Raw genomic sequence first — 72,089 nt, 5'->3', positions numbered from 1 at the left:
TCCCGAGTTCTTTGTATTTCTCCTTTTACATTTTTTATTTCTCTCATTACACTACCATCTTCCTTTACTAATCTGCTAATTCAACTTGATACTTCTCTTTTTCCTTGTAAAAAATATTGTTGCTTATATAACAATTCTTGTATTTTTCATGATTTCTTTTATATAGCACTTTTTCTTTGTCAAAGTACTTCCTATCACTATGCTCTAAATCATCCAATGAATCATTATATGTTCTTTTATATTTTTCGTTACTTTTCTCACATCATATTGCCACTGCACAACACTTTTTTTATATTTTCTTTAAATATCATCTACCATTCAGACCAGTTTTTGTAAAATTTTCTCATAGTAATTTGATCTTTCCATAACTTCTTCTGGCTTTTCTCATTAGGGGTTGTTACAGTGGAACAATGGTCCACAGAATGATTGGCAGTGGAATTTTACAGTATTGATCTTCCCATAACTGTATTACTATTTTTTTTCTTCTTCATTCCATGTTTTCTCATTTATCCTTCTTATTCCTTTACCTATTTTTATATATTCCTTGTTATTCTTTATCTCTAGCCATATTGCAAGAGGATCAGAAAATCATGTTTCAACTACCTCCTCTTGTCCTATAACAATACGTTCTGATAATATAAAATAATCTACTTCAGTTCTATACATACCCATTTGGTAAGTCTACAATTTTTTGTCTCAGTGTTTTAATTTACCACATCTTATAACATCTAACATTTTTCTTATATCATTTTATTTCTTTTTACATTTGCCTTTTAAATCACAATTAAGCTATTATAATATTCATATTTATCACTACATAGTCTAAAATCTGATGAAATAAGCTTTCCCTTTCTTTATAATTAGTATCAAATTATGTTATAATTCTGTGTAATTGTTCTTTCCATTTAAAATCTACCACAGTTAATCTTCCCATTTTTGCCAAACTTATGTCTAATATCTTTACTGTATTTCTACAGAATACAGCTATTTCAAATCATCTTTCATTTCACAAATTCCAGATAATTTTTCATCCCCATAGTTTTTCTTTTTGGAAACTTTCTTCATTTGTTGACAATCCTGTGTCTTCTAATTTAATCACATCTATATCACATGTATTACACCACTCCAAATCCCTTTTCTCTTACTGTATTTCTTAATACTAATTCATATTTATAGAAAGTATTCTAAAATTTAAATTTTCCATTTTCCTTACATTCATGATTTCGTAAGCTCATAGCTAATTACTAGTCTAGTTTTCTTATTAGGCCATTCTAAGCCTAGCCAATTTCCCTTTCAAAGGTGAGAATCAAACAGTGTACATTGTGTCTGTGAATCAGACACCTTAACCATTATACAAACCCCAATCATTAGCTATATCTATATATGTATGTATGTGTGTGTGTGTGTGTGTGTGTGTGTGTGTGTGTGTGTGTGTATATATATATATATATATATATATATATATATATATATATATATATATATATATATATATGGGTCTACTTCATATCATCGACAAACTATTTAGAGAGACCAAAACACCGAAAGCTCAAAACACCAAAAACTCATTTAATTGAAACCCCTAACATCGACACATGAAATTCAAAGCATTATGCCCTTCCCTACTGTAGCACGACCCTGGAGTTAGAATAAATAGGGGGATGTGGGGGCTTGTGGAGGGCGGAGCCCCCCACATTATTTAGATAAATATTGTCATTTGTATTATAAATATCCATGTGTATCTTTAAAATGTATGATGTATGTGGGGGGCTGTGCCCCCCCACACCCCCTAACTATTTATTCTAACTCCAGGGTAGCGCTACAGTAGGGTTGTTGTTGGTGAAATGAGTGTCGATCATATGAGCTGTCGAGCATATGAAGTAGATCCATATATATATATATATATATATATATATATATATATATATATATACATACATACATACTTTTTCATCTATTTCCTTTTTTGTATTTATCCCTTTGGCATTTCTTTTTTATTATCTTTTACCCTTTTACCAGTAGAATTCTTTCCCCCCTTTTTTTCTTTTACTACCTCACAATGTAGTTTTCTTCATCACTTATTTCAGAACCTTCCTATACATCCTCTTTATTATTTTTTATCATCTAATTTTTCTTTTATTTCTATTTCCTCTACAATGTTCATTTTTTTCTCTTTCTTTATTTTTATTTTTACAATCCATCCATGAATGTCAAATTTTGCTACATTTATAACATTTAATTTCACATTTTTTGCATCATGTCCCATTTCCTCACAAATATAACATTTTCTTATTAAATTACCTTCTTTTCCACAAAAAGAAGAAAAAAGACAAGTTTTTAGTTGTTACTCTTATTTTATGGCACCCTATTGCCCTCTATATTTATCATGCTTGGTGTGTGTTTATTTTTTCTATTTCTTTTTTAACACAATATTACATTCCCATCCACTAGTTTATAAATTCCCTTTCTCATAAAGTTTTGCAATGTGTAATTCTTCTTTATATAAAGTTTTCAAATATCCTTTCAAAGTCTCTCTTTCCACCTCTGCTTGAAATTGTACATGCATTTTCTTTTTTGTTTCCTTGTCAAATGCTTTGCTCACATAGAAATTTCATGGGTTGCAGTCTTTCTTTTTTCATATTCTCAAATATAATGTCACAAAATGTCTTTGTTAATATAAATAAGTGTTCTTTCCTCACAGGACTGGCACCATCATTGTCCATGCTGGTGCGTAAAACCTCAGATGTTACTCTCTGGACCACATGACATGGTACATGGAGGAACAGTGTCATGGTGTAGCCCAGGCCAGTATGACCATGACCTTGTCTAGCATCTTACACCCACCAAGTATGATGTCACAGTATACAGACAAACATATCACGTTTAACACTTGGCTAACAGATTGGTGTCATTCATAGGGGATACAGTGTCTGTCAGCCTGTGGTGACATGCTAAACATGCCACATAGCTTCACTATGGACAGCTTGCACCTGTCACCCTTGGATCTCTGAATGCTGGCTAAGGCTCTTGCTACCACCATAGTGCATTTGTTGAGCAGGGCTCAAAAGACAAACCCACCTACATAGACATTACAGGTTAAATAACACTAAGGGTAATGTTGCTCAACACCATATGTGTTACCCTCATATTGCGGCCACTCAGGACTCCCCTCAGTATGGGGGATAGCAATATATGTGCACTAACAGACGCCTAGTTCAGGGTCACATATGCACACCAGCACTACCAGGTTATGTTTCATACCATGCTTTCTGACCACAGGGCTTGGAATGGACAACACAACTAGGGGGTGTATCCATATACATCACAGATACACACACCTCCGGGCTAGTGGCACTGCACTAAGCATCACAGACAATACATATACAACTACCATTGTTCAAAACTGCCTTTCAGTTTGTTGCCTATTACAGACCACCCTCCCATACTCAGGAACCACACATGGCTTTCCTGAGAACAGTGGGGGATATGATGGTCTCCATGATCACCATTATATAGGGTGACATCAGATACATGAATATTGAGTGGGGATACTACTCAAGCCGCAACAACATCACCCTGCAGTCACTACAATTTGTACATTCATATGCTATGGCACAACCAGTCACCACAGCCACAAGGGGGAATACATATTGGACATGATCATCAGCGACATGGGGACGCTATGTTACACACCAGCAATATACCCCTCATTGGTAAGGTCGGAACATGCAGCTATCTCAGTGGACATACATATACACTCCACACACCCATCCTGGGTAATCATGGTGAACTTCTGATGAGCCAACATCTCACTTCACCACAGCAAGGGGGTATCCTTCAGAGACCTTGAGACAGTGTGAAATACAGCTCCGACTGTTGAATCCTTTACATACACATTCTATGGACTCCTAGTGGACTGCATGGATTGTGCTACCCCAAATAACAACAAGACTCACTCATCCGATGGCAGGGGACCTGTCTGATAGACATCAGCTATTAATGAGCTGTACAATGTCAGGAGAAAGCTACTACATGATAGAGCACAATCCCAGATGGGGAAAGCATCTGTGATCTGTACTAGCAGACAGCTATGATCACTCATGTACTTATCTAAGGTCTTCTTCTCACGGACAATTGCACCAGACAAGTAGGACTATCACAAGGCCTTCATCTGTTATGTCAGGAACCTGGGTGGACACTCACTGATATGCTGTGAGTTACTGCATACTGATTACACTTACCCTGAACCCACTGGCATAGCCAACATCCTGCCAAACAGGTTCAGTGCAGATGTCTCCCCCCATCCCCCCTAGGGAGCAACTACCCATCCCAACAGAGTGTAACCTCCCTGACACCACACAGTAACAGGTGAGTGCTGCCCTCCCCAAAGCATACATTACAGCATCAATGTGACCAGTTGGTGTCCCGGCCTGCATCTTACATGAGCTTCATGACAGACATAACCCTCACATTACATCACTGTGCAATATTGGAGTTACTACAGGATATGTACCCACGGAATGGCATACAGTGACAGTGTTCCCACTCCACATAGTTGCTGCCAGAATGGAACACAGACAATACTGCCCTATAAGCCTAACTATCCTGTTATGCAAAGCTATGGAGTATATTGTCATGGGACTCTTACACATAGACATCAGGAAACTACAGACACTGTGTCCTACACATTTCAGGGTTGTGGGCAGATCTTGCCTCTTGAACATGTTTGTATTATTTTGACAGTTAACAGGTCCATCAACATAGGGACAGTTGTACACGCAGCCTACCTGAAGTGTGCTAAACCCTTCCACACAATAATCCACTGAGCCATTATGCATTGGCTCACCAGCATCGATATGGACACATATCTCACATGATGGATTGCTACCTGGATCATGGATAGCACCCACATGGTCAGAATTGCAGGTGCCATGTCTGACTATACACCAGTTACACGTGGCATCCCACACAGCTCAGTCCTGGGACCTTTCTTGTTCAGTATATATTAGTCTGACGTACAGGCTACCACAGGGAGAATATAGCTGACCTTGTTCACACTTGACTGCAAACTGGGTGTCATTATCACCTCTCCAGCTGCCACATGCATACTCCAACAGGGTCTCTCAGAGATGGATGACTGGTGCCTGAGCCATGGCCTAAATGCCATTAGTTGCATAGTCATCCCCTTTGGGAATAACAACATGCCCACACATTAACACATAGGTAGTACTCCATTACATATGGTAGGTGTTGTTAGGTGACTGGGGACATGACTTGTTCGTACTGTCACCTTTGACATTCACATTGCCACAGTGGTTGGACAGTCCTTCTATATAAGCAACCTAATCCCATATGGTTTCACATCTATATTGAGTGATGTCATTGTGCCCCAATACTAATAGCAACCGTGCTTGGTTACAATGCCACCTTTGGGATGTACCTTACCCAACACCTGCAGCAACTGTACTGGCCACAGATACCCAAGCAACAGCCACCCCTCAACAATACCCACGAATCACATATCTCACAAAATCAGTGTGCCTCACAGTCACCAAACAACACACCAAAAACAGTTGTTATAGGCGACTCTATTGTCCGGCACACTGACGTCCCGCTCAACTGACTGAACAAGGAGAAGGTCACTGTAAGCTGCCTGTCAGGTGGCAGGATCCACCACATAATGCAAGCACTCAGGTCACTCCAAAGCTGGTACAAGTATGACTCTGTCATTGTCCATGCAGGTGTGAATGACATGAGACATACCTCCCTGGACTACAAGACATGAGACATAGAGCAGCTCTCTGATCATGTAGCCCAGGTTGGTATGACCCTGACCTTGGGTAGCATCTTGCCCTCACCAAGAATGATGCCAGAGTATACAGACAAAATGATCAGTTTAAACAATTGTCTAAAGTATTGGTGTCATTCAATGGGGATCCAGTGTCTGTCAGCCTGGGATGACATGCCTGACAAGCCACATTGCTTCGCTAGGGATGGCTTGCACCTGTCACCCTTAGACTTTCGTATACTGTCCATGCCTCTTGCCACCCTCATAGTGCATTTTTTAGGTGAGGCTCAAAGGACGTACACACCTCCATTGACAACCCAAGGATACAAAATCTAGAGGTAATACTACTCAATGCCAGATGTCTACACCTCAAGATGCACGCACTTGAGGCTCTCCTCAGTATGGAGAATATTGATGTCTGTGCAGTAACAGAAACCTGGTTCAAGGCTCCTGAGAGCACCCCACCACTACCAGGTTATAACTCATATGATGCGTTTCACACACAAATCTCGGACCGAAGCACAGAAGGAGGGGTAGTATCTATATTCATCAAAGATACTTACACCTCCAGGTTAGTCGCACTGCATGAAGCATCAGAAACCATCCATGTGCAACTAACAGCAGGCCAAACTGCATTTCAGTTTGTAGCCTGATACAGAACACCCTCCCTATTACAGGAACCCCACTTGGCATTCCTGAGAACACTGGAGAATATCAAGGTCTCTCCTACAACTATGTTATTGGGTGACTTCAACTACCCAAACATTGACTGCAACAACTACTCATGCCCAAACACACTCACCCAACGGTTCCTTGAAGTTATAAACTGTAATGCGATGGAACAACTGGTCACCACTCCCACAAGAGGAAACAACATATTGGACCTGGTCATCACCAACATGGGGACTCTATGTTCCACACCAGAGGTAAACCCCTCATTGGTAAGATCAGACCATTAACAAATTTCCATGGACATCCATATCCCATCCCCAACCCCAGCCAAGGAAATCACTGTATAGAATTTCTCAAACACCAACTTTGCACTTCTCAAGACTGAGGTGGAATCCTTCAAAGCCCACAGGCCAGAGGATAACAGGCCAATCCGCAGAATCCTTTACAAATGCATTGTATGAGCACCTGCAGGAATGCATGGATCGTGCTATCCCAAATAAAACAAAGCCTCACTCCTCCAAAAACAGGAGACCTGTTTGGTGGACCCCGGCCATAAATAAGCTATACAACAGAAGGAGGAAGCTACTATATGACAGAGCAAAATCCCAAAAATGGAAGCCATCTCTGATCAGTATTAGCAAGAAACTTCAATACCTCATAAAATCATCAAAGGCCAGTTTCCAAAGGGAAATTGCCCTAGACACTAAAGATAATCACAAGTCCTTCTTTAGTTATGTCCATAATATGGGTGGAAACTCCCAGATATGCTCTGAATTGTTGCATAACGGTACAAAATATACCAAAACTACAGACAGCCAACATCCTGGCAGACAGATTCAGCACAAACCTCTCCCCCCCTTCACCCACAAAGGAACAAATGCCTATCCCAACTGAATGTAACCTCCCTGACATCACAGATGCACAGGTGAAAGCTGCCCTCGCCAAAGCAGAAAACACAGCAGCTATGGGACCGGACGGTATCCCAGGCTGTGTCTTACACAAGCTCCAAGAAGAACTGAACCCTCACATTAAGTCACTGTTCAAACTTAGCCTTACTACAGGATATGTACCCGAATAATGGCATACAGCTACAGTGGTTCCACTCCACAAAGGTGGTGCCACAACAGACCCTGGGAACTATCGCCCCATAAGCCTGACTAGTCTGGTCTGTACAGCTATTGAGCGTATTATCATGAAACTCATAAACAAAGACATTGGGAGCCTCCAGACACTGGACCCTACCCAATTTGGCTTTGTTAAGGGCAGATCTTGCCACTTAAACCTAGTTGATTTCTTTGAAACAGTTACCAAAGCTATGGATGAGGGCAAGGTAGTCCACACAGCCTACATGGACCTCGCAAAAACGTTCAACACAATACCCCACTAGGATATCATACATAAGCTTAACAGCTTAAATATCGACCCCTATATCACAAGATGGGTAGCAAACTGGCTCAGGGATAGAACTCACATTGTCAGAATCGCAGGTGCCATGTCCAAATACGAACCGGTTACAAGTGGCATCCCACAAGGCTCAGTTCTGGGACCTCTCTGGTTTGGTATATACTTCTCTGAGGTTCAGGCTACCATGGGGGCATTATGGCTGACAAGATTCACAGATTACTGCAAAATGGGGGCCATAATCGACTCTCCAGCTAACACAAGCATCCTCCAGAAGGGTCTCACAGAGATGGATGTTTGCTGCCAGAGCCACAAGCTCGAGCTACATGCTATAAAGTGCATAGTCATCCCCTTTGTAAAAAACAAGGTGCACACAAATTACCACATAAGTGGTAATCCATTAAGTACAGAAGTAGTAACTTGAGATTTGTGGACCAATGTAGATAGTAATCTCTCCTTTGATAATCACATTGCCAAAGTGGTTACAAACACCTTCTATATATGCCACCTTATCACGAACGGGTTCGCATCTACATCATGTGAGGTCATTGTGCCCCTCTACTTGTCAGTCATCAGCACCATACTTGAATACAATGGCCCTTTTGGGATGTACCTTACCTGACACTTGCAGCACCTGGAGAGACCCTAAAGTACCTCTCCAACAGGATCATGGGCTACAAACAGATGTCATATGCAGCTCACCTAAGGAAACTCCAGCTCTACTCAGTTGCTTACCACCTACTCAGAGGCAATCTATGCCTGACATACAAAGCCATGTCAAAGCCCAAATTAATGGACATGCTCCACCTCAAAAATCCAAGTCCATTAGAGATACACACTCCAGGGACTTAAACCTCAGCACAGGAATAAAAAGGACATGCTGGAGGGACAGATTCATTTCCCAGAGGCTCACCTCACTCTGGTATAGAATCCCAATTCATATTAGACATAGCCCCTCGGTGACCCTCTTCAAGCCAAATCTGGACACAGGGATGGGAATTCGCAAATTCACCCTGGGATCTCTTCTGTGTCCCTGCTCGACAGAGGCACAGTAGCCTAAACGTACATGGGCTATCTTGTGTGACCTACTATTCACTGGCACAGTGTAGTACTCTGACAGGGCTGCAAAACCAAACACACTCTGGCTAGGCTTGTACATACCCTAGGGCAGATAGCCTACTATCGACCTCTGAAACTATGCTTCTGCTCGGGATGCACAATATTTACTGCTGATACTGTTTGCAGGTCTTTATCATCTTTGCTTTCCCAGTTTCTATGAACTACTTAGGTATCTGTGGAACATGTTTGATCATGACAGGGTTCCACTATATTATATAAGTGTCTGTTGTCATGTAACTGTGTGCACAGGACAGATTGCTGGATAGTGAGAGGTTCCTGGGTTAACACATGCAACTGCCAGATGTGTGGCCCACTGCTGTAGTCAGACATGGCCTAAGTGTGTGAGCATGCCCAGTTCAGGCTTTCCATGTTTTGTTGCCTGACATATGTCTCATTTATCCAAGTGTGTGAGCATGCCCAGTGTGACCTTTCAGTATGTTGCAATCTGAAGTCCACTACATTTGTGGATGTGTGTAATCATGACCGATATTAACATTTATACTGTGTGTGTTGGAAGTCAAGTTCTGTTCTTACTGCAGGACTCACCTTTGTGTCATAACTCAACAGGGATTATGCTGTGCCTGCAGGGTTTCCATGAGATACTTTGCATAGACTTATCAACATTCCTTCATACTGGCTGAACAGTGCAATGCTGTCATGGTTTAGTGATTCAGTACTTTAACTATGGTGCACAGTGTCCTGGGTTCGAGGCCCATCACTGCTTTATATTTCCATACTGAGCAGACCAGACTGCTTAAGGGCCAGTTAAGCAAATATGAGCATGCTGGCTTTTATTCTGCTATGCCCTACTTAGACCAGGCTTGTCCGACATTGCTGTATATTCACCAACTTTGCTGGACATTGCCCAATATTACTCGACACTGACCACAGTTGTACTAGTTGGTATGTGTATTCTGTTTGCATATACTACATGGTGGTAAATGCTGTTTAGCACTACATTTAATTGCTTGGCACATGGCAATCATGCCTCAGGTGGTGCTGCAGGGCTGCCTATGTCGGATGCACATACTACACTCCCTGTACATGTTTGAAGCAGGTAGTGTCAACTTAGGCATCCCTTTTACTATATGTGTGGGTCAGACAGAGGTATCATTTCCAGGGTTCCTACTGATCCAGTGTATGTGCTATGCGTTAACTCTTTGCCAAGGCCAAAGCATACTGGGCACACCTCCTTCTGCCTACTGGGGCAGGCTCAGATTGTTCCTCCTCCGAGTCACGCTCTGCCTGTGATGACCTTGGCAACGGTGGGGGGCTGTTTGGGCCAGGCCTATGCTGGTCCTGCTGCAGCTGTTTTCACAGGATCATATTATGTAGCACAGCACATACCATGACAATTTGGGTACATGTAGTTGGAGTGTATTGCAAGGCTCCACCAGATGTGTCCAGGCACCAGAACCATGATTTGAGCAGCCCAAACACATGCTCAATTACATTTCATGTTTGTGTGTGTGCCTCATTATGGCATTCCTGTTCAGGTGTGTGTGTGTTTCTGATGGGTGTCATCAGCCACAGCTCCAGTGCATAGCCAGCATCCCCCACTAGGTGACCATGTGGGATGTCCCCATTGGCAAATGTCTGGTACAGCTGCATCAGATTCCAGATATGGGAATCATGGTAGCTTCCAGGGCAGCCAACACACACATTCAGTATTATGCCCAGGGCATCACACACAACCTGGCAGTTGATGGAGGGGAAGCCCTTGTGGTTGAAGTAGACCCTACCCCGCTCACCGGCTGGTGCTTTGAAGCATATGTGCGTGCAGTCTATTGCACCCACTACCTCAGGGTATTCCGCTATTTGCTGGAAGAGACACATATTGCTGGTCAATACCTCATGGGAATTGGGGAAATATACATGATCACCGACATGTGCTGACATGGCATCCAGAAATTGGTGCAGTACCCTGGATGCTGATGCCTGTGATATCCCCATCATATCACCAGTTGGTCTCTGGAAGGTACCTGTTGCTAGTATTCATAGGCCAACACATACCTTGGTTTCCACTGGAATGGGTTCCCCTATGTTGGTTCTGTGTGTGAGGTGTGGCCTGCACAGCTCAACAATTTGCTGCATGAGGTTTCTGTCCACTCTATAGTGCTCCACTATCTCCAGCTCATGTAGCCCCTGGTAAGTTACCCTGGGCCTGTACACTCTTCTCCGTCTCCTCACTGGGGGTTGGTTGGCAGCATTCCCATTGTCACCACCCTCAGCATGTTGCATATGTCGGTTTATGACAGCAATGGCAGTCCTTAACATTTCTTTGTCTCAGTTAAGCCTTTTCAGTATTCACTTCTCTTAGCTTACTGCAGTGCTGTAGTGTCTCTGAGCAATACATGGTGAAAAGTTGTTTGCAGAGTTTTAAGTGCTGGGCTGGGCTAGTTTACTGCCTGTGTAATTGCCTGATTCTGATTATTTCCACCTGCTAGCTCTGCTGACTCTCACTGGTTAACTTCCTACTGTTTGTTGTGCTTCCTTTTCCCTTTCCATTTCCTCAGGGGGCAGTGCCGCGCACATTAGCGCAGACGCGTGTACATGTGCTAACATGCATGCACACAGGCTTAGACGGACTTACACTAGCTAATTCCTGCCTAAACACGCACACATGAGTGCTGAGGCACTAACAAGACTTTAAACTGCCCTATACATGTTTACTCCAGCTTAAACAGTCGCACTGATGCTTCCACGCGTGCACATTGTCTTACTTGGGTTTACAGGTGAGCACACGCGCTCATACATGTTGCAAGCATTTTTCAAGAAACTTTGGTGATACCCACAGTGTGCACCTTCTATTTCTTGACTTTAGCTAGGATACCTGATGACACACCTCTTCCAGTTTTGAGCCACTGACAGCTAACACATGACACTCTGCTCCAATGAGATTATCTTCTTTCATACATACCCCCTCCTGATGTCACCTATATCCTACTCTGTTACTCCCGTTATCCTAGTCTTACACTCCACTGACTGTGCTCATTTGCTATGCAAACCTGCGATTCACTATCCTTACCCTCATTTGCATAGGATTGCCTACTAATGCTTGGTTACATCTCTTAGACTGGGTTCCCCCCTTAGCAACCCCTACTCGGTAGCCATGTTGTCTTCAGCCTGCCATTGCCTTGCATTGTACAATACAAATCCCCACAAAATCCACATTTGTGGGTTTTAATTTTTATTTTTCTGGTTTTTAGAGCGCAGCCCGTTTGTGCGACGCTGCGCTATGCTTAAACATGGAATATCGGGAAAAAAATTAAATTACTTTGTTTTCATTTTGCATTGGGTAACATTGCCAATGGCCATATATTTGGCCACTGGCATGCTTCCTCTGCTGAATGCAACCTTTATTTGGAGCTGTCATGGCTCTGTTTTGCTATTTGCAGAACGGTACTCAGTTGTCAACTGAGTACATTTCTGCAGATAACACTACTCTTACTCGGACAGGTTTGGGTTTCTGGATCGCATATCTACCTCATTTGCATGCCTTTCAGCTGCAGTTGTGGTAATTTGCATGTCCCGGCCCTGTCCGTGTAAGAGCCATTTTAGGAGCTCTCTTACACACCCCTACAAGCTGTTCCTGGACCGCTTGTCGGACATGATGGCTGCATGGAGTCTTACTCTACTCTTAAACTCTGTGCAAGCCATCGTGAATCCGGCCCATTATGAATTTGTGCAGTAAGGATTTTGAAACCTGATAAAGGTGAGGGTGGGTGATGATATTGAACACAGTGGTCTATGATGCTGAGATGACTTGCATTTTAAATAATGAAGACCATTATTATATTGTTTCTAGGAGCAAGATCAATGTTCTTTATGCTAAGACTGACTATATGTTTTGTGACAATTAAATCACTCTTTTCATCAAAAGAGAGGTATTATTAATGGACAAATGGTCAAGCAGCATTAATGACTTCTAATTATGACAAATTTGCACAGGAGCTCAATTTTATTGTCCATACTTTTATTGAAATGGGTTAACTTGTTAGGTTTGTGACAGAAATTAAAAATGAGATTTTGGATGGTAGAAGAGTTAAATATGAAACCATTTTCAGGGTTGACTTAGACATCCCAGTGGTAGTTGGAACTAATCTTAATTCTAATTTTACTTCTAACCTAAATGTAAAAGGTATACAGATATAGTAATAACTTTAAAGATATTAAAGGGACTAATAAACACCATTGGGACATGTTAAAGCACTTTCCATAATTTGGGGAGACCAGTCCTGCACAGCTCGTTTTCATTTAGAAGAGGAAAAGAAATGTAAAGGAGTTATTGGAAAGACCATTGAATAACAACATTAATGGGGGTGTTAATGTTACTATTGTTGGTAACGATGATAAGAGAATATGGGGCATACCCAGATGTGGTATGCGCAACCAGTGCTCTTATGTTTGGAAGACAGCACCTTTCATTTATAAGCTGGAGAAATGTTATTAACTTTTAATGAACATTTCATCTGTAATAGTAAACATGTTATTTATTTAGCATGCTGCTCATCCTGTACGTCATTTTATGCTGAAAAAATGAAATGCATGCTTAGAAAAATATAAACATAATTATGTTATTATGCATCTAGTGGAGGCTAATGCTTTATATAAGCATGCAAGGAATTGTAAAGCAATTAGGTTCCTCTAAACAGCAGTGCTGGTCCATGGGCAACCTTAATTGAATACTGAGAGTACTTTTGGCAGCCTAAGTTGGATGATAGTGCTGACCCCAGTTTAAATAAGTATCTCTCCATTTCTAGTGTTTTTAAAATTACAAACTGCTAGATTGAAAATAAGATTAACAATTTTATTTGGAGTTTGTTTTTTAGTACTATTGTTTATTTATGATTTTTTGTAATGGTTTGTTTGGTTGGTCAGGTGTCTGACTGGTTGATTACATACTGCTAGTCATGCCTACCTGGTTATTTAAGTTGTCTGAGGATGTTCTATTTTATTCTGATGAAATCTCTGACTTTTGTGAGATGAAATAGCTTGATAAAATATCTTTTACCATGTCTTGACTTGGTCCTTGGCATGTTTTGTTTGTTTACTTTGTCATATTTAGCAAGGTTTTGTAATATGGGGCCCAGCATTCAAAATAATCTCAGTTTTGGGTAAAGATGCAAAAGAGATGATAAACAGACTTTTTGTCAGATGATGGTAGCAGAGAAGCTTTATGTAAATATCCATTCTTCTTTATCCAATCACATAAAAAACCTGTTGCCTGACTTAGCATACAAGATAAGCCCCAGGATTCAATAAACTCCACAGAGGCTCCATGTAGAGCCTTCATGGAATGTATCTGTGTACACAGTCATGGTTCCTCCTTGGCAGCGTGCCATATAGCAATAACCCACGCCTGGGTGTGGGTAATGCTAAATTTACCCACGGTTGGCGTGGTTTGGTCCCGAGGGCGAAGCCCGAGGCACCAAACAAAGCCAACCGTGGGTACATTTAGCATTACCCACACCCAGAAGTGGGTTATTGCTATTATACCATGACATTATTTAAGAAAATAAACTATTACTTTTCTTAAATAATGGCATAGTATAATGCCTGTTTACTGCCCTTCCGCAGATGTCTGGCATCCACGGCAGTTCTGATGTACTGCGGCGCCTGCGCGGTACATCAGAGTTGAGCAAAAGCAACGGAGAAAGCAAGATCTCCGTTGCTTTTTAGTCTCGCTATGTTAAATGAGTTTAACATGGCGAGACAGTTTTAAAATAAGCAGCGGACATCTCCGTTGCTTATTTTAAAACTGTCTCTATGTTAAACTCATTTAACATAGCGAGACACTAAAAAACGGAGATCTTGCTTTCTCCGTTGCTTTTAAACACTGTCGCTATGTTAAATGGGTTTAACATGGCGAGACAGCTTTAAAATAAGCAGCGGAGATCCGTTGCTTATTTTAAAGCTGTCTCGCTATGTTAAACCCATTTAACATAGCGACAATGTTTAAAATGAGTTATACTAATGGAAAAAAGTCTGGGAGACTGGACCTTTTTCCATTAGTATAACTCGATTTACAACGGGCACGCTGGCCAATCAGCGTGCACGTTTTGGGGGGATCATGGTATAATACATATTAATTATGGTGAGGGAGATCACAGCAGCATGGATACTGAATCCGTGCAAGACTGACTTTACAGGCTGTCCCTTAATTCTGGACTGTCCAGAAAAATTCTGGCCAGTTCTTAGGCATATCACAACACCTCTTGACCCACAGACCTGGACCAACACGTGTACAACAGATTGCACTGCATGTACTCACAATAAAATGTTTTTGTTGTTTACATTGATGTGTCTGTTTGAGCAATGTGGCGTGTAGCTTAGCCATGCTTTGTTTTGCTCACATATACACTAGACATCTAAATTTAGAAAATTAATGTGTTCAATTTCAATTAATTATATAATTTATTTTGTATTACTTTTTTCATGAGCTTGTTTGCGCAGTGAGATACAGGGAACATCCAGCAGATATCTAAAAATAGAAACCAGCTCTAGTAAATTACTTTTGTACTGCAGTGCTTAGCAACATGCAAACCTGCACAATGAAGATGTGCTACGCATATACCCACAAGCGAAGGAAGAGGGGAACCTTGGACACCTGGGTCCAAGAAGCTCAGGCTGTGCAGACCCCACAGATAGTATGTATGTGTGCCAATACTTTAGGAATATACAGGCTGAATGTGTGCAAAACTGGCATGCATAATGGTTTTCTAATCTTTCAACAGCTGCAGAGACAAGGACTCACAATGTCTAGTCATATGCAGGGTGCCTGGCCAGGATGAGCCAAGAGTGTGCTAAGTAGGGAGACATCAAAGTAATAACATAATGCATGATGTAATTTTGTAATAAATTAGTAGCAGAGTTTGCAGTCTTAACAGTCAGGTATGAAATACCTGGGATATGTAACGTGTTGTAATGTGTGACTGCTCACCTGAAATGGTAGAGCAAGTTAAATCAGCTAAACATGCAGTACTGTGTTCTATAGCTACCAAATATCAGTTAATGCTGTGGTCTTGCAATATTTAGAGTCACAGGTCTGGTCTGCCTATTGTCTGAAATATGCTGTAGGTTGCACTCAATTAATGGAGAGGGTATATGGGTTATCTCTGAGATGTCTTTCATAGATATCCATGGTCTACACACCAGACTTGAAGCAACATTGATCAGTAAAATCTTAATGGTGATGGTGCTTTGATATGTAATTGTCTTTCACAGCTATCCATGGTCTACATGCCAGACTTGAAGCAGTATTAATTAATAAAATCTAAAGAGTGACGGTGTTTTGATATGTCTTTCACAGCTGTCCATGGTCTACATGCCAGATTTGAAGCAGTATTAATTAATAAACTCTAAAGAGTCATGGTGTTTTGACAGTCTTTCATGGCTATCCATGATCTACATACCAGACTTAAATGTAAATGAATAAAGAATGTAGCCACAAATGTCTGAAATGCATGTAAGGCAATAATCAGAGTAAGGTTCAAGCCTGTGTTCTGCTCATTATGTGTGAAATAATGTTGTACATTCCACCCAGGCAATGAACATGGTATATTGGTAAGGTAATTGAAGTCCTAGACTGCTATCTATGTGTCTAAATGCTAGTGTTAGAGGAACATTAGCAATAAAGTTTAAAACAGGATTGTGCTCTGATAGTCAATAGTCAAAAGTCAAAGTCAAAGAAAACTTTATTGTCATTTAGAACTACACCATAGCGTAGCTGAACAAAATTGCAATGCTTCTTTCTCAGTGCAAAAACATACATACAGAGAATAATAATAAAATAACATAAAATAAAACTGAAAGTAGAATAAAATAATAAGATAATGACCAGAATCACTTTACATATAAATAGAATTGTGTAAAAACATGTGCATGACATTGCTATAACATAAGATCTAAACAGCTTATGGAATGGTCAGCATGAATATTGCACAGTGTAATTTATATTGCACTTCACAGAGTCCTATGGTAAGGTAAGGTGTGAACCAACGTTAAATATACACATCAGTTATTGCACATGAAAATGCTTAATACTTATAATGCAATAAAGCTTGGATATGTAAGGATCTGTACAGTCAAATAAATAGCATAACTATGTGGTAGAAGGGGAAATATACATTGACACTATCCTGGCTCATTTCCCCCAAGAGTTCAGTAGTCTGATGGAGAGAGGAAAGAAACTGTTGTTAAGTTTTGAAGTTCTACAGTGCATATTTCTGTATCTTCTACCTAAGGAGAGGTGAGAAAACATATAGTCTGCAGGATGTGAAGGATCATTGGATATTTTCCTGGCTCTACTGATGCAGCCTGATTCATGTAGGTCTTCCAGAAGTGCAAGAGGGGAACCAATGATTTTCTCTGCTGCCCTTACAACTCAGCTAAGCGCCTTGTGATCAGAGGTGTTGCAGCCCCCATACCAGACAGTGATTTTATTGGTAAGTACGCTTTCGATGGTACCCCTGTAAAAAGTTTGGAGGATGGTCTTCGATAGTTTTGCCTTCCACAGTTAACTTAGGAAGTGTAATCATTGCATTCAAATAAAGTGGTCATAATTAATGTGCTCACTGCATTTGGTTCCAGTGTTATTCCACACACAGCTATGCATGTGTGCAAATGTAGGGTTTCACACAAAATGTTGCAATAAAAGTCATAAAGGAGAATAATGTTTTGAGAATTCATGGTATTGAAATAAAATGCACATAATCTCAGCAGTCACCACTTGTGGGTTCTAATTCCATTGCAGCTAGCTGACAACCAGCTGTGTACTGTAGTTAGTGTACACAAACATACTTCTCAATTGTCATGCTTATGAAGAATGCAATGACTAGTGCCGCTTATGATTTGTCATTGATTATGAGATTCATGACAGTCCTTGGAATGCAATTAATTGGTAAATCTGTTTATCAAACAAATTGGTAGTAATGCATGAGCACAACAGCTCTCTGTAGTTGTGCCTGTGTACCATTATTTGTTAGTGCTTAGCCCATACTATGCCATGCTAACAGGTTGAGAGGTATGTACATGAAGCATCATCTATGCAAGAATTGCAGTTACTGTACTCACAACTGAAATTGCACATCTGTAGAAGCATGTATTGGTAGCTTGTGTAGAAATATCAACTGCTATATTAGTAATGGTATGTTTTTCTCTCTCTGTCCAAACTTTATCTTAATTTATTAATGTGATTTATTATTATGATTTATTTGTTATTATGTATTACTATATTATTTAGAACTGTTATGCTGGCCTTATGTATTATTTCATAATGGTTTGTGGTTATACTTTCTTTATTATTATTTATTGTTGTGTTCCTCATAATATTCCTTTATCTGTTATTTCATTAATCAATATTATCTTCCATTATAGTAATATTAACATTTGTTTGCTTATCTGGTTTTTAACTAATGTTTGTAATTACTTTACTCAGGCATGACAAGGTAGGCTGGTTCTTGGTGATGCACCTACCTTGACTCCCCTAGCCGCTGCATTGGGGCCCAGGCCCAGAACATCTTGGCAACAGCCTGGTGGTGCCCCTGTGCTGCCCCTGCACTACATATGGCATCAGGCAGCTCTGCCCCACAGAATGGTGCTGGGCCCCCTCTGGGAGCAGAGGTAGAGAGGGTAATTATATCACCCATGACAAACTGTCAGGTATGGTGTGTAGGCTGAGGCACCGATCTTTTGGTACACGTCTATGCCGGATGGAGCGCATGCTGTCCATCCTGGTGGTGAAGCCTGGATGTGTGTGCCAGCATCCACACTGCCACCACAGGGGCAGTGAAAGAGTAGTGCTGACAGTCCCATGGATGAGAACTTGAGTCGCACTGCTGCTGTGTGTGATGCTCATGGGACTGGGATTCCACAACACCCTCCTCAACTAAGGTGTTAACCTCCCTCTTGTGTGCCACACTGACCATGTCTACTGTCTTGTCTATCTTGTCTATCTAAAAATGCTTCCTCACCCTCCCAACTTACCACCCCAACATGTACCTATGTGCTGCCCCAACATTCCACTTTCACCTTAAAATAAAAATGGGCACCTGTCCCAAAAAATATCGTTCCATACATAGCTCTCCATTTCATACACGTGCCCACTGGACACACTCAGTTTGGTCCAATTGGCCTGACAATGCACTTATGTTGTCCTCTTCCCACTCTCTAGGGGTGACAGTCCAAAGTCATCTACAATTTCTGTTAAAGTGCACAGCTGTTTCTGTACAAGAATTGGATAGCTATGATTCTTTCCTACATCCTTCCTGCACCTACCCACCTGCCTTTTCACTATGTTTTCCCCTTGCTTGCACCCCATTTGACCACTGTCCTATCTCCCCATTTTTCTTTTCTTTAAAGATTTTTTGCACGACGCTGTATGACGTGTCATGTTGCGCAGCATCGTAAGCTCAGCTAAAGGCACTAAACTGATATATATCTGAGAAATAATAGTTATCACATGCAAAATGTACACCTGTGCCCTTTCTCAAACCTAGGAGGAGTGCAACTGTAGACCAGTGCATTTGCACACCAACCCATACAGCTGTTAATTAACATAACTGGTTTAAGCAAAACATGCCAATTGGCAATTAAACATGATTAAGCATGTTTGAGCAGTGCTGTGCCTCACCCTGCATCATGCAAACCTGCTTAAAGAGTAATGGAAAAAATGGAGGTGTAACTTACAGTCTGGTACAGGAGTACACCACTAGACAGACAGACATAGAATATGGATGTAAGTGAGGTCACTAACAGCAGGTAAATGTGCACTTTTCTCAGCAACATTTAAAAATACACCTGCTAAAACATTAATGGCAAAATACATATTTAACTGGGACATTGGTGGAGAAATACATCCCTATAAACCATGCACATAATAATGGATGTAAATGAGATATGTCACAGCATGTATTTGTGCACTTGTATCTTGACAAATACACCTGCTGTAAAAGTAACTCAGTAGCTCAGTCTGTTAAATGCTTTGAAAACAGTAATTTTTTTGCCACACATTGTCCTGGGTTCAAATCCAGTGGTGTGTAGCATTTAATTTACATTATTGTGAATACATCAATGAATGACTGTGTTATCAGCTATTTATTCACCCAGTGTATTTCAAATGGAATATCTGATGTTCAGTGATTGAAATTGAAGGCCTGCAGATAGGAACACAGCTAACATATCCCTTTGCAACACTATAAAGTACATAGAGTGTCAGATCATTAATTAATATGCATTCACAGAGGATCTTAACTTTAGTTATGCAAAGAAGGCCCACTAATGCCAGAGTGTAGCACAGAATCATTTAGTAAAGATATTACAGATTAGCACAACTACACAACTAACATACACATACAGAGGTCCTGCTAGCAACATGGACTGCCAGCACATAGATTCCAAATGACTACCATAATGTAACACATGGCTTGGCAGTTGCCCAAATGGTTGACATAATGGCATGCTTACCCCTATGTTGTTCAAAGACACAACAAACATGTTGCCTTTTTACTCTCTTAATGATACCTTTGGATAGCATACTTACCTTAAACACATACCTCAGTATCCTGTTGGATGGGTTCTCCCAATCAGGCTCGGGCTGTACACCACAACTGCCAATGGTCACACCTTTACACATAACTGCTGTTGTCCTCCACGTGCTGCAGCCTCTTACACTATGCTTATTGCCTGCAGCAGTAGCATCAGCTGCAGCCTGTCAGCCACTCAGAGATGTATATAATAAGTATCTACTTCATACATCCTCACTGTGTAGATGTACTGTTTCTACCCAGTATTTACACCCTACCATATAAGAAAGGGGATGGATTCTACATTGAGGCCTTATATGTCCCACAATAGTTGCAGGGGATTACCTGATTACACTGCAAATAAGCTGTGTATGCTTCAATTAGCATTACTCAACCACAGATTGGTCCAGAGGCAATCACCTGCTAATAAGGACCGACTTAAAAAGGCAAACTCCTAGCTAGGGAAACCGTTGAGCATGAGAGTTGCTTTCTATGGTGAATGCATTGTTACAGGACATATATATCTGCATTTTTGAAAAGAGGGGTATTATACTCCAGCAGGTATGTAATCATTCTATCTCCAACATGATGCATATGGTGGAATATAGTTATGGGGAATGGGCTTACATCAGTAAGCTTTTCTTAGAACTGTACTGATGACGTCATTGATCGCCATATGTGTTATACCTACAAAGGAACTAGAGTACAGCAAGCTGAGAATGCTTTAGGGACACAGATGTCCTGGATAACACTGCTATTTGTTTGGCACTGCTGGTTCTATAGAATTTAGGGGGGTTAGTCCTATGGAGCACACTACATTGGACTCCTGTGTTGGGTGTCTGATCATACATCTGTAGCTGTCATGCTACAATCAGGAATAGTTGACTATTGCTACTACACCAACTGTGCCCACAACCTTTGTATGTTGTGGACATACTTCTCAACTGTACATATTTTAGCAGAATGTCCAGAGTTTTGCCTCATATGTTTGGTCCATATATCATAAAAATGTGGTTTTCTGGGAAATTAGTTGCAAACCATTAAAGAGTGAAGTTAGAATATAATTAAGGACATTTGATTTACAGACTTCATGCACTGCAGACATGTCATGCTAATACAGAACCTATTATACTATCAACTTTCTATGTCTGTAACAGCAATATTTAAAAATTGTCCCTATTTTTTGGCCTTTGCCCCACTTTTATTTATAGCTTTGCCCCTATTTCATGCTCTAAGAGGTTGAGATGTATGGTTGGGCACACATTTGAATACTAGATGTGCAATTAAGCAGTAAATACTGATAGCTGCTTTGTATGGCTGTATCTCAACCTTCTGCATCCCCATGTATCTGATCTGACATGTGTTTCCTTTTTGGTATATTTCAGCAATAATGTATCAGTGTCACAGAGCCCCTTTCACAGATCCTGAGAATGACATAGTTGTGGAGGCATTGCGGCACCTTTATGACATCATACTGTCCAGGGGGAGGCCTAACAGACAGGACCAGGCTGCACTGTGGGGCAACCTGGTCCGCAGTGTTGTTGTTCACCGGAGCAGGACATATGAGCAGGTGCAACACTATGCCACTGATATGATCCATGCTGCACGCAGAAGAGCAGCAAACATGGCCAGGGATCGTGGTGTCACTGCTGGAGGGCCTGCTGTGGAACAGCCATTGTCAGCCACTGAAAAATTCCTGGCGAACTCAGGAACACATGACACTTCCCAGGCATCCATCACACAGTATGCCATAGATGTGGGTGCCACCATTTCAACACAAGAGGAGAGTCCAGGTATATTTAGTTGGATCATCACTGGAATACTGTAGCATTCAGTGTGTCAGGGTGTACATAGTTTTACATATGTGTCATGTTTTATTTTGGGGGGAAATTGGTTATCTGCAATTTGAGTCTCATACTCGGATCGTGACCAACAAACCAGTTAACATAGTAGCTACTGTAAATGTGAGATATTTGGATATATTCCCTGTTATCATGTAACATGCAATTCTGTTTGCATTTCCTCTCTCTCAAATCTTTTCAGGCTTGTACTTACCAGGCTGTGGATGTTTATTCATTACTGGGACTAAGCAGAAATTCCTTAAGATTCCAAGAGCAGAATAAGTATTTCTTATACTTATTTCATTGAATTGCACTTCTATAATGCTTATAATTGTACTATACAGTTAATCTACTACATTTCGCACTGTTATAAACTTTTTTTACTGTTTCATTGCATTTATGTACTGTTGTATACTGATTTAACTATTTTTTTCATTGCTAGATACTGTTTCATTACTCTAATTGCATGTTTACTGAATTACTTTACTGTAAACTGCTTTTTCATACTGAGAGTTGTTTTTTTTTTCTGTTTGTGAGTTCTCTATCTGTGCTTTTCTGTACATTTATGTGCATATTTTTTAGTTTCTGTGTTGTAGTCAGGTATCATATAACTGATTTCTTTGCAGTTAAAAGCATTCTTTAGAGTCTCCTTGCTCCTTGCTCCTTTATCTGTTTAAAACTTTCATTTAGTGGCTACAGCTAGTAGCTGTAGTAGTGTGCATTACTATAATTGCATTTTTATTGAATTACTAAAATGTAAACTGCATTTTCATACTGACACTTGTATTTTCTGTTTGTGACTGCACTTTCTGTGCATGTATCATGAGAGTTATGTATTCTATTCAGGTAGAATAATCTTGATTGAGGCCTGCTGTTATCCAGGCCTGGTAGTTTTGTTTGGTAGTTTGGTTTGTTGAGTTTCCTGTGTTTCTGGCAGCCATTTTCTGCTGATAGCGTGTCTTCATTATTATTGAGAGTAACAGGGTTTCCTAACCTTCTGTTACACAAGTGATTGGGTAACAGCAGGGGCTAATAGGGCTAAGTAATAATTCAAGCTTATTGATTCTTCAACCTTCCTGGTATATAAACCCTGTGTCTGCAAATGGCTGTGATTGTATTTACCAGACTGTGGATGTTGACTCATTACTGGGACGAAGCAGAAATTCCTTAAGATCCAAAGTGCAGGATAAGTATTTCTTACACTTATTTCCTTTAATTGCACTTCTGCAACACTTATAATTGTGCTATACAGATAGTCTACTACATTTTGCACTGTTAAAAAGCTTTTTTTACTGTTTCACTGCATTTATTTACTGTTTTATACTGTTTTAACTGTAATTTTCATTGCTGGATACAGTTTCATTATTCTAATTACATGTTTACTGAATTACTTAACTGTAAACTGCTTTTTCATACTGAAAGCTGTATTTTCTGTTTGTGAGTGCTCTATCCGTGCTTTTCTGTGCATTTCTTGAGGTTTCTCTGTTGTAGTCAGATATCATATAACTGATTTGTTTGCAGTTAAAAACATTCTCTAGAGTCTCCTTGTTCCTTTATCTGTTCAAAACTTTCATTTAGTGGCTACAGCTAGTAACTGTAATAGTTTCTCATTCCCCAATTGTTGTCTCATTCTTATACTTGCTGGCTTTGCAGTTGTCCACCCATATTGTATATTTGGTATGGGACACTCCTCCCAGTCTAGTGTCATTAGTTTAATCTACCTAACAGTGAGAGAACATTTGAAAAGGCCAACCCACTTAGATTCTTAACCTTGAATTATCTTCTGTTCCAGCTTTCTCCTTTTTCACTTTACAAAAAAAAGAAAAAAAAAATCTAAGCTTGTTTCCCCCTTCCTATAACTAATCTAGTCCAGATACAGATTTGCAATATCCAGGACTGTTTGTAAGCTTCTGAGCCCCTCAAGCCTTTCTGTGTTGGATGGAAGCCTTCTAGCTTATCAGTGGGAGTGGTAAGCACTAGATAGCCTATCTACCATATAAGGAGTGGTTTCTGGCCCAGAAATTCTATGTATTGCCCGTTTCTATAGTTTTTCCATCTCTCTCAACTTTCTGATTTAAAAGCCTACATTTGTGCTTATTTCCCCCTTTCCTGTAACTAGTCCAGTCCAGATACAGATTTACTGTATCCAAGACTGTTTGCAAGCTTCTGAGCCCCCCAAGGCTTTCTGTGTTGGAGGGAAGTCTTCTAGCTTATCAGCGAGAGTGGTAAGCACTAGGTAGCCTATCTACCACAAGAGGAGTTATTCCTGGCCCAGGAATTGTAGTTTATTAGCCGTTTGGACAGTTTTTTCATCTCTCTCAACTTTCCAGTTTAAAAGCCGTATTTGTGCTTGTTTCTCACTGTTCCTGAAACTAGTCTAGTCCACATACAGACTTGCTGTATCCAGGACTGTTTGTAAGCTGCTGAGTGGTGCCAGAGTCTGCTCTTCAAATTTTCCCTTAGATCTACTAGTTCTTTCCTCTCTTGCACTAATACTAGCTTATTAGTCTAGCACTTTACCAGACTTTGTGTAGCAATTATTGTAGCACACAAAAGTGCTACCAGCACTAAATGTTCTACAAGGAAACAGATCCAGTACTTATTATCAATGACCACCCCTCCAGGCATATCTAAAGGTCAGTTCCCTGTGATTTCTCTTATTAACCTGGTAAACTTGGGCTTCCTAAGGCAATGTAGCAACTGCCTCATGTACACCAACAACCTTCTCCTCTTACCTTCCAACACTCAGACTTGCAAGAGATGCACTTATATATCCAAATTGGAAGCCACACACTCTCCAGCCAAGAACAGAATAGATGGTCAGGAGGAGAAGGTCAACACTTGCACCACACCACATGGAACACATAGCCCTCTAGAATACACACCAGCAATGCCTTCACATAAATCACAAACCACACACCCACCGTTGTGGAGGCACTCAATAAAAATCTACCCAAGCAGCAGAGTACTCCAAGGCAGAAATGCACCCGACCACCACAACACAACACTGATCACGAGACACATAACTCTCCTAAACAGTGTGCCACTCAACCAAAACCCCTAAGGTGAAACAGCATGCCCAACACTCTAGTCATAGGTGACTAGATAGTGAGGCACATTGATGTCCCACTCATTATGTTGAATAAGGAGAAAGCAACAGTCAGCTGCCTGTCAGGTGCCAGGGTCCACCACATAAAGCACGCATTCAGGTCCTCAACAACAGGTACAAATATGACTCTATCATTGTACATGTGGGTGTAAATGACCAGAGATGTACCTCCCTGGACTACACGAAAAGAGACATGTAGGAGATCTTGGATTATGTAGCCCAGTCGGGTATGACTCTACTCCTGAGCAGCATCCTACCCTCACCCAGAATGATAGCACAGTACAAGCAGAAAATTATTGATTTCAATAATTGGCTAAGTTTCTGGTGTCATTCTAAGGGGATCCAGTATATGTTTGCCTGGGATGACATGATTGACAGACCTCTATGCTCTGCCAGAGATGGCCTGCATCTGTCTCCCCTGGGCTTCCAAATACTGGCCGATGCTCTTACAACCCATATAATGCTTTGTTTAGGATGTGTTCCAAAGACCAAATTACCACCATAACACCTACAAACAAATGCAATCTGAGGGTCATGCTGTTCAACGCTAGAAGTCTAAACCTCAAAATGCACTCACTCGAAGCACTCCTTAAAATGGAGAACATTGACATTTGTGCTGTAACAGAGACCTGGTTCAAGGCAGCAGAAAGCACCCCTGCACAACCAGGCTATAACTCATTCCACACCTTTCGACCCCAGAACTTGGACCGAAGCTCCAAAGACGGTGGTGTTTCCATATTCATAAAGGATGTGCACAACTCCAGACTTGTAGCCCAACATAATGCATCAGAGTTACTTCAGGTGCAGCTAACATTGGGTAAGACAGCAATTCAGGTCATAGCCTGCTATAGGTTCTCAACCATGTCCCAAGACTCACACTCCATGTTCCTAAGAGCACTGGAGAATATTAGGGTCCAACCTAACACTCTCTTACTCGGCGACTTCAACTACCCCTCCATTAACTCGGTAAACTACTCATATACCAATGCACTTGCCCAACTCATTCTTACCCCTGCTAGTGGTAGTAACATCCTTGAGTTGGTCACTACTAACATGGGTGACCATTGCTCTACACCAATAATCAGCTGCTCCCTGGTTAGATCCAATCACAAACTAATCACCTTGAAAATCCACATCCCTCCCACTCACCTCCCGCAAAGGTAACCACCATGAAAAACCTCTCCAAAGCTATCGTTGGGCTCATAAAAACAGAAGTGGCTAACTTTACAGCACCCATGCAAATGGAGAATAGTTACATGACCGCAGAATCATACACCAGTGCACTGTATGAATACATAAACAAATGCATGGATCTCACCATACCCAATAGAACCAAGACTTTCTCTTCCAAAAAAAGGAAACCTGGTGGTCCCCTGCCATAAGCAATCTCTACAACAGAAGGAGGAAACTGATGCAGAATAAGGTAAAGTCCCAAGACTGGAAAAACTCCCTTATCATCCTCAACAAAAAGTTGAGATCCCTCATCAAGTCCTCTAAAGCTAGCTATGAAAACAGAATTGCAGCAGATAGTAAAGACAACCACAAGGCCTTATATAGTTATGTAAAGAATCTCCATGACAATACCCAGATTTGCTCTGAGCTACTGCACAACGGTACCTCCTATACCAAGCAAACAGATATTGCCAGATATTGCCAGTATACTGGCGAACAGATTTGGTGCCAACATTACTCCTCTCCCCCCTCCCCAAAGGACCAATCACAATACCAGTAGATTGTCAGGCACCTAGTAATACTGCTGCACAGGTTAAAACAGCACTGTCCAAGGCCAATAATACAGCTTCTATGGGACCTGACAATATCTCTGGTTGTGTTCTACATGAAATACAGAGTGAACTGGCACTTAACCTGTGTGCTTTGTTCAATCACAGCCTCACCTCAGGTCTTGTCCCTACTGAATGGCGCACTGCTATAGTCATCCCTCTCCACAAAGGAGGAATGACTACAGACCCTGGGAACTATCACCCCATTAGCCTGATGAGTCTGATAAGCAAAGCTATGGAATGCATCATCATAGACCTAATAAACATGATATAGGGAATCTCAAAACTCTGGATCCCACACAGTTTGGTTTTGTAAAGGGTAGATCATGCCTGATCAACCTGGTGGACTTCTTTGAGTCAGTCACCAGAGCTGTGGATGAAGGCAAGGTGGTTCATACAGCCTACCTTGATCTAGTCAAGGCTTTTGATACCATTCCCCACTCAGGAATCATAGAAAAACTAAGCATGGCATCAACCTCTATATCACTAGGTGAGATGCAAACTGGCTCACAGATAGAACCCACAGTGTGAAAGTAGCTGACTCCAAGTCAGACTGCCAACTAGTCATGAGTGGAGTCCCACAGGGTTTGGTCCTGGGTCCTCTAATGTTTGGTATCTACTTCTCTGAAGTCCAGGCCAACATGAAGGGACTCTGGGTGACAAAGTTCACAGATGATTGCAAGTTGGGAGCTATTATTAACTCCCCAAGTGATGTTGACATCCTAGAGAATGGCCTCACTGAGACCACCGACTGGTGTCAGAACCACGGCCTTAAGCTCAATGCCAAAAAATGTGCAGTCATCCCCTTTGGTAAAAACCTAGTCCCCATGAATTTCCACATTGATGGTAGTCCACTGAACACAGAAGATGTTATAAGAGATCTAGGAACACAGGTTGACGGCACCCTCTCTTTTAATCACCACATTGCCACTGTGATCAGAAAGTCCTTCTATGTGGCATATCTCATTACCAAGGGTTTTGCATCCAGGAAGAAAGACGTCATTGTCTTCCTCTACTCTTCCCTCATTAGGCCAACCATCACGTAGAATGCCCCATTTGGCATGTACCTCACTAGACACCTGCAATAACTACAGAGGCCACAAAAGTAACTCACAAAGAGGATCCTAGGCCTTAAACACTTATCCTATATGGACTGACTCAAAAACCTCCAACTATTCTCTGTATCATATCGCCTACTTAGAGGTGATCTCTGCTTGACTTACAAAGCCATGTCTGACCCAGCTGTGTTAGAAATGCTACATCTAAAGAAATACCAATCCCTTCACTCCACACACACTCCAGAGACCTCAACACTATTACCACAATTAACAGCACATGCTGGAGGAACAGGTTCATAACCCAGAGACTGCCCATGCTATGGAACAGACTTCCTATACATGTCAAGCAGAACACCTCACTGACCCTCTTCAAGAGAAATCTTGATGAGTGGAAGAGAAACAGAAAATTCACCCCGGGATAACTGCAGTGGCTCTACTCGACAGAGGCACTGGAAACTAAGGTCAGGTGGCACTATGCCAGGGTAATCCTATGGCTTGGCTTGTAAAGGCCCCAGGGCCATTAGACTAGTACACACCTATGAACCTATGAACCTATGAACCATCACAAATTGGATGAGGTTGTGGTCCTGCTCCTGGTAAGCACACACTGTTTTGTCAGAAATGTATATTTACTGAATTGTACATGCTAAAGTGTCTTCCCAGACCTGATGGCTGGATTGATGTAGTGTCTACCTGATTGCCAGCTGTACAGATAGAGTCTGACTGTACACAGTTTACACTCATACCTATGCCCTGTAGGTGTGTCCACAGTGATAGATTTTCCAGTATTGTCCAGACATTACAGATTTCCAGATGTGTCAACTGTGCAAGGATTATACAATATGTCCATGTTGGACATCATTTAGGTCTTGATCATGAGATTCTTCTTTAAAGAGCTTTTATTTTCTGCTAACTGCAGATTTGGGTTAGAATATAATGTCCTCATGTACTACTATTAGAGGCTTGGGGATTAGACAAGTCTGTGATAGTGACAGCAGTATATGCAGCATAACATATATTACAACATAGTAATGCAGAGCATAGTAGTGAAGGTATTACTGTAATGCTGTCCCCTTTTTTAACAGGTGACCATGAGGGGTGGTCTCTCTCCCCAGTACAACCTGATGTCAAAGTCTCTCCAGAGTCTGATGATGATGGTGGCCAAAGTAAGGCACCGCTGGGGGTTGCAGGGGCTGAATTTGACACAGAGGTTAATGTCTCTTGTCCACCCTCATTATAACTATCCACAGCAAGTATACCTATGCATACCCAGTCCCCTGTGGCCACAAATATTGGAAAGACAGAGGGTGGGGACATTGAACAGGGAAGTGTGGCCACTGTGGCTGCAGTGAGTGTTGACATTGGCCATAGTCAGTCAGTCAGGTTCCATCAAGGTGGATCAATAGGTGTGCTCATAGGATGCATGCTGCCCCTTCACCACCTGTTGCAGGTGTCTCATCAAGTATCACTCGGTTTATGTTTATGGCTATCATGGAGAAACAGGCACATTCTGAAAGATTCTCCCTCAGAATGATCAGCATTATGGACGCAGAACAGTCTGATATCTGTGACTGCCTCCACCATGTTACTGATACTCTGGAATGGTTGACAGATGAAGTGGAAAGATGTTGGTCCCAGACGGATTATACAGTATCTGTCTTGGACCGCATGATGTCTGTGATGGAATATCTGACTGGAGTTGAGAGAAGGACTCATGGACACAGGTCAGCAACTACATATGCTGAGAGTCAACTTGGCTGTGCACAATCATGCTCTCATAGTGGCAGTATATCCAGTGCTGCAGAGAGGAGTGTGCTGTCCACAATAAAATGTGGCAGGCCATGGGTTCATGGTCCTGGATGTTCCCATGGAGGACACGTCCCCAGCAGACAGCAGTCACCCTCAGGTAGTAGCACAGCATCTGAGCTTGGGAGTGGTGGTGCCGGTGCAACTCCTGGCAGAGCCAGTTCACATGTTTGGGGCCAGAGACAGTGAACTGTCAGCTTTACCATGCATGGCTCACAGCTGTCCAACATAGACACATAGGGCTAGCAGTGAGCTTGGCTCTGTTCACACACACACACACACACACACACACACACACACACACACACACACACACACACACACACACACACACACACACACACACACACACACACACACACACCACTGTCAAAACCAGGTCATCTATAGGCACACATGCCACATTTCCATGGTCCATCTTGCCTTCTTCCCTTCCTGACTCACACACACAAACACACACATATGTCAACCTATTGGGTTAGCCTAGGCCTCCTGCTCCCCCCCCCACACAACACCCTGTGCAAGTGATGATACCTGTGCCACCTCCTTGTCATCTTTCTCATGGATGCATTGAAATAAAGCTATGTGTCTGATGAACAGGATGATATCTACATTACTATGACTTATCACCCATTGTTGTTTTTTGCATGCTGCTTCTACTGGTCATTTACAGATATTGCACAATGCCTTTTATAGTTAGTCTACATTCATATCATATGGTTACATTACCATGGTTGCTGTAGATATGGCTTTGTAGTCACACAATGAAAGATGTTTCATGGAAATTTGTACAATTTACTTTCAGGATTCTGTAGGGCACAGCTATGCCTACATATCTACAATTAAATCATCTATGTCAGAGCACAGGATTGAATGTCAGCACAGAAGAAAATGTCATCAGAAAGGGAAAAAACTATGGGGTCATTGGGACATAGGTTCATACTGGAAGCCTAGTCATGCACACCTAAACTATGACAAGGTCTGATACCCTGGAAAAGTGTAAGCAGGGTTTTGGGTGCTGAAACATCTGTGTCCATTACAGACATTGTTACTAAATGATGTATGAATGTCCTGTTTCCCATCCAATTGTGTAACTTGCACTTGATTTGCATTAGGGTGGAACTCTGCTTCACATGGATGGTGAGCCTGTTCCATATAAGGTATAGTCTCTGGATTATATACCTGTATCTCCAGCATGTCCAATTTATACCACAGGCAAAGTGTAGGTCTGGAGAACAGGTAAGTCTGTTGCTACTTGTGCACAGTGGGGTCTGAAACTGCCCTGTATTGCAGCCATACACCACCCCTTCAAAGCATATAGGAGACAGAAAACATGGATAGGGCCTTGATGTGATCACTATAGAACATGTTACATACGCCATATTGTGGCTTAGTGGGAACCTCTTTGACTGTTACAGTATGGATATGCCTGGTTGGTTACATGTAAAAGGTGGCATTGCACTCAGTGATAGGTATGATGAATGCTGAATAGATTGGTATAATGACTTCCTTGGATTTACTTGTCATACCCTGGTTTACAGGTTGTGCTACATGGAATGATTTCCCCAATATTACAGACATGTGTCAGTGAAAGGGTACATCACTATTAATGTGTCCATAAGTCCAGAACTACTGGGTCAACTGTTGGAGATGTGCTGTCAATATAATAGTTACAATGGCTGTATGACTCTCCAAAGGATACTATTGTGCAAATCTTGGAATTTACTGTTGGTCCATGGCTCTGAGAGCAACTGTATGTCTGTGTCATCCCCTCCTGGATAAGATTTGTGTCAGTGTGGGAGTCAATTACAACTCCTAACTTGCGATCATCTGTAAATTTAGTCAGCCACAGACCACTGACAATAGTCATGCCTGCAGATAAGTTAATGCCTAAAAGGAGCAGTGCAAGGAATGATTTGTGAGTAAGTCCACTGGTGACTGATTGTAGAGGGGACTCCTCATTGCTAACATCATGGATCCTGTCTGTCAGTCACTTGGCTATCCACCAGCTGACAAACTAGTTTGTGCCTAACCACTTGGGTTTGTCAGCAATGCCTGCTAGGGTTATAGTGTCAAATGCCTTGTCAGGCCACGGTAAGTGGAGTGACTCATGTTTCCCTCATAAGTGGAGTGACTCATGTTTCCCTCATCCATTGCTTTGGTTACCTTAGCAAATAGGTACACCAAGTAGGGTAGCCATGATCTTCCCATGACTAAACCAAACTGTGTTTGGTCCAGTGTTTGTGGGATAATTTCCAGGAAATTTCTTTTAATGCCTGTATGTATCAGACCACTGAGACCTGTAGGTCTGTAGTCACCAGTGTCTGTAGATGGGCCACCATTGTGCAGAGGGATGATTATTTCTGTTCTCCATTCATGAGGCACAATGCCTGTGGGTAGCTACAGAGAAATACTACACTCTGAGGACCCCTGCAATAAACAGGCTATACAGTAGAAGGAGGAAACTAGTTCAGAAAAAAGCAAATCCCAAGAAGGAAAGACATCCCTGATCAGTATCAGTAAGAAACTGAGGTCTCTCATGAAATAATCCAAGGCTAACTTCGAAAGAAAAATAGCCAAGGATTCAAAAGATAACCACAAAGCCTTCTTTAGCTATGTTAAGAAGCTAAGTGGCAACTCACAGATATGCACTGAACTAGTGCAAAATAACACAAAATATAGTGAGCCTACTGATATTGCCAACATCCTGGCAGATGGATTCAGTGCAAACTTCACCCCCCCACCTCCAAAAGGGCCCACAACAATACCAGAAAAGTGTAGTGTTCCAAAAATCACAGACGCACAGGTGAAAACAGCCCTTTCAAAAGCCATAAACACAGCATCAATAGGACCAGATGGTGTCCCAGGCTGCATCTTGCACAAACTACAGAACAAACTAAGCCCCACCTAAACATGCTGTTCAACCTCAGCCTCTCCACAGGCTACGTGCTCATAGAATGGCAAACAGCAACGATTATTCCTCTCCACAAAGGAGGGGCCACAACTGACCCTGGTAACTATCGCCCCATAAGCCTGACTAGTCTGGTCTGCAAGGCTATGGAGCGCATCATCATGGAACTCATTAACAAAGACATTGGGAACCTCCAAACACTTGACCCAACCCAGTTCAGCTTTGTTAAGGGCAGATCATGCCTACTAAACCTGGTTGACTTCTTCGAGACAGTCAACAAGGCCATAGATGAGGGAAAGGTGATTCACTCAGCCTACCTTGACCTCGCCAAGGCTTTCAACACCATTCCCCACTTGAGTATTACAGCAAACTCACCAGCCTGAATGTAAACCCCTACATCATGAGATGGGTTGCCAACTGGCTTAAAGACAGAACTCACAAAGTAAGAATAGTGGGACCAGGTCCGACTCTAAACCAGTCACAAGTGGTGTCCCACAAGGCTCGGTCCTGGGACCCCTATTGTTCGGCATCTACTTCTCAGAAGTACAGGCAAACACAAGAGGACTATGGCTAACTAAGTTCACTGATGACTGCAAACTGAGAGCCACAATTGACTCTCCGGCTGACACGGACATCCTCCAAAAGGGCCTTACTGAGATGGACACCTGGTGTCAAAGTCATGGCCTCAAGCTAAATGCCAAAAAATGCATAGTCATCCCATTTGGGAAAAACAAAACACCCATGAATTACCATATAGGTGGCAGCCCCCTTAATACAATAGAGGTAATAAGAGATATGGGGACCCAGATAGATAGTAATCTCTCCTTTGACAATCATATTGCCAAAGTAGTTAGGAAATCTTTCTATGTGGCCCATCAAATTACTAAAGGGTTCGCATCTAGAAATAAAGAGGTTATAGTGCCCCTCTACTCATCACTCATTAGACCCATCATAGAGTACAATGCCCCATTTGGGATGTACCTCACAAGACACTTCCAACAGCTGGAAAGACCACAAAAGTACTTCACCAAGAGAATTACTGGTCTCAAACATATGTCCTATGCAACCTGACTGAAAAAACTCCAGCTGTTCTCAGTGGCATATCGCTTACTCAGAGATGATCTCTGCCTGACTTACAAAGCCATGTCCAACTCAGAATTGATGGACATGCTCCACCTAAAGAAATCCAAGTCACAGTGAGCCACGTGGTCTAGTGAGCTAAACCTCACCACAAGAATAAATAGAACATGCTGGAGGGATAGATTCCTGTCACAGAGACTTCCCATGCTTTGGAACAAAATTCCAAGTTACATCAGGCAGAGCCCCTCACTAACACTCTTCAAGAGAAACCTTGATGAGTGAATGGGTAACAGAAAATACACCCCTGGGATCACTTCATTGGCTCTGCTTGACATAGGATCAGTTAATTAATCAATGGGGTGGCGAAAGCCAACACACTCTGGCTAGGCTTGTAAATGTCCTCGGGCAGACAGCCTAGTACCTACCTATGAACCTATGAACTTATATGAATTCCTAGAGACAAATCAGGTGGTATGGACTTTTTGTATACAACTGTTCAGGTAATTTCCAGCTACAGGAGCACCCTCATGAATCAGGTCACCCACTATGTTTAGTGGGTGACTTGAGTCTATCACAATGCATCCAGGCACCATCGTTTTTGGCGATGTTAACCACCCACCAACTGGGTATATTAGTTATGCTCAAACTCACTTGCACAAATATTTCCCGACTTCATTAACAACAATGCCATGGACCAGCTGGTTGACACCGCCACAAAGGGAGCATTCATACTGGATGGGGTGCTTACTGATATGGTTGACCACTGTAGAACCCCCACTGTGTGCCCCTCCCTGGTGATACATGACAACTAATTGGTCTCATTCAATGTACATATCATACCTGACACCCACCCTCTTGTGGATGTTAAAGTATAAAACTTCACCAAAGCAGATTATAGCCTCTTACAGGATGGTATCAATATCTTCACTGCACTTCCTTCCTCAAAAGGAACTAGCAACTATGCTGAGCTGCTGAGCTGTACACCAATGCTTTATACAAACACCTGTATAACTGCATAGAATTGCCTGAACCTAATAGCTGCAACACAAGCTCATTATAGAAGAGCAAACCTACCTGGTGGACAACTGCCATTAACAGGCTTTACAATATGAGGGAGACATTGCACTGTAAGAGTAGGAGGGAGGGAGCCCCCTGAAATGGAAGTGCTACCTCATCAGCATGAGCAAGCAATTAGAGTTGTTGTGAAGTCCTCCAAAATAAAGTATTGATCCGAATTAGCCTCTCCCACAAAGGACAGCCACAAGGCATTCTGTACTTACATATAAAAGCTAAAATGAAAGGCCCAGTTTAGTGCCAGACTTGTACTTCATGATACCACATATACTGGTGCTGTAGACATATTTCATCATTTGGCTCACAGATTCTGACACAACCTCACTCCCCTGTCCCAACCACACATATACTATGACATCCCTAATGCCTCTGAAGGGCATGTCATAACTAGCCTCCCTAAGGACAGAAACATGGCATCTATGGGGCCTGATAACATCCCAGGCTGTGTTCTACATGGACCCCAACATGGACTTCTAACACATTTGAGAACTCTTCGCAATTATAATGTAACCAATGGCTTCATCATGGCTGACTGGAAAGCAGCTACTGTTGTTCCATTGCACAGATGTGGTACATCCACTGACTCCACAAGCTATATGCATATCAGCCATTATCCATATCTGCAAGGTCATGGGGCAGATTATGATGGATATAAAAAATGTAGGTAACATTCAATTACTTGACCCTACTCAGTCTGGATTTGTCAAAGTGACATCCTGCTTGTTAATCCTGGTGGACTTCTTTGAGACAGACACCAAGGAGCTGGCTGATGGGATCCACACAGCCTATCTGCACATAGAGAAGGCATTTAAAACTCTCCCCCAACTCACCCGTCTAGGCCTCCAACTGTTATATCATTAGAGGGGGTTGTTAACTGGCTCACAGATACAAGTCATATAGTCAAACAGGGGAAGACACCTACAACAGCAATAGATTGTTGCCAAACACATGGCCTTAAACTTAATGCAAATATATGTATTATCATTCATTTTATTAACAGCAATGTCCCAGCTAAATACCATGGCTATAGTAACACCTGAAGTACATACACAGGGGTGAGAGACCTGTTGACACGTTGACAGCTGCCTTAACTTAGATCACCATGTCTACACAGTGGTGAGTAGGAGATTCTATCTTGCTCATGTCATACATGAGGGCATTGTCTGCAGTAAATGTAGTTAGTATCTCCATGTAGTCTTCCCTCATCAGGCCAATATTTGAGTGCAATGCCACTTTTGGTATGTTGCTCACAAACAGCTGTGTCAATTGGGGAAACTGCAAAGGTTCCTCACAAGGGGGATTCAAGTCTTCAGCATCTGTCCTGTGGGGATTCTCTTATGCTAGTTGACATCAGCAGGCCTTGTAGAGGACAAGAATCTGAAGGCCTGCAGTATCTGCTAGGCCTAAAACAGTGCAAAACCCTTCCTCTATTTAAGACCTTCTGGAATACACACTTGTTTTTTGTGGAAATGCACAAACACACGCAGCAATTGAGCTGAAGTGAGATTAGAACCCCCATCTCGCTAGTCTTACACACTACAAATCACAATACTTATTACACACACACACAGCATAAATCTGACAGTGATATGGCTTTAGGTACTCTTACGGTAGATGACATCAGTACACACACACACACACACACACACACACACACACACACACACACACACACACACACACACACACACATACATATATACACCAAGTTGGCTGGAGTGAGATTAGAACCCCTACCTATTTATTGTTATATACTATAGATCACAGTATTTATTTAACACACCAACGTCTTAAGTCTGATATTGCAAATGACTGCAGGTGAAGTTATTGTAGAGAACATAAAGAAGTCCTGTGTTTAACAGGTTTGGAGGGCTGCATAGTCACACAACTTCCTACTGTGAACTGCAGCTAGTAGCCTAACAGTGAGACAACTGTTTTGCGGCCTAGCTATGTATCAACAGCCTCTCTTGGGCATAGGTGTCTGTTTGCATGTGGATGGATAGGCCTGGAGCAAAAGTAAAAGTACCCTGTTAATGAGTGGGGCACCCCACATAATACATTACACCGATTGCTCTAGTATTGATGTGTGTTTGTTGAAATCAAGCAGACACAGAAGGCTGTAGTGAATGTGGGTGTTGTTGCTGGTGTAGCTATATGCATATATCTTCACAATATATGTACATATTCATATGCCATCTCATAGATTTCAAGCGCTCCACAGGGTCTGTTAAGAAAACATGGTATGACTCACCACCGTCCAGCTGTTTGTAAGTACAGAGGTGTGACTCATGGTTATGTGTGTTTCACAATACATTGTGTTCTGCTGTCAAATGTGATATGATTTACACATGATGGTTGAAGATGGCCAGAACTGTGAACTTCAGATAGTCCTAAGACTGCAACATATGTTTGTCTATGCAGTTGCAAATTGCTGTAAGTACATTATCTAATGTTGAGCCTTTCCTTGTGGCCCTTCGTCCAACATTTTAAGTGTTATAGTGCAGCTTTACTATCCATTATCTGTGTATGTAGAGCAATGCAGACATATACACTCACATATATACATAAATATATCTATTTGTATATATATATATATATATATATATATATATATATATATATATATATATAATATATATATTTTCTAGAGAAAATAGTGTGCCAAGCAACAGATTTGCACTCTGCTTAACTAAGTGTGTGAGCATGCTCAGTGTTATTTTGGCTTGTTTGCATGTTGCTTAGCAGCTTGCAAAGGGGTAGTGCACTGCTTACATCTGAGACTTCCTGTTGCGTAAACTGACTCCATCCCACACCAAGGTCTTCTCCAGGCCAGGAGTCTGAGATGACTTAGGAAACTCCAGTCTGGATCTACCTACATACCAAGTTCTTCAAATTAATCTACAGTTTCAATCACTGTGTGCTGTATTTATCAGTCAGATTCTCTTTCTGTCTTCCAAATGTTATATGCTTACTTTTTGATGTATTTAACAGCATCTGATGCTCCTGTGGCCAAGTTCTTGTACAAACATGCCCAATCTGTAACACATTTAAACAGTATGCCCAATCTTAGGTCATCTGCATACAGACTGTAGAACAACTCTGATGAGAAAGATAGGTCTTTAGACAACTGTAAAGAAATGTGGGCCTGTTACAGAGCCCTGGGGGGCACCCTGACTGTAACCATAAATATCACTTGTCCAATTGCTGTATAATACTTTTCATGTCCTATATGTAAACCATGCAGCTATCCATCTTATCAAGAGTGCATTAATACCTAGTTGTTCTAATGTAGTGATGAGTGTGTTGCATATGGGTCTGTCAGCTCCACATGATTCACATCACAGGACACTCTTTCATTCAGAACTGTTATTATACAGTTACACTACATCATGTCACAGGTGGTACTGGATGCTTTTTCTACATCTGCATGCTGATATATGTTTTTATGTCCCAGCATCTACAATTCTGCTAATAAGTTATCCAGTAGTAACAATAGATGTATTAAATAGGTCTTAGAACTGTGGTACAGATGCACATGTGTAATTAATATGTGAAATAGAATCACACTAGTATAGCACACCAGAGACAGTCTGTAAAAATATATATGTATTGCTACTTCACATGTATGACAATCGGATATGTCAGGATTAGAACCTGGACACCATCACACAACTTACTTGCCTTATTCCTTTGAGGCTGGTGGATGAGCAAGGAATTATTCATCACATCATCACCTGCATAAATATGTACTGTGCTATTCTCAATTAAATCTCACATGAAATGTATGTTCAGATTGTGCATTACTGTACTGATGTTGTGTGGCATACTAATTGTGTGAAAGGTCATACAGCATAACTTTAGCATTATGACAGCTACATGGGAACAGTGCTGTTTTGCAGGGTGGGGAAGTAATGCATATGTTCTGCTAGGATACACAGTAGTCTGTCAGTTAATTTCCCTTTCCAACATGTCCCTTGAATGATGTACCAGTAATCTGTTGCAGTAAGACTGCATAAATATTTCATGCATGAGGCCTATTGACTGCAAATGGTGACATGTTAGTGTAATGGTTGGTTTTAATTCCATGTAGATGCACTGTCTGCCCAAACAGGCCAGTACTGCTGCCTGCATATTGTACCCAGTCCATAGCTATGATGACCTAACATAACAATCCACTATAATACTGTATACGTTATGGACTTACCTTGCAAGTGCAGCAGTTGACAAGACTGTATTTCAGGGCTAACTCTGTGTGATGCAAGCAGTACACAGCCAATACATGGACAGGTACAGGATGTGTGAGTTGGCTGGCATCACTGTTACTATCTGTATGTGAGTAGGTGTGATGTGTTTAGTTACTAGATCCCTAGGTTATCAGTGAATGTGCTATGTGCTGTCTCTTAGCCAAATCCAGGGTGTACTGAGCACACCTACGTCTGACTACAGGGACATCAGCAGGGGATTCCTCCTCTGAGTACTCCTGTGATCATGGCTGTGGTGACCTATGCACTGGTGAGGGGTTGTGTATCCCTTCCTTTTGCTGATCATGCTTCAGCTGTTTCCGCAGGATCAGATTGTGTAGCATAACATATACTGTGAGTATCTGTGCACATGTGGCTGGGGTATACTACAAGGCTCCTCCAGATATATCAAGGCACTGGAACATGTCTTCAGAAGCCCAAACACATGCTTTATAATATTTCACGTCTGTGTGTGTGCCTCATTATGGCATTCTTCAGTGGATGTGTGTGCATTTCTTATAGGTGTCATCATCCACGGTTCCAGGGCATAGCCAGCAACCCCCAGTATATGGTCCTGTGGGATGTCCCTTAGCAAATATCTGGTACAGCTGTGCCAGATATGGGAGTCATGATAACTGCCAGGGTTGCCAGTATACACACTCATGATAGTTCCCTCAGCATTGCACATGACTTGGCAGTTGATGGAGTGGTATCTCTTGTGGTTAACATAGATTCGACCCTGCTCACCAGGTGGTGCCTTGATGTGAACATGAATGAAATGTATGGCACCCAGTACTTCAGGGCAGTGTGCTACATGGTAGAAGTTTTGCATATTGTTGGCCCTCACTTCAGGGTCAAGGAGAAAGGATATGTGCTTACTGGAATGCATAGCATCCAGAAATTGATTGAGTATCCTGGATGCAGATACCTCTTACACCACCATGTCCCCAGCTGACCTTTGAAAAGTACCTGTAGCTAGTATCCAAAAATGACACATACCTTAGTTTCTACTGGGTGTGGGTTCCACTCTGTTAGCTCTGGCGCTAAGTTGAGGGCAGCAGAGCTCAGTGAGCTGTTGTAGTATGTCCATGTCCACTCTGTAGCACTCTACAATCTCCAACTCATGTAGCTCATGATAGGTGCCTGAACACTCTTCTCGTCCTCGGCCTAGGCCTATTGTCATCAGCACCAGCAGCACTGACTTCAGCCTCTAGCACATACAGATGCAGATTAGATGCAGCAGCCCCTAGTATTATTCAGTTTAAAATTCCCATGTCTGTATTCCTCTGGTTCAGAGTATTGAGAGAAAACCAGAATGTAGGGTGTATGCATACTTTATACAGTTGTGGTGTAGGTCCACAATGTGGGATTGGCTAATTTGGATGCATGTCAGCTGCTTAGAATATAATTAACATGATTTAAAGACCCTACTTATTTGCATGCCATGGCGCTGAGTACTGCATAGTTTAGCATACAAAAGTAAATATTCTTAATTGAATATTTCTGGTATTAATTGATAGCTTCCTATGGCACAACTGTGCCTTGGGGGCGGTCACACGAACATGCTTAGCTACACGGTGTGCCATGCAATTATGAGCAGCTAGCATGGAATCTGCTAAAAGTAAATATGACATACCCCCCTGATGTCATCCACATTACTAGGAATGTCAACACCGTGTAGGAGCCTACATGAAAGTAATCTTCGGACACAGTTGCTCATTTTAGCAATTGAAGAAATTCACCTCCTTTGCATACATATTTGTGCTGACAGCCTGGAAACTGCATGGATCATACCCGTGTGTGCCAGGCAACAGCAGAAATTCACTGTTATACAGACCAGATGCAAGGTCCTAGACTACATTTCTGTGAAAAATATTTAATTAATTTTTATCAATTTTTTTTGCTACATTAAGTGCATTTGTGCACTGCTGCACATAGCGCAAACAAGCAGAGATTAATAAAAAAAATTTTTGATTATACATTTCCACTTGCATTTTTTCTCATTCATAACATATTTCTCCTAAATACTCCACGTGATATATCCTTTTTGAGTGGAATTATGTCCATGTTTGTGAACATTTTCAACTCCTACTGTCCGTTTAGACTCCTGTACATGAAAAATTTCTATGTACACTATGACCGTGGATATGGAGTCTACACAGATGACTTTTAGGTTGCTGGATTGTTTTCCCTTCCTAATTGGCATAAAATTCATCTGCTTAAGCAGGAATTTGTATTACATGGATATTTCCTTGCTCGTGCTGTTTGTGTGCTGCTATGTGAGGCTTACTGAATCTCAAATTGTTTGCGCTCATGTACACATCACAGCGCAATGAGTACATGAAAAAAAAATCGTGTAAGGTTTACCGAATTCCCCTCATGGTTCTCAAAGAAATAAACATATTGGTCTAAAAAAGGGAATATAAAATACCCACATGTTGAGCCTAGGTGATCTATATAGGTTCAGTAACCCATGCAGAATAAAAATTATTAGGCCTCACAGACATTAGTAATTTAATGATCCTAAGAAACTGACAAGAACTTTGAAGACTAGAAAATGCAAGAAATTTGTATTTTTAAATATACTTTTATACTCTGAGTTTGCCTTGCAGCTGTGCATTCCTAGTAATGGTATGTTGTGCAAATTCAATAAAAACTGTTATTAAAGATATGCAAAACAAATAAGGCCCTGTTGAATATATCTATCAGTGTATATATATTAAACGTGTTTTTTTTTTATTTTCAGGAGAACATTATAGCAGATTAATCAGAGCTGGATCTTCTTCTCCTTTTTAAAGTCTACCAGTGGAAAGAATCCCCATGAGCAGCTTGCTACAAAGGCTGCTTGCAAAAGTGCTTCAGCTACCAGAGATGTAAAGAAGTGTCATCTTTGCCATCTGGGCACTGTTGCTCTTCAACAAATCCATGACTATCAGAAGTATACTGAGTTACTTATTCAGAAGCTTCCTTTCCATTGACCTGTTTGGGGAAATTGCACAATATTTAAAGCCAGATCTTCGTTTCCAGAGTTCTGCTGCCATGGCCATGCAGGAGGCATGTGAGGGTTATCTTGTAGGTCTCTTTGAAGATACTAACTTGTGTGTTATTCACACTAAGAGGATAACTATCATGTCCAAAGACATTCAACTTGCATGGCGCATTCAAAGAGAATGAGCTTAAATTGCATAATACCAACAAATCCAACGGCTCTTTTTCTGTGGTTGAGGCTGGCTTAATGGTTAAGGTATTTACCTCACAGAAACAAGGTAAAAGGTTTGATTCTCACATTTAGGGAAATTGGCTAAGCTTAAACTGGCCCACATGGGCAGCTTACTTAAGTAGTGCTTACAGTGCAAAGCAGTAACCTTTTTGTGTGGCAAACTGGCATAATGGTTAAGGTATTTATGTTACAAGCACAAGGTGCAGGGTTTATTTCTCACATAGGCTTAAAATGGCCCATAAAGACAGTTAGCTTAGTACTGATCTGTAAATTATAATGCAAATAAAGACACTTTTGGAGATGGAGCATTATTTATCCAACACTGCAATGTATATCATCTTCACTGAGCTTATTATCCATATTTTTACCACCACTACATCTAGAATGACTGACTTTCCTCTAACTCGACATATGAGTCTGGATTGCAATCAAGAACCAGCTTAGGCACCAATGAGTTGTCTGCTACTTCCTCTAAACTTTAAATTTTCTCTGAATATGACTGCTACTCAGATTTGTTCCCTGCAATTTAATACATTACAGATGGGCTGACTTCCAGTTTGGATGTTCAGTTTCCTCATATTTTTGGCCTTGGTTATTCAGCTGATGTCAAACCAGCTGAATTCTGGCATTGTCTAAAATGGCTGAATTCAAAAGAGATTAAATCAATTATTTGTGTGGAACAAAGCCTCCCACAAAAACATTCATACAAGGATCAGAGAACCTCACACTTCTTACTTAATATAACAAGCTACTTGTAAAATGTTTTTAAGTGTGCCTTTATGGAGCCTTTCTCCCTAACTCATTGTAAAATATTTATTCTACCATGGGTCTTTTTCTTCTTGTATATAATTACTAATCAACTACTGTTTAAATGTTATTGAATCTGTTGTGGTGCTTTTCTCCCTGGGCCTCCTTTAATAATGGGCCATTTGCTCAGTTAGACATTCCTGGTTATAAAAGGTGAAAAATAAATAAAATAAAATAGATCAGCTTTAAGTTACTTTACCTAGGAGGGATTTTATTTGGCTTACCAATCATTTTTCATATGATACCACATTTCAGCTGGTTTGACATCACCCAAGTAACCTGATCTCCAGTATTTTAAGTCAGGTGTTCATATAGCAGTCCTCAGTGTTTTCCAAATTGATCCCAATTCTGTACAATGTGTTCCTACTTCTGTCTCATATGTGAGAATGAGCTGAAGTATATTTTAATGTTTCTGTCACCTCCTTCATCTTCAGCACTGTTTTTTCACCTCTAGCCATATGTTACTGTCTCACATCTCCATGTATATCTATTTTTGCCTTTCCTAACTAACCTGTTATTCTACTACATTGCTCCACCACTGACTGGCACTAGCCATATTGCCAGATTGGGTAAGATTTTGGCTGACTTAAGAAGTCATGCTTGGATGGTTCAGATTTTGTTGTTGTCCCCTGCCCTGCATCTTGCCTCCATGTCCAGCATGCAGAGACATCAGTGCAAGTCTGGCAATGGATGATCTGCTGACAATTCTTCTCAACTTTCCAGAATTTTAGAGAATGTCCAGATTTTTTCCTCATATTTTTGGTCTGTTTCTTACAAAATGTGTTGCTTTCTGACAAGCTGGTGAGGATGGAAGTCAGTAAATATAGACATTTCAGTTTTAGATTTCATATTCTTCAGAAAATGCATGCTAATGCAAAACTTGTTATTCCATCAACTGTCTAAGCTTATAAGAGGAATATTTCAAATCTTTCCCTGATTTTAGGCCTTTGTTCCCTCATTCTTTTAACTTTGATCAGAATTCTTGCACTAACAGATTGAGAGTTAAGTCCACTGGTTAATGTCTTCATTGCCGTGCTGGGGATGGAGACACAAATCTTTACCACCTGCTCTGCATGTGCAGTGAGAAACCATTGTCTTCATTGCTAACATCGAGCTCTCTTGTTTGGCATCATTGTGTAATCAGCCCTGACAGGAGCCACCATTCGCCAAAATTGTCTATAATTCTTTCACTTAATTGCTTCCTTCCGTTATCTAACTATTCAGGCAGCAAAATCTGTTTGCATGGCGTTTTTCCCTCTGTCCACATATTGTGAATATTTCCTCAAACGTATATTATTTACATTAACAGTAACAGTTAAACACTTACTGCAGTAGTGTTGTTACACCCCCATACTAGACACACAGGTGTGTATTGCTAAATGCAACATGTACAAGAAATTGCATTTAACTTTTGAGAGTTACTATAAACATAATGGGTACCCAGGCATTACTGGACCCTAATATAAGGCAGAAGTGAATATTTCACACAACTGAGCATATGACATCAATAAACTAACTGCAAAGTTGCCCCATGGCACAGAGGGAGAAATCCCTTACTGTACCCCAGATGACCCATGTTCAGTTAGTGGCAAGGGTGCTGTAGGGGCAGCAGTGGGTAGATGGGAGAGAGTGGCATGTGTAGAGACAGCCTAGGCTCACTAGAATAAACAGTGTACAAATCCAGTGGGCTCTGTGTTGAATAAGCAGTGAGGTGGTGATTCAGGCAGTTATATGCATGTGGAAGCACTGATGTACCTCCTGAGGGCAGCAGTTGTGGAGTTGGTTAGGCTGCTGCAAAGACAAGGGTATTAGGGCATACGTGCTGTCAGCAGTATGATGGTGCACCAGCATCCTTAATCTCCTCATCACCCACAGACAACTGTTGGATTGAGTCCAACAGAAGCTAAAGTTGGTCTAGTAGATCTGGCAAATGAGAAAATGAGCTTGTAGCAGCCAGCGGTTAACTGCATGGTGGAAAATAGAAATAATCATACTACAGAGAAGATTTCCTGTTATATCTGTAAATGTTTCACCATTTTTTTGCATAAAATTTTAAATAACATCTACATGTGTGATGTTTATTATAAATTCAGCAGAGAAAATGGAAAGAGTTTGAAGGAACATCTGTCTCTATATGAATATTAGTAGATATTTGACAGTTAACAGCTTTATGCTCGATTATAGTGGAATACCTTCTTACAAACCTGAGTATTATTAATTCTATTACTTTACATTACATAATTATTTATTATACATAGAGTTGTAACAGGTGTTGTTTTCTCATTGGATATTTTTTGCAAACAGATAAAATGTATCTGTTTGCAAAAAAATAGATGCAATTTGTTTATTTATTTATACAATTCCATATCCAGGGTAGATCACTGATCCAAATAGATCTATTTCAGTCTCTGCCTGGAAAAATACAAATGGCTGTAGACAAGCAAGTTAACAAGAAGTATTATGATTAAAAAAATAGTATTATTCCAAGTTTCAAATTTCACCAACTAAAATTAAATCACTGGGAGACATAGGTATAAAGTGAAAATTAGGACATAATTAGTTTTCTGTTATTATAGTGTGCATAGTTTGTTCATAATGCAGTATGTATATATTTCTAAACAAACATAATGTAGAATTTCAGCCAATTTTCTCCAGTAAACTAATCCTCGTATTCAGTAAGATAATTAAATGTACTGCCCATTTGAGACACTGACATGATCTTTACCTGGTGACACTTCACAGGTATTATTGGCTGAAACTAGATACATTGACCATTCCTCTGTTACAGTGATGTATATAATGCCAGAGGCCATCCAGTTCCTTTTTGAAATGCAAGCTCTCCAGCAGGAGTTGACATTTCTGTCAGTAGATGATGTACAGGAATTTGGCTCAAACTCAATGCCAAAAGCTGCAACATTGTAGCATTTGTTGTGCACTTCTTAGCTCCAACTTTTAGTATAGATAACACATCACTTCAAAATGAAATGGTAGTGAGGGACTTAGGTACTTTGTTGGACATCTCCCTTTGGCCGTTTGACCATCACATTGCAATGGTGATTATGAAATCCTTTTACCTTGCATGCCTCATAGCAAAAGGTATTCCAGATCAAAAGATGTCCTCACCTCTTTGTACTCTGCACTGATTAGCCTCAATTGATGAGTGTAACTCACCTTTAGGGTTGTACCTTTCTAAGCGTATTGAACAACTGGAAAGATCCCAGGGTGTGTAACTAAAAATATCATTGCCATTAAAGAATGACTGGAGGCTTTATCTTTATATTTAGTATCATATAGACTCCTTAGGGATTATCTGTGCCTTGCATACAAGGTTGTGCAGAATCCAGTTGTCCAAGAACTCTTATATCGCTATAAACCAAACAATCCAGCTAACACTAGGGTCAGAGATCTAAAGCTACTCCAACATATAAATAAGACAAGGTGGAAGGATAGATTTCATTATGCAGTGTTTACCTTTTTCTGGAACAAACTTCCTGTCCAAGTTAAACAGTGTGACACAGTGTCTGCCTTTAAAAAGGAGCTGGACATCTGGATGATTATTCATGAACTCACCCTTAGTATGAATGACCCTGGCCGTCCTTGAAAGGGGAGGCATAGCCCAGGATAGGTTATGGCAAGGTGGTAATGGTCTCACAGCTCAGTGGTTTTGTAAATCCTGTGATCATACAATAATAGGTTTCAAAAACTTTGTTAACATTTATAATTAAAGTTATAGATAAAAATGCTTATGCCACACCTTGAAATTCAATTAGCTAGAAAGCATAGACACTTACCACTATTTAAAATTACACTTAATCATGCATACATGTTTATCAACATGTTTATCAGTCAGTTAGAGCTAGAATTGTACTATTGATTGATGGTTGAGACCTCCAGTCTTTGTTCTGGTCTTTATGCCATACAATAAGTTGATGTCCTTCCTTATCACTATTGCAGCATTCCTTAAACAAAGGATAACTTGTCAAGGATAGCCATATGTCTGTCCAGCATACCAAAGTCTTTGGCCCTTCCAAGTGTCATATGTGAGACATATGTCCTACATCTGAGGCATATGCAGTGATGTATGAGTGCTACATTCTCATAAATTCTTTGTCGCCAGTCTGAACACTGTTTCTGAATTCTGTTTGTATGTTGTTCTTCGCATTGTCTTAGCGACTGAGCCCCATTTTTGTTATTCCTTTCATGGCAAGCAGCTCCTTCTTTCTGTTCTTGCTCACCTTACTAGGGTGGTTACCACTTCTGGAGCTTTTTTAAGAGTTTTGATATTAGATACATTTTAGAAGATGCCACATGGTCTTCTCTGCATACTTTTACCAAACACTGCAGCCAGATCAGGATTTACCAGGTTCATAGTCCATAGTTTTTTGGAGATTCCTTCTGTTTCTTTTTCCTCACACCTTCTCTACATTTAATACTCTCCCTTGTCTAAATAATAATGTAACATTGATAAAGAAGGACATAGTACAGTTGTGAAAGAACTTAACATAACAGTAGATGTCCTACTTTTCACTGTTGCAGTATGTCATCCCTCCCTTCTGCCCTCAGCACTTTTTTCTTTCCCGTCTGTCAGAGGAGGTCTTTCTGTCCTTTCTGGGTCGCTGTGGTTCTCTTGGGACAATTCACTTTTGAGGATGCAGCAGTTGCGCGTCACTTATGTACCTTATTCCTCAGACGTAGGACATATTTCTGATGTGTGACGCTTGGGGGGGGTCTAAGGATTTGTTATGCTGGCCGAGTGCACAGCTGCCTTCAGAAGAATGTCCCTTCTGTAAGGAATACTGCAACAGTGAAATGTAGGGCACACCATTATGGTACATTCTTACACAACTGTACTTTCACAGTACAATAGTGCAGATTCAGTACAAAAGCTGTGTGTGTGTGTGTGTGTGTGTGTGTGTGTGTGTGTGTGTGTGTGTGTGTGTGTGTGTGTGTGTGTGTGTGTGTGTGTGTTTGACTCTGTGTAAGTATAAATGGATTAGACTTTGTACTATTTATCTATGCACACCTATGTCTGTGTCTTCTCATTCATTTGAATTTATATACGTTTGGATAGCAACAATTCAGTTTAGTCAACTTGTAGTAATTCAATTTGAAAGAACAGGCTTTGAAGAGGAGTACCATATTCAGCAGACTTTAGGTAATGGTTCATTGCAACAGAGAAGGATAAAGAATCTTTGGATAGGTTACAATACAAGTGTCTGATAAACTACTAGTTTGAAATGGGCATGTTGATGCTGATGTTGCATGCCAATTCTAAGTGGTTGTGACAATACATTTAATATCATGCGCTGGGTCCAATGGTTGGTTCCAGGATTCCGTACTGTCTGAAGAAGCCTACGGGTGAAAGCACTAACAGTTTGGAACAATAAACTGCTTGACTTTTATTATTCTGCAGTTTTTTCTTTGTACGAACTACGTGATTTTGAACTGTTTCCTATTGTGGAGTTTCTATTTGTGGAAGTTTTACCTTTATCTCCTGGAACCAACCATTGGACCCAGCGCATGGTATTGTTTTTGGTTGTTATTAGTTTTTTATCCATTGCTATAGCTGGGTCCCAGCTCCGTTGTCTTGGTGTGTGCTTCGTTTGCTTCTAATACATTTAATATGCTTTACCCATAGGGACAGAAAAGGACAACTTGACAGAATAATGTGAGGAACTGGAATTTTCCAGCAGAATACTGACCAACCACTACTCACATGGCTATTACCTTTAAACACCAAACAAAACATGTATCTGGGTCATGACATTCAATTGCTTTAAGGAAAACTAGAACAAGTGAATAAAGGAACATTTTTTTCTCATTATCTTATTTTCTCTACACGTGTAAAGAATTCAGAAAAGTGAGTCGCTAGTTATTGTTTGTTTTATAGCTCACTGTTACCATATATCTAAAAGCCCACACCCTACATTGTTTTGTTATTCAAGCAAAACCTATTTAGCGCACTCTGCCTGTGCTCTTCCTGTTAAATAACTATTCTCAGAAAAAGGAAGGATTTTTGTTGTTTATGACATGCATCCCTGCAACAAAACTATAACCGTTTTATAATCCTATAACAAGTGATTAGCTCTTCATACCAAATTCCATAATTAATTCATTTAACTGAGAGGAATATTGCAAGCAGGTTAAGTAAATTCATATTGCATTATTAACATAAAGAAAATATATGAAATTTTGTCTTAGACAATGGCTGATCCATAGTCGGCATCTTTGATTACTTATTCCACATTTTGTATTTTGTAAATTAAGATTCTGAAATGCTTAAAGACATATATTTGAATCTTAACACAGTTAACATAGTCATTCAGATGCCTGTCCATGCAAGTGTGTATGTGTGTGAGCATGAGTACATGTGTGTGCATGTATGTATGTGTGTATGTCTGTGTGTGTGTGTGTGTGTGTGTGTGTGTGTGTGTGTGTGTGTGTGTGTGTGTGTGACAGATTGCTTGTATGGACATATCTCTCTCTCTCTCTCTCTCTCTCTATGTATATATGTGTGTATCTGACTGAATTAACATAAGCCTGAAACTCATAAGCCTGAAAACAAAAGCTTGAAAAGTCAAAAGCCTGAAAACACAAAAAATACATATACTGACTTTAAACAACAAAAACCATATTAATTTCCACTAAGTATAAGCTGGAGGGCAAGCCCCACTGCACCCCCCCTATGTGGGGGGCTGCACCCCCACACCTCCTGCTACTTAAATATATCAACTCCAGGATTGCACTTCATTACATTACATGCTTGCCCCCCCCCCCCGCTTATACTTAGTGGAAATTAATATGGTTTCTGTTGTTTAATGTCAGTATATGCATTTTTTGTGTTTTCAGGCTTTTGAGTTTCAGGCTTTTGACTTTTCAGGCTTTTAACTTTTCAGGCTTTTGTAGTTTCAGTCATATGAAGGGGAGCCGTGTATCTATATACATCTATAACTATATCTTTATCTATATATATATATATATATATATATATGTGTGTGTGTGTGTGTGTGTGTGTGTGTGTGTGTGTGTATCTATGTATATCTATATGGAGATCTGTATATATATAATATATATATATATATATATATATATATATATATATATATATATATATATATATATAGAGAGAGATATATATATATATATATATATATATATATATATATATATATATATATATATATATATATATCTATATACATATATATATATATATATATACATATACATATCTTGGGGTGGGAGGTTGGCATAATGGTTAAGGTGTTTACCTCACAGACACAAGGTTCAGGGTTTGATTCTCACATGGGGTAATTGGCTAGGCTTAAAATGGCACACAAGGGCACTTAGCCTAGTACTAATACTAATCTATGAACCTATATATATATATATATATATATATATATATATATATATATACAGTTATCAGCATATGTGGGAAATATGAGTTAAAATACCAAACATGGCAAATGGAATTATATCTTTCAAAGATGAAAAGATCATCTGGACATTGTGACACTGAGCTGTCTGCATCTACCTTTGACTGGTACAAGGAAGAATGAATGCTATGAAGCAAAATATAGGTAACTCGAGCCTCATAACAGTCCCCTTAAAAAGTCATTGTTGATTTGCTTTTTGACTACCAGGAGTATGGGATGACTGGCAGCATTGGGGCAAATTCAAATTGCTAAGGCAGTGTTTTGTACAGTTTTGAATTATTGTTTTTTTCTCATTTATCTCTTTTTCATTGTTTTACCATGTGCATGGTACATTAAGATAAAGTTGAATGTGCTGATCTCTACAAAGCTGAATTAAATGTCAACTGTCGCCTCTCTGATTTGCATATACCACAACTTGCAACCAACTTTATAAGACCTAATAATATACGTGATGTTCATTTACTCATTCTCCAGTTCCCACTTTATCAGGGTCACTGTTAAAGGTCACGGGAGGCTCAATCCTAGTATAAAAAGCAATGAACATGTAACAGAGAACTTGTATATCCATAACAGGATGCACACACAGGCACTCACACACTGCATACATTTCTACAGGCAACATAAATGATTTCCAGTTTATCTAACAACATGTGTTTATCAAGTAAGAAGAAACCAGAAAAAATCATATGGATAAAGGGAATAGATTGAGAATCAAAACAGAACCTACTCCAGGCATATCCTTAACCAGATAAACAAAAGCTGCAAGACAGCACTGCTAAGCACTGTAACTTTGTGTTATCTCATTCTTTCTTAAAGTTATGTTTCCTGATAGCTGGTACCTACATTTTGGTCATCTAATATCAGCTGCTTTTGTCCAGTGTGCCTATTGAAGGTACTTACTTCTAAGTGGCTTGATTTATTCATGTTGGTCCACAGTCACTGGCTTCTTAATTGCAATTGCATAACCCAGTGTGATTTTGTTCTTCTTGCAGTCATACTATTAGTTATGTTTGCTCATTTTGTTCTTTTGTTGCTCATTTGTACTTCTGACACTATCCCTCTTACCTTATACACCTCTGAATCCTAATATGATCTCATTATCTCCATAAACTTGTCATGTATCTCCCCTTTGATACCTTCATTTTACTCAGTCCTTTCACTGTCCTTGTTGCACTCACTCAGTAATCTAAGCTTACCACTGCAGTAGCAGCAGTCAACATATCTATGGTCCACTACTCTGCCATATCCGTCCTAAGTGACCAACCTTATTTCATCACCTCTGCATCTAAATGTTTAGCCAGTACTTCACCTCACCCATCCAGTCACCAACAGTAGAGTCACAGAGTGTTAATTCTGATTTCTTTTGCCAGCCTAATCTCCATAACAATCCTAAACCAATGTCGAAAAATATATATGTTTATTGAAAATCCAATAGCATTACCTAGCAGAAAATCTGTCTACGAGAAATGCATTTATACAAAGAAATTGGAAAGAGAACTCTCATGTAGGCAAAAATAAATCCATACATGCTGAGGTAGTTAAAACCTGCCCAATTCCTATAACACACATAACAAGGGTTCCACAGCCACACATGTCCTTATGTTCATATTAATCTACAACTGCTAATGATAATGCCAATTTCTTCATCCAATATTTTTGCCTGTAAGGGATTTTTGACAAATGGGATTCACCCAGTATTGAGATATGTTTGTAGAGAAAGAAGGGGCAGGATGAGACCTCATTTAAATATTGTGAATCAATTGGCTGAAATTCATATTGGTTCCACCTATATCGGAGTACTTTTGAATTACTCCAGTGACATTAATCTAGTTTGCGATACGTTAAAGAAAAATTGGTGCATGCTACAAGTAGACGACAAAATTAGAAATCTTGATGGTGAAAAACCCAGGTTTTGTTTTAAAAAGTAGTAAGTCTTTAAAGCAGCAATTTTGTTATAAAATAATAAATCCAACAAAAAACTTTCCTCTCAGACTTGTACTTTTCTGTGCTGCTCCTGCATGTCCTGTGGGTTTATTTCAGATAAATACTTATTTTTTGTACATCCAGATACTAATATATTTTATGCTCCTGATTTCTATGCCACCTGTAGAAGTATAGATGTTGTCTATTTAGATTTTTATACCATCTGTTCTTGCTTTTATGTAGGCAAGATGAATAGATCATTAAAAGAGCCTATACTTGAACACTCTAGGCAAATTGATGAATGCCTTAGCTAAACATATTAGTGTGGACAGTCACATAAGTTTAGATTTTTGATTTTGCAATGGTTGTTTAAGGATATAAGGGGATGGCTTTAATAATACTCCTTAAGTACTTGAAATGCATTGGATTATCAGACTATAGGCAGATAAATGATTCGGGTTGAACTAAATGGTGTCTTTAAAGCTGGCACTTAGGTTACATGATTTTTACTACTAATTGTTTTGCAACTTGATGATTTTAATGAAGTGGATGTTGTATAGATATGATATCTGTTTTTTTTTTGGTTTGTATTCTGATCTGAAGAAGTACCGTTTAGGTGTGAAAGCACTTATCATTTGTTTAAATTTGAATTAAAGTTGGATTTTTATTGTTTTAAGCTGTATTGCTTGGTCTGTTTATTATTTTCACTTTGTACCCTTAAGGTAGACTGAGCCTACAACTAAAATGGATAACACTACCAAAATAATCCAGTTATTGGTAACATTGTTAGGGATATTGACTCTACATTCACCAGAATGGCAAAGAACAGGACGTCTGCCAGTTGTCATTGGGGCAAATGTAATTAGGGATGTTACAAGTGCTGTCAAGGCCCTGAACCTTTCAAAATGTGAGTATGCAGCTGTTATTGCTTGTTCTGAGATGAGCTATCTTAAGCAGTCCACCTTGGAGGTGTTGCAAACAGATATGATGAAGCTCTCATAAAATAGTTTAAGGAGGGGAAATCCATTGTGTTGAGTAGTGTTCTTCTCTCATCTAGAATGATGCCTAAATACAAGTAAAACATTACTGGCTTCAGTGATTGCCAATGCAAACGGTGTCCATCTATGGAGATCTAGCTTGTAACAGCCTGGAAGAGCATGGTAGACAGACCTTACTGCTTCACAAGAGATGCACTCAACCGTTTGTTTGATTGCATTTACATTCTGGCAATGCCCTTTGCTTTCAACAGGGTGCTTTTTGGACAAAATGAAAATACTAGATATTCCAGCCTGATAAACTCCAAGCTGACAGGTATCAGGATATCTTGCTCAAAAAAAGGAGCCTTTGAGTCATAACTTCTAACTTGGAAACTTTTGTTTATCTGGACAACATACATAGCTAGAAAAACTACTGAAACTTCATACCAATCTACGAAAATCTCTCCTCTTTTGGACTCCATCTCCCATCACTTGTTCAAAACTACTAGTTGTGTTAGTGTATCCTGATTTAATATAGATCTCATATATATATATGTGAAATTCCAAACAATCCCAGTCCTCAATCTTTATTTAGTACAGGTCCTAATAACTTTCAAAAAGATAAGTTTTACTTATGGTAACTAAAGGTCCCCCTGTTTACTCCACTGGAACTTAATGAATATCTAAACATTGTCTCCCAGCTGAAACTCAAACTGAATAACTTTTTATTAGAAGAACTCTAATAACCTAACTATTAAGTGGTTCACCTACACATTCAGCAATTGTTAACTCCCAGGCCTTTCTTGACATCACCAACTCCACATCTCAGACAAAATAGCTGTTCTTCATACCACAGACTCAAGTCTCATAGAACTAGCCTTAGCTAACTCTTCTGCTCTCTCAAATTTGCAAGCATTTCCTTTCCTAGTAAACTCAACCAATTTAGCTGTCATCTTAATCTCATGACAAGCCCCTCACCCCCTTGCCCCATAATGTATCTGTATTTACTTGATTTCAAAAAAATATATATCTCATTAGATTTTATTAGCCTGTTAAAAATCATAAACAGACAAATCAATCTGAATCCCTGAATTTGACACTGAATTCCTAATCAAAAAACGTTATATCCTTTTAAAGTAATGTATGGAAAATTCATCCCCTTTCATCATAAGCAAAGGAATAGTTAAACTGTACTTTCATACATACATACATACATACATATAAATATTTGAGGCATAGGCAATAATGCCTTTCTAGCTTGCTAATATACCAAAAGAGTCATTCCCATAATGTGTCCACGTTATTTTTAAAAAATATATCTAAACTATTGCATACGTTGATATAATTTTTGTCTATTTAATGCATCATTTATACTCTCAGAGAACCAGATAATACAACTCTCAATTCAGTATAATCTACATAGGTTGTCTGATGATTCTTTACTACTCACTGATAACCCAAAGCATTCCCAGAGTTTGTTCTTTCTAAATGCTCTATATACCTGAAAAAAGGTCTCAGCTTAAATATCAGTATGAGACACTAAACAAGTTATGGCAGTCAAGCTTCTTGAAGTCTAGTAGGTCATAAGCTTGACAACTTATATCCATAAAACTATGAACCCATTTTTGTAGCTGGAGCCATCATAGTTTGAGATTGGGCTTATTCTTTCTGCTAGTCGACATTCATGAGTTTCAAGGATTGCCTATAGAAACATGGATCAGACCAGTTAGAGACAAAACTTACTGATGGGATTAATGGATATTTTGTTTTAGGGGGCATCATTTTTCATTTCAACTATACTGACTAAACAAAAAAAAAATGACTTGTTATCTTAAAATCATTAGCATAATTCTGTTGTTCTTGGAAGCATAGCTAAAATATCAGTTGTTTACAGTCTGAACTTCAGCCTTCAAAAATTGGAACCAGATCCTTAAATTCTAATCATAGGTGTGATGATCATTAATTCATTAATTTTCTCATTCACCTATTCATTCCTCCATGTTCTCATAATAGCTTTACTGTATTCAAGGTCATGTGGGAGCTCCATCAAAGAATATGCACATGCAGACACACACACACACACACACACACACACACACACACACACACACACACACACACACACACACACACACACACACACAAGTAACAAATGTAGTGGAATCCCATAACGAGTGTCCAAGACGCATGACATGAAAACGGAGGAAGTGCTGTCACCAGGACTAGGAGTAGTTGGAAAGACATACCCTGTAGTGCACTCGCAAAGAGGGAAGAAGATGTTGCAACTAGAAGGCTACGTGTACCATTTAGAACACAGCAGATGTAACAAGCACTATTGGGGAATGTAAGGAGAAAAAAGCCTTACACTGTAAGGGTAAAGCGGAAACCATCAAAGGCTCTGATGGAGAGGAGTTAATCAAAATAGTTGAACATGACCATAGTGCAGATCCCAGTGAGACTGAATGGTATAAAGTGTCTAATGAAGTGAAGGTGCATGCCCAGTATAGCAGGGACATCCTGTGTTCTATTGTGGAGGACACATTAGCATCCATGTCCATGGCTGCTGTGCATAATATACCAGATAGAAAGGCCCTCCTACAAAGTATAGGTAGGGTGCGTAGAAAATATTATTTAACTTCAGGTGGGCATGAGCTAACACTGATGAGCATAGATTGTAGTAGTTAAAAGCTAAAGGACGGCTGTTTTGTGGCAAAGGGCATGGCTGATACATCCACTGAAACCATAGTATATGCATTTACCACAGTAACTTAGCAGAGCCAAAATCTGGATGATGGATAGCACTTTTTTTCAAAAAGGAGTTACATGTAAGTAGCTATACAGTATACATGGCTTGCTAAAGTTTGGGTCATACAGCAAGGTTATACCCTGTTCTATGCTCTCATCAGTAAAAATCACTCAAGTGTTATAACTACCTATGGCATGTGTTATTTACTCTTGTGGCAGAACATAACTTTGAATGTAACATGAGATACATTCTGTTCAATTTCGAGATAGCTGCATTGAAAAGTATTAGGCTGAATTTCTCCAATGTTCAGTCCAAAGGGTGTTTATTTCACTTTGGACAGAACATATGGAGGAAAGTACAAGGTCTGGGTCTTGCCTCCATATACAACACTAATATGCAGTCTCAGTTGTCCATTATATCTTAGTTGCCCTAGCCTTTCTGCAAGAAGAGGAAGTCATGCCTACATTTGAGTTAGTGAAGGACATCATATCTGAAGAAGGTCATGAACTTGTGAAGTATTTCTCTGATTATTACGTACATGGTAGGCTGCGAAGGTTTCACACCCGGACAACCACTTCTATGCAGTTTCCTCCATTATTCCGGATAAAGTTTTGGAATGAATCTGAACTGAATCAGTTATTTATGCCCCATACACAGAATTCGGTGGAAGCATGGCACTGAAGACTGAAGTGCTTATTGGGTAGTAGGGCTACTGATCTAGATGCAATTATGCCTGCTTTAAGGTGGGAACAAGGCTGCACTGATGAATTGAGAGTACGTATGGCAACTGATGTGCCTCCATCGCCTAAGAAACAAAGGTTAGTGGAAAGACGTAGTCACTTTCAGCAACTACTGCTGAATAGAGGTGAATATACAGCTCTGGAGTTTGTTAAGAGCATAGCATGGTTACTAAAAATGTAACGTGCAGGAATCAAATGTATAGAATACACGTAAGCAGTGCATATGTTCTTGGTCAGTGAACTGGTTTCCTGCAGTGGGACTGATTTCTCACGTTTGGCAATGGCAATTTATGGCAGGATATTGTCTTGAATATGTATTTGCCACTGTGGGTTTAATGAGCTATGCACAGCTTAGTTTGTCGGTGATTTCCTTGTCAGTGTATGGTAGTTCAGTGTTTTGAAGTGTCTGTAATAAAGCTTGTCGGTGAACTGGTCTTAGTATTCAGTTGCCAGTAAATTGAACGTTCGGTCTATTAAAGGTGATCCAAATAAATACATAAATAAATAAATAAATGTATTGGTATAACTGGATTACATTGATTTGAGTTTTATTATCTCTGGTGGGAATGTTTGCTCTTCCATTCTTCAGAAGATGATATGTTAGATGTTTCTCAGGAACTGTTCTGGCTACATATTTACAGAATGGCTAAACAAGGTCCATATAACTAGCTGTCTAGAGAGCTAAATGTCTCCTGTGATGAAGTAATACAATATAGACATTAATCAAATGAATAGATTACATAATGTAAAAAAAACAGGTAATAAAAACAGGCAGAGGCAAGGCTCCAGATTCTTCAGCTAATTTATTACAAAACACACAAGCACTTTTACCAAAATGCTTCTTCAGGTGTATAAAAAAGAGCACTCACACACCTGTACTTATATCAAACATTAACTGGTCACATGATTAAAAGGTAAGACTCTTAAAGGTACATAGGAGCAGTTATATTCAGCCCACAATAAAATACATAATAAAATGCATAAGCTTCATTAAATAAAAGCAATGTTACAAAATAATATTATATATAAAAATACATATTAACCACAGAAGTATAACATATTCTACCTACGAAGTGGTCTATTTTTCAGGATGGGTCTCAATGGTACATGGTCATTAAGACCATGTCCTGTGTTGGCTCTTAATCTCACAATCCATTTGGCCTCCAGGTTCTCAGTTTGAACTCTGATATCACCACCCCTCAAATTCTCATAGCATTTACCTAGTGCCATGAATGTGAATGTGTGTTGGTCATTGGTCTCCTTTATGTGTTTTGCTAGAGCATTAAACACACTACCCTTGTTAATATGGTATAGGTGTTCCCTCATCCTGTCCCTTAATAATCTATCGGTCTTTCCCACATAGAATTTACTGTATGACTGGCAAGTGGCAAGGTAGACTACATGGGAGTTATCATACCTGGTACTAGTTCTTAGGGCATAAATTATACCAGTGTCTGGATGTTGAAATTCCATATCTTGATTTATAAAATTACAGAATTGGCATCTAGCACACGGTCCAGTCTCCGGTGTGTCCTCAGTCCTAATTTGATCTCTGGGATTACATAATCATCTCCTTAGTGATTTCTTGTTTTTAAAAGTAAACTGTGGATGTGTTCCTATCAAGTTGCTCACTTGTTTATCAGATGTCAAGATATTCCAGTGTTTACCTATAATATCTGTGTAATATCTTATATTTCTAGAATAACTAAAACACATTTTGAGTGGTTGTGAAGTTTGTTTCTGTTGATTCCCATTATATATATTACTTCCTGCCTGTTCATGGAAAAAGGGCCTAGCTCTACTATGTCTAAAGTTCCTTACTGTCTTAATGCTTTTGTTAACAAGTTTCTGATCGTAACCTCTGTCTGTCAATTGTATGTCTGTCTTTTCTAGTTGTTCTATAAAATCTACTTCTCTAGCATTTAATCTAGAGGCCCTATAAGCTTGATTCTGTGCAACATTCCTAAAAGTGTATTGAGGGTGCATGCTGTCTTTTCTTAATAAACTGTTCACATGACATCCCTTCCTGAACATTTTAGTACTCAGTGCACCCTTAGGTTCTTGTATAATAGAGACATCTAAAAAATTAACCTCAGTGTATGACAAATTCATGGTGAACTTAAGGAAGTGTGTTAAGACATTGATATGATCCACAAATTTCATTAGCTGTTCTATTGACCCCCCCCCCCATAAAAGGAAGAGGTAATCTACAAACCTACGAAAAAATAATATATCATCCTTGAAATCACCCACGACCAAGTTGTCTTGTTCCCATTTCGACATTTCAGCATTCACGTAACTGTTAGCACATGATGTTCCCATGGCTACCCCATTACATTGCCAGTAAACCTTATCCCTGAACATGAATACATTATTCTCTAGTACCAGGCTTAGTAATAACCGTATCAAGTCCACCATGTCACTGTCATACTCTCTGGTTTCAAGCATTAGTTTAACTACACTGTTAATCCCAAAATCATTTGGAATAACAGTAAAAAGTGATACCACATCAAGGGTAACTAACAGCATTTGTTGCTTACAAGCTTGTTGTTCTCTTTCACATGTGAATCTATATAAATCTCTAACAAAATGTTTAGTATCCTTCAAAATATAAGCTGACTGTTTAATAAGATTCCTAAGGAATTTGTCCACAAAAACAGATATAGACTCAGTGCACCAGTTACTACCGGCTACAATGGGCCTCATAGGAGGATTCTCCCTATTTTTATGTACCTTGTGTAATCCTTGAATCACTGGAGTGGTGGGGTAGAAAATAAGAAAATATCTTAATAGATTTTCATCAATGAGACCCATCCTGGCTATTTCCCTTAACTTATTATGTACATATTCAACCATTCTTTTAACTTGTGATAAAGTAATAACTTAATAAAATGTGTCATAATCTAATAAAGCAAACATTCTCCTATCATTGTCTTCCCTATCTAAAATTACAATCTGTCCTCCCTTGTCTGCAAGACATATCATGATATGTAAGTTCGTTTGTAAATTATTTAATGCTATAAATTCATCCTTAGATAGATTATACCATCTACTGCTGCAAGAGTGGGACTTTTGTTCATGAAATACTCTATAAACATCACCTAAACATAACTGTTCAAATGCAGAAACCAAGGGATTTAATTTAGGTAAAAAAGAGCTAGTTTTTTTAAACATAAATTCCCCATTTTCACCATTATTTGCATACATGATTTTCAGCATTAAATTGTGTGTAAATAATTTAATATCAACTACAACTTCGGTAATATCAGAGTCAGCAGCCGGAATAAAAGAAAGTCCTTTTTCCAGTACATTACATTCATATCTGGATAGAACATAAGTGGATAAATTAACTATTAATTTTTGTTGTTCATGAAAGCTTTCTTTATCGTATACAGACTCACTGTTCCTTCTGGTAATCTTGATTTATAAAATTGCAGAATTGGCATCTAGCACACAGTCTAGTCCCTGGTGTGTCCTCAGTCCTAATTTGATCTCTGGGATTACATAATCGTCTCCTTAGCGATTTCTTGTTTTTAAAAGTAAACTGTGGATGTGTTCCTATCAAGTTGCTCACTTGTTTTGGAATTTCAACATCCAGCCACTGGTCTAATTTATGCACTAAGAACTAGTGCCACGTGTGATAGCTCCCATGTAGTCTACCTTGCCAGGTATGCAGTAAATTCTATGTGGGAAAGGCCGATAGATTATTAAGGGACAGGATCAGGGAACACCTATACCATATTAAGAAGGGTAGTGTGTTTAAAGCTCTAGCAAAACACATAAAGGAGACCAATGACCAACACACATTCACATTCATGGTATTAGATAAATGCTATTATACCATGACCCCCCATTAATATTTCAAAACGTGCAGGCTGATTGGCCAGTGTGCACGTTGTAAATCGACTTATACTAATGGGAAAAGGTCCGGTCGCCCGGGCTTTTTCCATTAGTATAAGTCTCTTTTAAAACACTGTCTCGCTATGTTAAAAGAGTTTAACATAGCGACACAGGTTTAAAAAAAGCAACGGAGATCTCCGTTGCTTTTTTTAAAGCTGTCTCGTTATGTTAAACTCCTTTAACATAGTGACACAGTGTGTAAAAAGCAACGGAGATCTTGTTTTCTCCATTGCTTTTTTTTAAACCTGTCACGCTATGTTAAACCCATTTAACATAGCGAGACAGGTTTTAAAAAAAAAAAGCAATGCAGAAAGCAAGATCTCTGTTGCTTTTTACTGTTTCGCTATGTTAAATGGGTTTAACATAGCGAGACAGCTTTAAAATAAGCAACGGGTTGCTTATTTTAAAGCTGTCTCGCTATGTTAAACCCATTTAACATAGCAAAACAGTAAAAAGCAACGGAGATCTTGCTTTCTCCGTTGTTTTTGGCCACAGCTCTGATGTACTGCGTAGGCATGCGCAGTACATCAGAACTGCCGCGGATACCAGACAGCTGCGGAAGGGCAGCAAAGAGGCATTATACAATGCCATTATTTAAGAAAAGTAATTATTTCTTTTCTTAAATAATGTCATAGTATAATAGCAATAACCCACTTCTGGGTGTGGGTAATGCAGGATTTACCCACGGTTGTCTTTGTTTGGTCCCTCGGGCTTTGCCCTCTGGACCAAACCACACCAACCGTGGGTAAATCCCGCATTACCCACACCCAGGCGTGAGTTATTGCTATATTAGAATTTGAGGGGTGGTGATATCAGAGTTCAAGCTGAGAACCTGGAGGCCAAATGGATTGTGAGATTAAGAGCCAACACAGGACATGGTCTTAATGACCATGTACCGTTGAGACCCATCCTGAAAAATAGACACTTCGTAGGTAGATTATGTTATACTTCTGTGGTTAAAATGTATTTTTATATATAATATTATTTTATAACATTGCTTTTATTTAATGAAGCTTATGCATTTTATTATGTATTTTATTGTGGGCTGAATATAACTGCTCCTATGTACCTTTAAGAGTCTTACCTTTTAATCATGTGACCAGCTAATGTTTGATATAAGTACACGTGTGTGAGTGCTGTCTTTTTATACACCTGAAGAAGCATTTTGGTGAAAGCACTTGTGTGTTTTGTAATAAATTAGCTGAAGAATCTGGAGCCTTGCCTCTGCCTGTTTTTATTATTTGGACTGGTTTTGTGTTTCTGCAGAGGTACCTGGTTACTGTCGGAACTACATTCTGCTTTGCTTATTCTTGGTTCTATATTTTCCAACAGATCCAGGGGAATGGTTACAGGAATGGAGAACATTGAATTGGAGTATAATCCTGTTCCCAAAATTACATGGACTGAACTCAATGTGAATCAGTTCATATTTAATGTGAGCGAGAAAGCTAATCCTTTATTGAACAATGATCTTGTCCTAGATGGAGATGAATGCATGAATGTAGACTTTGTGGAACTGAAAAGTGAACTATTCTTGTTAGAAAAAAGATTTGCTCAAACTAAGAAGAACACAGTTTGAAAAATTTCATCTCCAAGCCTGTATTGCTGAAGGCATTGTACCTCAGGGACTGAGAATTCTTAAAATGCCCGCTCAAACGGACTGTGATCCTTTATTATTATGTAAATGGCAGAAACTAAATCTACAGACCAATGCTGCTTATTTAAGACTACTGTCTGATTCTGCCGAAAAAGAAGAAACAAAGCTACTACTTCAGACTAAGAATAAATATCTTGATCTGTGCAAACATTATGATTCTGCTTCGATTGTGAAGCCTATCAATGACATGCTTGAGAACGCTCTTGTCTATTCCCACAAGTTAATACAAATTAAGTTAAAAAAGTTATACAGAGACAGACAAGACTTTTCACAAGGCCACGTCTTCATGTGGCCGAGAATAGTTAACAACAACAACAAGGTTAACATAAAAACTCCTGTAGTTGAGTCTACCAACCAAGAAAGCATCACGAAGGTTCCCGCCAATCGTGAAGCCACTACGAAAATTTCCACCAATCTAGATTCTGAAGAAATTCAGGAAATGGATGAGGGGAGGGTTCAAGCAACCATTGACTTAGGTTGCACTACACCAACGGCCGAGGCAACAGGAGTAAGAACGAAAACTATTATAACCACAGCACAAGTCCATCAAGAAGTAAATGGCAATGCTTCCAACAGATGTGACCTTGATGATGATGCTCGCCCTTCTTTTTTAGAAACTTTACAACCTCCAGGCTTGATTTTTCCTCTTCCAACCAGAAACAGGTCCATAAGCCAAGGAAGAGGTGGTTTGAATCAGGGACAACAGAGAGGGAGAAGCATGACCAGAACCAAAAGGAAACACCCAGAAGGAACGGTGAGTCCGTATACGATAAAGAAAGCTTTTATGAACAACAAAAATTAATAGTTAATTTATCCACTTATGTTCTATCCAGATATGAATGTAATGTACTGGAAAAAGGACTTTCTTGTATTCCGGTTGCTGACTCTGATATTACCGAAGTTGTAGTTGATATTAAATTATTTACACACAATTTAATGCTGAAAATCATGTATGCAAATAATGGTGAAAATGGGGAATTTATGTTTAAAAAAACTAGCTCTTTTTTACCTAAATTAAATCCCTTGGTTTCTGCATTTGAGCAGTTATGTTTAGATGATGTTTATAGAGTATTTCATGAACAAAAGTCCCACTCTTGCAGCAGTAGATGGTATAATCTATCTAAGGATGAATTTATAGCATTAAATAATTTACAAACGAACTTACATATCATGATACGTCCTGCAGACAAGGGAGGACAGATTGTAATTTTAGATAGGGAAGACTATGATAGGAGAATGTTTGCTTTATTAGATGATGACACATTTTATTAAGTTATTACTTTATCACAAGTTAAAAGAATGGTTGAATATGTACATAATAAGTTAAGGGAAATAGCCAGGATGGGTCTCATTGATGAAAATCTATTAAGATGGTTTCTTATTTTCAACCCCACCACCCCAGTGATTCAAGGATTACCTAAGGTACATAAAAATAGGGAGAATCCTCTTATGAGGCCCATTGTAGCCGATAGTAACTGGTGCACTGAGTCTATATCTATTTTTTGTGGACAAATTCCTTAGGAATCTTATTAAACAGTCAGCTTATATTTTGAAGGATACTGAACATTTTGTTAGAGATTTATATAGATTCACATGTGAAAGAGAACAACAAGCTTGTAAGCAACAAATGCTGTTAGTTACCCTTGATGTGGTATCACTTTTTACTGTTATTCCAAATGATTTTGGGATTAACAGCGTAGTTAAACTAATGCTTGAAACCAGAGAGTATGACAGTGACATGGTGGACTTGATACGGTTATTACTAAGCCTGGTACTAGAGAATAATGTATTCATGTTCAGGGATAAGGTTTATTGGCAATGTAACGGGGTATCCATGGGAACATCATGTGCTAACAGTTACGCGAATACTGTAATGTCGAAATGGGAACAAGGCAACTTGGTCGTGGGTGATTTCAAGGATGATATATTATTTTTTCATAGGTTTGTAGATGACCTCTACCTTTTATGGGGGGGGGGGGTCAATAGAGCAACTAATGAAATTTGTGGATCATATCAATGTCTCAACACAATTCCTTAAGTTCACCATGAGTTGGTCATACATTGAGGTTAATTTTTTAGATGTCTCTATTATTCAAGAACCTAAGGGTGCACTGAGTACTAAAATGTTCAGGAAGGGATGTCATGTGAACAGTTTATTAAGAAAAGACAGCATGCACCCTCAATACACTTTTAGGAATGTTGCACATAATTAAGCTTATAGGGCCTCTAGATTAAATGCTAGAGAAGTAGATTTTATAGAACAACTAGAAAAGACAGACATATAATTGACAGAGAGAGGTTACGATCAGAAACTTGTTAACAAAAGCATTAAGACAGTAAGGAACTTTAGACATAGTAGAGCTAGGCCCTTTTTCCATGAACAGGCAGGAAGTGATATATATTTATTTATTTTATTTATTTATTTGCAGTTGATTTACCAGGATAGTCCATTGGGCCAAAAGAACCCATTTTCAATGGAGTCCTGGGGAGAAAAGCTCCAATACAGACAAAATCAAGTACATTCAAAAATTACAAAAATTGCAAAATTACAAAAGATTGTACAGAGTAAAACATAAAACATTTAAGCTCACAATTCAAAAGCATTTAAATCAATACAGTGTGATAAATGAGAGGTAAGAAAAATAGAGAGAGTAATGTGATATACATCTATAGGAGTTATTCAGGCAGACATCAAATAACCTTACATAGTAGATATGCCAAGGAAAGATAAGGTTGTTAGCTAGAGATATGTATCAAAGTGTATAAGATAATGAGATATAATAAATTTATGAGGGAGGGAGCAGGAGCAATCCCATTGGGACCTCAGGTATGTATGGAGAGAGTTTTGAAAGCGTGCGGTTAGAGGTGGTACGAATAGATGGTGGGAGAGAGTTCCAGAGGCGGGCAAGGTTGAAGGATAATAAGTGTTTACCTGGGGGATGAGATGGTTTATGGACTTCTAATAGGTTTTGATTGTTGGACCTTAATACTCTGTTTGGCTGGTGCATTTTGAAGGCAGAAGACAGGGAGGGACAAAGAGAAGGACTAAGAATGAGCTTTTGAGCGAACGTCAGCTGTATATAAGTGAGATGATTAGGTAGTTCGAGCCAGTTTAGGGTTTGGAGAGAGGAACAGTGGTGGGTGGAGGACCTGTGTCCATTTGCGAATTTGGCAATTTTATTATAGCAGGAGGAGAGCTGGTTTTTTTGAGAGGACTGAAGATTGGTCAGTAGTGGGGCCCCATAGAGAAGGGAGGGGATGAGAAAAGAGGAAGCGAGTGTGATTTTGGAAGAGCTTGTAAGGTACTGATTCTGACGGTAGAGCATACCTAGTTTTTGATGAGTTTTTTTAATATTTAGTTGTAGATGAGAGTTGTAGCTTAGCCTATTGTCAATTAGTACACCTAGTAGCTTAGTTTCAGTCACTAGTTCAAGGGGTAAGTTATTTTGGCTGGTAATTAAGAAAGAGTTTCTATTGAAGGATGTGGCTTTGGAGGGGGTAAATACCATAAGTTTTGTCTTGGAGGCATTGAGTACCAAGTGATTTATTCTCATCCACTGTTCGGTAATTGAAAAAGCTTCCTGGGTAAGTGTTTGGAGCTGAGAGGTGGAGGTGGCAGAGCAGATAATGGTAGAATCATCTGCATATTGGATGATGTTTGCAAAAGGAATTGATTTGTGGAAATCGTTTATAAATATATTAAAGAGGAGGGGGCCAAGAATAGATCCTTGGGGAACGCCAGTGGGGGTACTAAGGAAAGGGGAAGTGGCCTTTTTCCATATTACAGCTTGGCTTCTATTAGATAGATAGCTAGAGAACCAATTTATGGAAGAAGAAGAGAGGTTAAGTTGTGACAATTTGGTTAAGAGCAGATTGTGTGAGATAGTGTCACAGGCCTTGGAGAGGTCAAGTAGTAGGGTAGAGACAATGTGGCCGGAATCACGTGCAGTGTTAACAGTCTCCAGGAAGGATAAGAGGGCTGTCATAGTGCTGTGGTTTGGTCTGAATCCATGTTGTGTAGGAGTTATAAGGTTGTTGTCTAAGAGATGAGGCAGGAGTTGAAGGTGGACACACTTTTCCAGAAGTTTGGAAATAGGGGACAGGATAGCAATAGGACGGAAGTTGTTGATGCTACAATTGTTGCCTCCTTTGTGTAGAGGGATGATGAATGCTTGCTTCCACAGTTGGGGCACAGTGCATTCATGAATAGAGCAGTTGATTAGAATGCTGATGGGATAAGCAATAGCATCAGCAGCTATGCTTAGGAAGTAGGAGGGAATGGTGTCAGGGCATTAGTGCAAGGCTTCAGTTTCTGAAGAAGTTTCTTTATAGTGGAAGTGGGAGTAGGATTTAGTGAGAATAGAGAGGAATGTGGAGAGAGTGTGTTTGAGGGGGGTGAGAATGATAAGGCAGTAGGAGTAGTGGATATGGTGGAAGATAGGCTGTGTGAGGTGGATTTGGGGTTAGGGTTGTGGGTGGGAGAGGGAGGGGGTGTAGTAGAGAGTGAGGTGGAGTGTGTGAAGGAGGAGGTGAGTTTGCTAATGGAGTCGATGAAAAAGAAGTTAAATTGCGAAGCTAAATCTAAGTCGGGACTGTTAGGGTCTGGGGTTGGGGTGTGTGGTTTGCTGGGGTTAAGGAGGGTGGATATCCCCTTCCAAAACTTTTGAGGGTTGGTTTTATTATTATTTTGGAGTGTGAAGAAGTATTTTTGTCTATCTGAGGTTATTAGCTTTTTTACTTTATTTCGAAGGGTTTTGAATGTAATATGATGTTCTGGGATCTTAGTTCTCAGATAGAGTCTCCAGGCTTTGTCTCTAAGGCGCATAGTTGATAGTGTGGTTTTGGTTAGCCAGGGGGCTGACTTTGTTTTGATTCTTTTTTTTCTTAGAGGGGCATGGGAATCAAGTATTCTTAAGAAAGTGGAGTTAAAGTGAGCAACTGCTTCTTCTAATGGAAGTGTCTTTAGATTGTTCCAATTAATTGCTTTCAAGGAATCTATAAAGATTGATGCGTTGAAGCTTTTGTCATTTCGGGTAGTAATGTAGTTGTGGGAACGGTATGAGATACAGGGGAGTCGGAGAGTAAAAGTGGGCAGATGATCACTAAGAGGGTCAGGAAGAGTACCGCTATCTGAAAAATAGTGTGGGTGTGATACTAGAATCCAGTCGAGGATAGTGCCACAGGAGGGGTCTTTTGATGGGTGTGTTATGGTGTTGATTAGTTGGGTAAAGTTATATAGATTGATGTTGAGAGGGTATATAATGGGAATCAACAGAAACAAACTTCACAAACACTCAAAATGTGTTTTAGTTATTCTAGAAATATAAGATATTACACAGATATTATAGGTAAACACTGGAATATCTAGACATCTGATAAACAAGTGAGCAACTTGATAGGAACACATCCACAGTTTACTTTTAAAAACAAGAAATCACTAAGGAGATGATTATGTAATCCCAGAGATCAAATTAGGACTGAGGACACACCAGGGACTAGACCGTGTGCTAGATGCCAATTCTGCAATTTTATAAATCAAGATATGGAATTTCAACTTTTAGACACTGGTATAATTTATGCACTAAGAACTAGTGCCAGGTGTGATAGCTCCCATGTAGTTTACCTTGTCACTTGCCAGGCATTCAGTAAATTCTATGTGGAAAAGACCGATAGATTATTAAGGGACAGGATCAGGGAACACCTATACCATATTAAGAAGGGTAGTGTGTTTAATGCTCTAGCAAAACACATAAAGGAGACCAATGACCAACACACATTCACATTCATGGTATTAGGTAAATGCTATGAGAATTTGAGGGGTGGTGATATCAGAGTTCAAACTGAGAACCTGGAGGCCAAATGGATTGTGGGATTAAGAGCCAACACACGATATGGTCTTAATGACCATGTACCATTGAGACCCATCCTGAAAAATAGACCACCTTGTAGGTAGAATATGAATTTGATATATATAATATTATTTTGTAACATTGCTTTTATTTAATGAAGCTTATGGATTTATTATGTATTTTAGTGTGGGCTGAATATAACTGCTCCTATGTACCTTTAAGAGTCTTACCTTTTAATCATGTGACCAGTTAATGTTTGATATAAGTACAGGTGTGTGAGTGCTGTTTTTTATACACCTGAAGAAGCATTTTGGTGAAAGCGCTTGTGTGTTTTGTAATAAATTAGTTGAAGAATCTGGAGCCTTGCCTTTGCCTGTTTTTATTATTTGGACTGGTTTTGTGTTTCTGCAGTGGTACCTGGTTACTGTTGGAACTACATTCTGTTTTGCTTAAAAAAAAAACAGATGTTTAATCATACTTAGAAATAATTGTATATAAAGATATTTAATCAAACTTAGAAAGAATTGCAAAATTGTTAGTTTATAACTGATTGCCAAAGGCAAAATATAGCCAGATGTATATGTAAATGGCATCTTTTATATAGGGGAAATAGAAAAATGATGTTTTCTTATTTATTGCAGGTAAAAATGTCAAAAAATCAGTGAGAATTCCAGAAGCATTTAAGAAGTCATTTTAATTTTGCATGGCAGTGCCATAGAATTCAGTTTCCTTTTCTCCCACTCATTTTGTTAAAGTTACCATAGTCAAGTGTTACTTGGCTTTCCCTTAAGAAAATGCATAGTAGCTGATTTTTTGCAGAGTAGAACATTTTAAAATTTGCCCTGTCTGGACTGCACATCTATTGGCTTGCGTATTTCATTACTTCTCTCTCTCTCTATTTCAAAGTAGCTCTCTGTTATTTCAAATGAAATTTCTGTTGTACCTCCACATGTAAGTCCTTACTGCTTTCTCCCAGATTATTTCTTGTTTCCAGCTATTTAATCTAAAATATTGAAGAAACTTTTGTCCCTCATATGCAGAGATAGTTTCTTACTACAAATTTTTCAACTCGTCAAGTGGTTTATAGAATACAACATAATACAGTGACAACAACATGACCTACCTCCTGACGTACAGGATTATGATCAGATCTCTTTTCCTAGCCCCACTGTTATGTAGCAAAGAAATGGATTCCAAAAATTCAGCAAGAAATCTTAGATCAAGAGTTGAATTTATAGATGCCATTTAAAAATGGTTATAGTTAGTGCTATAAACATAATTATTTTAGTGCATGGGAAATGTTGGGTTCCACTAATACTACCAGTAATGAATGTCTGAACATTTTATTTCTTTAGTCACTTCTCAGATCATGCCCAATAATAAGAAGTGTTGCTTCTGGAATCTGACAATTTCCTGTTTGTTTATTGTTCTCTTCCTCTTGTCCTTACTTTCTTTGTGTGCCTTGTTACATCGCTCATTAAGCCTTTCATGTATTTGCTACTGAGCCCATAATTAATGCTTATTTTTTTGTTGTCATTTCGTTCTACTTGTTTCCAAGTCTTACCAGCTATTGGAGCAGAACACATAGTTATACTTGCTAAGGGCAAGCTTTAAACACAATCATTTCTTTTTCTTTTCATTTTCTTAACTTTTTCCATGCCAATTGTCCAAAGCTCAGAGTTTAAGCATCCACTTTGCTTGGGTTTGATAATGTCCCTGAACTTGAAGATTTGTCCATAATGCTTGACTCAGTTTCCAGTGATCTGACAACATCAACATCTGTTACTGATGTTGGTCTTGCATGTGTATGTTGTATTTGGTTAAGAATTTGTCTTACTGGTAGTACTATTAAAGTCAAAAGTATTTTATTTTCAAGTTCACATACTTATGCACATGTCCCACAACCTCTTAGCACAAGAAATCTGGTGAAAGCCAAAAATATTGGGGAACAAAGGCTCAGAATCACGGACAAATTTTAAATATTGGTCTAAAACTTAGAAAGTTAATTAACAGAAATAAGATTTTAGCACTCATTTTCTGAAGGATATAAAGTCTGAAAGATTGTCATTATTTAGTGACTTCAGTCCTTAATGATTTACAGGAAAACCACAAGTTTTACAGGGAGCACAAGCTTAAGGAAAAAAATCTTGGTGTTCTGTGAAAATCGAGATAGTTGAGAGTTATACTGTTGCTGGATGCTCAATATATTCACATTTTATGAATCTTGTGTTAACTACCTTCCTGGACATTGATTTTACTCTTCACTCATATAACTTCATCCTTATATGCATTTGTCCTCAATGTTGGATGTGAGAGCATTTACGGAGGAGGACATTTTTATTTGAATTGCAGGTCATGGCTTACAAGGTAACTTTTCAAACATGAAGTTCTGCATTTTGTTGAGCATATTCATGACTGAGGAAATGTGGCTCCTACCTGGACCACAAATAACATAATGTTCTCAATAACTTTATGTTCCACATTTTTCTGGCTGTGTTAAGTTATACTGCTATGAGCTGGGCTTTCTATTTTATGCACATGATCATGAGGCCTCAAGTGTAAGTGCGACTGTTAGAGTCCAAAACTAGCAGTAGTAAGGGAATGTAACAGGGGCTCAGACATGACATGGAAGTGCACATACAAAGTCCAAAATACCATCATATATTATATTACAAAGATGTAAAGATGACTAAGCAATTATCCGGAAGAATGAAGACCTGCACCTCTTTTAACCATTCACATATGAGAGTCTTTTTTTTTTACTTTTAAATTAGATTTTTAATATAACCATGAAATGTACAATACATGCAGATGAAATGATGATACAGTTCAAAAACATAAACAAAGACATAAACAACAAAACTGTATACAAGGTCCATAACAAATATAATTTTCTCATCAAAATTAATCTTTTTCCAATAAAGCTTTCAGTTTTAACCATGGCAATTTTTTATGAGTGACATTTGGTGTTATGTTATAAGCAGTTTGAAATTCCCTATTACATACACATTTTGTTAAATCAAGAAAGTCAGAAAATAAGAGGAGTTTCTGCCATTTCTAGTTTATTGTAACAACTTTTGTTGCAATAGCAAGAAGCAATCAAAGAAGATGAATTTGTATTTTTGTTATTGAAACTGGTATTGGTGCATTAAATAGTATTAATAAATCTGGTATATCCCAATTGTCTGACCACAATGCTTTAATAAAGTCCATAAATTTAGACCAGAAATGAGAAATTATTTTACAATATAGGAATATATGTGACCAGTCTGTTTCTAGTAATTCATTACATCTCCAACATTTAATGGTATTTTTTTATACATTATAGCAATTTTACATGGAGTTAGAAAACATCTATGTAGAAATTTTCACATAAAAATTTTCCAATAAAGGGATGATGATGAGTTATTTATAGATTTGAGTAT

This window comes from Protopterus annectens, chromosome 8.part0 (genome assembly GCF_019279795.1).
Source record: "Protopterus annectens isolate FY-2018-M chromosome 8.part0, PAN1.0, whole genome shotgun sequence".
In the NCBI taxonomy this organism is placed as follows: Eukaryota; Metazoa; Chordata; order Ceratodontiformes; family Protopteridae; genus Protopterus; species Protopterus annectens.
The sequence above is the reverse complement of the archived record's forward strand: the minus strand, read 5'-3'. Positions refer to the sequence as shown.